The sequence below is a fragment of the Chenopodium quinoa genome, unplaced genomic scaffold, assembly GCF_001683475.1.
Source record: "Chenopodium quinoa cultivar QQ74 unplaced genomic scaffold, ASM168347v1, whole genome shotgun sequence".
NCBI lineage: Eukaryota > Viridiplantae > Streptophyta > Magnoliopsida > Caryophyllales > Amaranthaceae > Chenopodium > Chenopodium quinoa.
Genome location: NW_018743284.1, coordinates 67,193 through 138,999, shown reverse-complemented (window position 1 = coordinate 138,999; position 71,807 = coordinate 67,193). Strand labels below are relative to the sequence as shown.

The following is a 71,807-nucleotide window of genomic DNA, read 5'->3' as shown; positions in this document are numbered from 1 at the left end:
ATGAAGAAAACCCTAAAATCCCACAATATAACAAATCCAACATTGTAATTCAGACTTTCGCATCAACCAATCACATCTATTACAAAATTAACATACACAAAAAACCCAATCAAAGTATAACCATCAAAATCATAACCAAAAAAAATGAACCCAACATTAAAATTCCAAGCAAAACTGAAAATTATGTCAAAAAAAAACCGAAGATAAAGAATGAAGGAAAGAAGATTACTTTACTTCTGTACTCCTTGATAAAATCCTCAGGTTTCTTAAAAGCAAATTTCTTGTCTTGTTTGATTTTCCATTGTCTTTCCAACAATTGTTGCCTCCTTCTAATCGCCCAATCCTCGCTATGCTTCCTCTTCTTCAACACCGTCTCTTCTATGTAATTCAATGCCTGCTCCTCTTTTTCCGCCATTTTTTTTCTGCAAATTTCTCAAAAAAACATATTCATTCAATCAATTGTACCATTAATTCGCATGAAAACCGTTTAAACAGGAAGGTGTAAAGGTAAGAAAATGAAAATTGACCTAGAACTGGAACAATGTTAGAAGAGCAATTCGAAGCTCTGAATTTGGTTGAAGAGCTGAGTGAGGGAGGCTGAGAGCTGAGGTTTCTAAAGGGTTTACAGTTTAGGGCTTTAGGTCATTTATGTCGACAAGGTTCTCTCCGCGTTTTTCACATAGTGAACCGAAATTAATTTTATTAATATTAAATTATTTACTACTTAAATTAGCTTAAGTTTTGCTCATTAGAATTTATTTTAAATTGTTTGATTTTAAAGAGGTTCTTGAGAGGAATTTTTTGGTTTCTTTAGGGTTTTTCTCGGATTTTTCTAGCCTCAATTACTAGGTTTTTTCAATTTTTTTGAAGGATTTTTTTCTGTCTTCTCCCTTTTCTCTCCATCTCTACCATCTCTTTTCCTCTTAGTCTCAGTTGTGAATCTTTATAGGGGCTTTCACTGGTTTTTTATCGATGATAAGCCCCAAAAACCTTTCAATTGCTATCAGTAAACAGATCTCATCCTTGTGATGATGATTTTTCTCTTGAGTTTATTTTCTTTTTGTGTTCGTTTGGTGAAAATTGAAGATCTAGGGTTTCATAATCTCTACAAGAATCTGAAGGACCACATGAGTATTTTCACTCATACGACTACACATCAGTGGATGTCAAGCCGAATCATTGCAAACTAACAGATTGTATTGCTTCAGATGAAATTTTTTATTAAGGCAATTGTTAATCAAATTTACGATGTATTTAGTTTTAAGGTGTGTACTTATGTTGGAATTCTTGATTTTTAGGAATTATATGTAAGCGCCGTTTGGCTATATTAATGGAATCCGTTTTCTTCTTGTCAAAAAAAAAATTAATAATTCTTTAATTTTCTCTTTTAATTTAATTCAATAAAAAAATATAAGTTCTGCGAAAATAATTTTAGCTCAATAAAAACAAATATAATAGAGAATCCTTAAAAAATAAGGTGGAGAGAATATAGCCTTATTTTGACTTTTATACTCACATTTGATCATCTTTTATGATTTATACATAACAAAAATATAAACGCGTTGAATCTTATTTGAATTATCTAAAGAAAATGCTATCATAATACTTCCTCCGTTCTATTAATATTGCAACAATGGACTTTTTGCACTATTCATCACTCTTGTTTGACAATATAATATGATTTATACGTTAAGCAAAATATAGTCAAGTAGGATCTTGTTATATTCGTCTCAGAAAATATTTTCACAATATCAATTTTTTATAACTTAAAATCTTACACAATTATAAATATTTAACATATAAAACGTGCTTTGGGATGCGTAATTTCATCCTTGTTACAATATTATTAGAACGGAGGAAGTATTTATTTTTAACTTTTTTTCTTATTAAGATAAATGCTATAAATGAAACAACTATAAAAAAACAAAACTATTAAATTTATATATGATATTTTTTATTTTTACTGATTAAAACTATAAGGTGAATAGAACATGATCTTACTCTACTATGTTCCTTTGTTCCATTATAATTGACACATAACACACATGTAAGTGGAGTAATTTGACCTAATATTCTTGGATTGACCTTGCAACCCCGAGTGCATATAAAAAATCTCTTAGACACTACACTGACAAAATCGAATTTGTACACAACCTTATCCATTGTTTCATAACCCATTATAAGCACGAGGCCCATGTATCCAACATCTCGACTTGGTATTTGGGGGCGTTCACAAGCAATTAATGTCGAGCCTGCTCAAGACTCGTCTTGGTCAAAGTTTGATACAGGCTCGACTCTAGTGGGCTTGACTTAAATTTGGATTCGGCTCAAGACCTTCACGAGCCAAGCCTAAAAGCTCATGAACAAGCTCATGATTTTTATCTACTATAGATTTTTTTTTGTAATAGATCAATTAGTCACATAAACTTTGTTTCATATTTAAGACTTAGGAACTAAAATTAATTTTCAAAACTTAAGTTTGTGTTTTGGTTGAGTCGCTAAGCATTGGAGCTTTCGTTCATAGTTTATTGTTGTTTATATAGAAGAAGAAACAATAAAAGAAGAGAAGGTAAATAGTCTCATATCGAAAGGTAGCAGCAAACCAGCGAATTGTAATTACAAATTTTGATGGTTTTTGAAACAATGACTATTGGTACCATTTAGAACTTTTTGATTTTGAGCTTCACGAACCTTGATCGAGCCTTAAGCCTTTAGCCAAGCCGAGCTGAGCTCATCTTTATGAGCCTTGTCAATGTTGTCATCTCAAGGTCGAGTCGAGCTCAATATTTATAGGCTTGATGAAATTTGAGCTCGACCCGAGCCTACCTAAGCTCTTTTAACACCCCTTGACAAGATGACGCTAGAAAGACTATCATCAAACAATGACATGTTAATTAAAGTTTACTGGAGTGCGAGAAAATGGAGGGAACGTTAAACTCCAAAGCAACCTATTTTTCAGAAATCAGTGCTTCCATTCGCGGGTGATTAATACCAACAGAAAATACCACACGAAGCCACAAATTCTGCTTAAAAATGGTTCGATTTCAATTTTTCTGTAACAAATTTCAATTTAGGTTTCAACAATTTTCAATTTTTCAATCTTATTCTTATGCTAATTACTACTTAAATTTCAGACATTCACATTATATACATAATTTGTTAGGTTAAAGATTATGCTTTCATTCAAGTAATTTTGACATTATCAAGGTTTTTTAAAATGCTGATAGATTTTGTTTAATTTGAACTTCAATTTAGTACAGCAGTATTGAATTATTATTATTCTGTGATTCAATACTTTAAATTATGGATATTGATGTTATACATATGAAATTTGGAGTGGAATTGCATATAAGCTGATGTTATTTTTTTTTTTATTTGGTTAAATATAATGCAGTTTAGTTGAATTAATTTTATGTTGATCATATCAAATTAATAGCAGAATTATTAGAGTTGAGGTGAGATATGGCCGGCCAGTGGATATTGTGCAAGTGTAACGCGTCCCTATCGTTTAACTCGTCCATACCCGACTCGGTCTGCCTTCTGAAAGGATTCAGTCATGTTTTTTGTCATCCTATTTTCGTCCTCCATAGAATTTACAAGCTTCATATTTCTTGTTGTACATTGTCTTCTCCTTGGTAAGATCCTTTTTTCTTTTGGTATTTTTCTGTTCTTTTGAATCCAGTTTATCACAATGATTTCTAGTTATATATTGTTTTTGGTATCAAAGTTCATGATTAATGTTAATTACCAAGTGCATGCTTGATATGGATTTGTGGAGTATTATTTGCTATATTTACCCTTTTTTCGATTTAGTTTTCAGCCTTGTCACACACTTATTCAAATTACATTGTCAACGTGACCAGAGGGGGTATATCTGAATTAAAGTTCAATTGTTTCATTTATACAACATAGTTTTATTGACTGTGTTTCTTTTTGTATTATCTGACCAAGAATCTCAAATATTTGGAAAAAAGAAATTAAAGTGGAAAAGAGGAATTTGTATGATATAATGATGAACTAGATTTATTTCTTCATGTTCCTATGGCGTTGTTTTGAGCTTTCACTCTGTTGATGATGCTTTTCTACAAGATTTTATCAGGGAACAAAGTAAATTGCCTCCGTAAATGTTATTAATAAATTATAATGAAAAAATGGTAAAAGTGTATCACAAAGCTAATACCATGTTATTTAAGGAATTAGGGACATATATGAAACTGAATTGAACTTCCAATATTGTGCTGGATAGTTAGGAATTCTGCTAGCTGAAAGCCTGTAAGGTTGTCCAAATGGAGAATCAAAACAACTTAAAGAAACCCCTGCTATCAGAATCAGTTGATCCTTCCTCATGCCATCAGAAGGATGTAGCAAAGAAGAAGAAACTTAATCAGTCTAGAAGCGCTCCTCTCATCGTGTCCCTCCCTGGAGATTTTCCAACTGTTGATCACGAGCCTAATCTCAATCTGAATCCCTCTTTAAGAGACTCCATCCTAGCTTTAGAAAAATAACAATGTACTTGTCTTTTTACCTTCTTACTGGTGGTGTTTGTTTTTATATAGTAAGAGATCAGGTAAGTGGTAAAAAGACTAGTAATAGCATCATTGATTCTCTTTACTTTTGTATGGTTACCATGATTACAGTCGGTTATGGTGATTTAGTCCCTCAAAGTGCCCTCTCTAAGGTCCTTGCTTGTGCTTTTGTCTTCTTGGGGATGGCTTTGGTAGGGTTAGTTCTTAGCCATGGGGCAGATTATCTCGTTGAGAAGCAACAGGCATTGCTCATTAGAGCATTGCAAATGCGCAAAAGATTTCAACCAAGTGACGTTATGAAGGAGATTGAATCAGGGAAAGTTCGATACAAGTGTGTTGTGGTTGCTCTAATCCTTTTTGTACTTATCATCAGTGGGATTGTTTTCCTGATTTTTGTAGAGAAGTTAGATGCTCTGGATGCTCTTTACTGTGTTTGTGTTACAATGACATCCTTGGGTTATGGAGATTTTAGCTTTTCAACAGAAGGAGGTCGCGCTTTTGCAGTTTTGTGGATATTAATGAGCACTATTTGCTTGGGGCAATTCTTCCTCTATCTTGCCGAGCTTAACACAGAAAGTAGCCAAAATGCCCTTATCAAGTGGGTTCTTACTCGACGCGTGACTATTGTAGATCTAGAGGCTGCTGATATGGACAACGATGGAGTTGTAGAGTAAGTGTTAAATATAGCATTCTACATTTTTATGTTTCAGAGGTATAATAGCTGCACATACTGTATTTATTGCCTTGATTTTTCCTGAACTAAAATTTTCCCTTTCCATTCCAAATAACGTAAATATTTTTTTTTGGATGTTTGAATAGATATCACTTTTTAAAATGGAAAAAAGAATAATTAAGTTTAACTGGATATCCTAAAAGAACCTCATTACACAAATTAAACCAGGTTAGTTCAGCTCTTACAATTTACTTATTCTGAATGGATGTAACAAAATCTATGATACTACGTAATACATAATACTACTAGATGAATTTAAGTGATGAATTAATAGTGTTAAAGCCCAACTAATCATGTAAAAGATGTATTTTGGTATAATAATGGGATCAATTAAGGCTTTTATATGATTATATGATTGATTTTGATGTCATGAAATTAAACCTTGAATCATAAAATGGTGCACAATTACCTTACTACTTCTTATTACTGAGTATAAACTCTTCGTTTATCTTCTTTTTTCTTTCTATCTTTCCTTTTTTTTTTTTTTTTTTTAAATAAATCATAGCTCCTTGTAGCTTATTACTACTGCTGAATTTGTATTGTATAAGCTGAAGGAGATGGGGAAGATTACACAGAATGATATATCACTTGTAATGAAAGGATTTGAAGAACTAGATGTTGATCAGTCGGGAACTTTGTCGGTGTATGATTTGCAACAATTAGCTTCATAACCTACATCCATAGTGATCACCTAAGCAGTGCGATAAAGAGAATTGTGGATGAGTAGAGCTATGAGAAAGGATTGTGATTTTTGGTATTTCTTGTGTGCCATGATTTTGTAAGTGTGCATGTATATGCCTGTTTTCCATCTTTTGACTTGTTGGTTGTTTGGGTATGTCACTACTCACTACTTTCATAAGTAACAATCCTCTCTTAACAACGATGGGAATGTAGTGAACATCATTGAAAACTTTTTGCCATCTTGTAAACGAGATTGAAAATATATTGATATACAATCACTTGTACATTTGTTAGTGTGGGTATTACTTGGTAGATTCAGGTAGGAATACAATATGATGTCACCAAATAAAATATAGAGTTCATGTATCTTTCTGTTTTAAAATAAGAATAGTAGTCTATTTAGCATAGCTGTAGTCTGTAGACATGAAAATTTAATAATAAGGTGACCATTTAAGTATTGATTATTCAAGCAATTAATAAATTATCATAGCTGTACACATGAAAATCAAATAATGGGGAGCATGATTATTTATTCAAGCAAGCAGTAAGTGCTTATTTCAGCAGGGAAATGTTTTTTTCTTTTCTCTCTTCCCTGTAATTTTTTCTTTCCATCATGTAGCAGGAAATCCAACAAGTTCAGATATATGATCTTACCAATATTGCTGGGTAAGAATTAATTATTTTTACCCTATTTCAATTTCTGTTTATTGACTGGTGTTTGTAGTATTTCTGTTTCTTGCTTCTCTTTTGCCTTTAAGTTTCTTAGTACGTAGAATATGCTTCATATTTTGTGCATGATACTTGTGGATTCTGTTATGTTTGTTGATTGAACCCTTTTAAATACCAATATATGGTGTTAGATTTGAATTTAGCAAGCCAGTGATTGGTTGGACTTTTTTCTTGTTCTTTACACTATAGATCATAATTTTTTTGGGAAGAGAAGGGAGAATATGAGAGGAAGTTCAAGGAGGATCATTATATGAATCTCCCAAGAGTTGTTAATGATTTCAATATCAGGTAGCGAAAAAAATCTTGTGGTATCTAGGGTTATGTTGCTATATGATGCTTTGGATGGTGTGGTGATATATACTTCATGATGATATTTCAAAGAATTGTGATGGTATGCTGAGTACAAATATGTTTTATGGTGTTTTAAAAAATTTCGTGGTTGTAAACTGGATGTTTGTGGTGGTTTGGGGTGTGTAAATAACTAAGTATATAAACTATATTGGTTCCTATCAATAATGGATTAGTTTTTTGCATGAGATGGTACAAACTAAGAATAGGGAGTGGAATTTTATCAATCTTACTATTCCTTAAGCTACGGACTTGAAGTGAAATAACTAGAATGATAAAGCCATGCCTCAACTTCTTTTTGTCAAAACATGAACCTACATATGCCAAGAACAACAAACAAATATACCCATGAGATTTTGCCCATTTGAGATTGAGATGGTCATCCCTCAATAATTAACCCATATTGTGTAAAACTTATTATACTAGCTTTTAGAGGAAAATTTTGAAACTAAACTCTGAGCTTTCAATACCCTGTAGGTTATTTGCTGATTATACTAGGGAGATAATCTAACTGCTCATCAGGAGCCTGTTCCTACTCCCAAATCTCTCTGGAAGAAACTCCATCGAAGATGTAAACAAATCACTATCTTCATGACTGTTTACCTTTTTGTCAGTGTATTTTCCTTTTATGTATTACTCCATAAGAGATCAACTTAGTGGTACAAAGACTACAAACAGCATAGTAGACGTTCTTTACTTTTGTACGGTGACCATGACTACAGTTGGATATGGTGACTTAGTCCCGCAAAGTTCCCTTGCTAAGCTCCTCATTTGTGCTTTCATCTTCTGGGGGATGGCTTTGGTAGGGCTAGTTCTCACTCGAGGTGCAAATTATCTCGCTGAGAAGCAAGAATTATTGCTCGTTAGGGCATTACAAATGCGCAAAAAACTTATTCGCCCAGGTGATATTATGAAGGATATCATGGAAACAAGCAAAGTTCAACAAAATTGCATTGTGGCTGTTGTAGCCCTTCTTTTACTTATGATATGCGGGACTGTTTTCTTGATGCTGGTTGAGAAGTTGGAAGCTGTTAATGCCTTTTATTGTGTTTGTGTTACAATCATGTCCTTGGGATATGGAGATTATGGCTTTTCTACTGAGGCAGGCCGTATTTTTGCAATTTTGTGGATTTTGACAACCACTATATGCTTGGGGCTATTCTTCCTTCATCTTGCTGAGCTTAGCACTAAAAGGAGGCAAAATGCCGTAGTCAGGTGGGTTATTACTTGGCGTGCAACTATTGTAGATCTTGAGGCTGCTGCTACAAACATCGATGGAGGTGTAGAGTAAGTACAATGAGACAAGAATGATGATATCTGATGCTTTCTCATAAGAAAATAATGTATCCTCATTTCTTACCTTTGGTTTCAATCTAATTATTTTTGATATAATACCACATTCTTTGACTTACAGAGTTGCTGAATTTGTATTATACAAGCTTTAGGACATGGGGAAGATTACTCAAAATGATATATCAGTTGTAATGAAAGAATTCAAAGATCTAGATTTCGATCAGTCTTGAAGTTGGTTATCAGTGTATGATTTGGAACTGCCATATAGTGAGATAACCTACACCAAAGGGAACACCAGATAACATTGCTCCCTCCATTTGATGCTCAGCTCCTGTGAGAAATTGTTCATGTATATAACTAATCATGGAATTTTTGTTGATAGAAACGATTGATAGAATCGGAGTATAATGCATTGGTGCTGAAGGAAGTTATCATATGCTGAGCACAAAATTTAGTTGTTCTTGGCAAGTATGTTTGAAATTTTGGTTTCACCAAGCAGATTTGTAATGTATCGAATAAAATGTAGTGATTGTGCTTATCTTAAATAAAGAGCTAAAGGTCTTGTAAATAAATAAATAAATAAAGAGCTAAAGGTGCTGGTTGTTTGAGTTACCGAGTGAAATTGAATTTAAGCTTGTGCATGACAGCATGTGGACAAATGTAGTGCTAAATGAAACTTAATTTCTTAACCACCAATTCGCTATCAAAATCAATTTAAATAAGTTCGGATAAGTAAAGTAAACATAATTCTTACAAAAATAAAAAAGTGAGTGATTATAATAAATATTATAAGGCGGGTGTAAAGTTATTTTCCAAATATCTAAAGTTAGTAAGTCACCACTAGATATTCACCTACTAAAAAAATTGTTCACTTTACAATTCCTTAAAAACCACTTATAAGTAGTGGTGGCAAAAAAACCGTAACTGTTAACCGGTATAACCGGCCCGTTTAAACGGTTAATTTACCGAACCGTTTAAATTAGACAGTTATGGTTAACCGAAATAGCGGTTAATGGTTACGGTTACGGTTAACTTTAAGCAAACGGTTACAATTTTATTTTAACGGTTAACCGTTAAAATAATTATGTATGTTTTTATTTAATTTTTTAGGGGAAATATAAAATAAATTAATGATGCAATTGATCTTCTAGGTTGCTAGTCTGCCAATATTCCATGGTCTCAATTTGAAGATGCTAATTTAATATGTATAATATCATTAGATTGTATGTCTGTTATGCTTTAAAATAACTTACTCGTAGTAATTTAAAATTTGTAATATATTTGGTTTATCGAAGTGTACTCTTAATTGGAACATAAATTTTATTGTTTAATTAATGTTTGAAATAAAATACAATGTTGAGTTTAAATTTATTAAACGGGTACCGATTAACCGTTCCTTAACGGTACGGTTACGGTTCGCATTGTTTAGTAACTGACATAACGGTTAACCATACCGTTAAGGCTAAACGGTACGGTTAACCTATTGTGCCCAACCCCACTTATAAGGTATAAAGGTGATCATATTAGTTATCACTTTCTAATGAACAAAGATGATCAAAACTAAAGTAATCGTCAATTAGATTTAAATTATCGCAATACAAGGATATAGTAACAATATTGTAAACCCACTACACACAAATTAACACTTAAAATAACTGGTGTTAGTTCAAGTGTTTGAATCGGGTTTAATAGCATCGAGCAGTATTGTGCACATACATGTCAAAATCATAATCTATTTGCTTTCAAATCAGGTCGAATCGGATCAGGCCGGATGAGTTTTTTACACCTCTACCTTGGAAACATGCTGAATCAGTTTCCACTTTTACGGTAGCATTTGGTGTTCAATTTGTTAAAGCGGCCCACGAGCACTTCCTAGTTTTCAGCTTAACTGGCCTTTATTTGGCTAACTTTACAGTTTACACTTGGCCTGGATTTTTATTTGGATCTTCAAATTCAGTAGTTATCTCCTTGTAATTTTCTCTCTTGCCAAACTGCAGGAAAATCAAAGTTTTGATCTTCAGTTTGGAAATTAGCCCAGTTTTACTTTGTAAGTTTTTTCCCCATTTTAATTACTTTCTTTGTTTGTCTTCCCTGATTAACCCATCTTCCTCAGTAGTATAATTGCTTGTTACTCTTTTAATTTTACTCAGTTATGTTGATTTTCTTTGATGAATTCTTATTGCCCATTAAATTGTGTTAAATTATTAGTTACTGAGCCATTTTTGGGACTTCTGTATTATTGTTGTTTCTACTGTATTTTGCTTACTTCGTTTTTACTCCATCTTTAGATGTTCTAATTGCCCATTAAATTGTGTTGAAATGCGAAGAACTCTTATGGTGTGTTTGGATTGAAGGAAATGGAGGGAAAGGAAGGGAAGGGAAATGGAGAGATTGAGTTTCTTTCATTTGGATAACAGATGAGGAAGGAAGGGAATTGGAGGGGAGAGAAATGGAGGGATTAAATTATAGGAAATTGATCCCTCCAACAATGGAGAGATTTGGAAGGAAAACTCACCATTCTTCCCTTCCCTCCCTTTCCCTCCCCTCCTCTTCTCCTCCCTCCCCTTCTTTTCCTTCCCTTTTCTATAACCAAACACACTGTTAGAGACGAAACAAGAACAACCCATTGATTGGCATGAATTGGGAAAGTTAAGCTGTAATTAGTTTTATTAGGAATTCTATTTTCATAAACAATGTATGCAATCACAGGTTTTGTAGACTATGTAGATTGGCTATGGTGGGACTGTGATGATATATATCTGTGTGGTGGTAATGTGGTATACACGATGATTTTTCGGAGTTATATACTATAAAGCGAGGTGGTAATGGTATTAAGTGGCTCTTGGTGGAAGGTGGTGGTGGTGGGTTAATGGCAGTAGGATTGCAGAGCTGTTAAGAGTGGTTTATATATAACTTTATACCCTGGGAGAAATCCTCTTTGTACTCCCAACCTCTGGGGGTGGGTTTCATTGGCTCGTAGATTGGCAGTAATGCAAAAGATATAAAAAAAAAAAGAATGGGTAGAATGCGGATTTGGTGGTACTTGAATTGATACTGGCACTATGTTTGCAGTGGGATAGTAGTAGCAGACTAGCAGTAGGCGTCTTCATTTGGCACACCGTATTCATGTTAGTCCATTATGCAATTCATGCCATGCTTCACTGTGTTGGAAAGGGGATAAGACGCTTGTATACTTTTGGTCAACGATGATTAGTGATTTATACTAAGCAGATTTCCATTAAAAAGATTGAAATAGCTAGGCCTCATTATCTAGAATAGAGTAGTAGAAGCCATTTTTTTCAATAAGAACTTCAACTGGCTGCATTCTTTTTACTTGAAGAGTTGAAGATCATTATGGTACAATTAATTTCTTATCACTAGACAAACTTCATGATGGTAGATGTGTTCGGCTCCAATTGTTATTGAAATTTTTTGCTACTGAGGTGTCCTGATTCACTTGTATCCTAAGTTACGAATTTTATCTTGATGTAACTTGATTGTCGTTGAGTGTGACTTCTCAAGTTTTGACTGACCCACATTAAAAAGCCAAGGGTTATTTTTAACTAGAAAGTCTTTTATGATATTATGAAGGTTGGAATTTGAAAGTCAAGGGTACTGTGTAGCTGTAGAATGTCAGATACCCTCCTACTGGCTTACATTTTTTCCCAAAGTCAAGCAAATAATATGCAAGCAATGTGTTTAGTTCTTTAGCAATTTGTTGAATTAAATGACAAAGGCATTGCTGGGGAGGAGTTAGATTCAGACAAAATAATAGATGGTCAAATATGTGCTGAATCAAATTCTAAACTGCAGCTTGCTGACTTGTGGAGATTATTGAATTTTCTAATGTGTAGAGCTTGCCACAGGTACTAGCTCATTGTGGTAACCGATTTGTCAAATTTGTGTGTTTGTTGCGAATCTTGCATATACCTAGGAAAAATTCCTTCATTGTGATTAAAAAAATTCCTTTCATGATATGAGCTAAAACAGTTGCTCTGGTAAATCAGGGGAATAAATGCTGTCACTAATTCCGAAAAATATGTTGTACATAATACTCTCTATGTAAATCCTTGTTTGTGTTTACATGATGAGACTATTTTTCTCTCTGGATGAGAATATGAATTCCTAAACTTCTGGAGTTTTGTAGGTGATAACTGAAAAATAACAGTTATTGGCGTGACATGGTCTGATGGCCAATAATAATGACTTAAAGGAGTCCCTAATATCAAAACCCTCAAATGGAAAGGATGCAGTCAAGAAGAGAAGGTTTCGCCGGGTAAAGAGTGCACCTCTCGCTGAGCTTATTCCTGGAGATGTAGATGGCAGCGCGGCTTCTGCTAGAATATCTGAATCCGTATTTGGGAGTCTGCATCCTAGTTTAATAGGAGTTGCTGCATATTTGTTCATTTACCTGGTTGTTGGCGTCATTTGCTTTTACTTAGTCAGAGATCACATCATTGGTCAAAAAACAAATGACGTAGTTGATGCTCTTTATCTCACCATTGTCACCATGACAACAGTCGGATATGGGGACCTGGTCCCACAGAGTGTCTCTGGAAAGCTCCTTGCTTGTGCCTTTGTCTTCATAGGCATGGCTTTGGTTGGATTGGTTCTTAGTAGAGGAGCAGATTATCTAGTTGAGAAGCAGGAGGCATTGATGGTGAAAGCTTTGCATATGAGACAAAAACTCGGTCCAAGCGATATTATGAAGGAAATTGAAACAAACAAATCTAGATACAAATTCATCTTGTCATTAATATTTCTCTTGATACTCATCATGATTGGAACACTCTTCTTGACATTCGTTGAGAAGTTGGATATTGTAGACGCGTTTTATTGTGTTTGCTGTACCATCACTACCCTGGGTTATGGTGATCGCAGTTTCTCTACTAAGGGAGGTCGTTTATTTGCAGTTGTGTGGATTTTGACAAGCACAATATGCTTAGCTCAGTTTTTCCTCTATCTTACTGAGATAAACACTGAAAAGAGACAAAAGTACCTTGTGCACTGTGTTCTTACTCGACATATGACCAATGTGGATCTTGAGGCTGCTGATATCGATGATGATGGAGTTGTTAAGTAAGTGAAAGTTATGCATCTTAGCTTCTTTATTAGCCCTTATCTGAACAAATGTTAACTTCTCTTAATATATGTGAACTTTTTGGCCTAATCTTGACTTATTTGATTTTAAGAAAGTAAAGTCTTTCCAGCATTAAGTAAATTATGTGCTTCCATTAACTTTGTTCTGTATTCTGAATTCTTTCAGTGCTGCTGAATTTGTTCTATATAAGCTCAAAGAGTTGGGAAAAATCACTCAGGACGATATATCTCTTATGATGGAAGAATTTGAAGAATTGGATGTTGATCAGTCAGGAACTTTATCCGTGTCTGATTTAGCACTAGCTCAATCATCTCCACAAGCAAAAGGATCGACTTCTAGTCAGGGGAGACCTTGTTGATAAGGCATTTTTGAAAATATTTGAGACTTTGATTTGTCTATATATAATATATACCGGGTATATGAATATTCAAGATCACATCAACTGTGTTGTAAGTGGCTCGATCTCTGAGTTCTCTGGTTTCACTTATTCCTCAATCTCCTGGCCATGCTTTAACCACGGTTCTGAATCTCATTTTAATCCAACTCTCTTCAGTTCATATACTAAAATTATGATTAACTTTTCTTAGCTTTTGCTCAGCTGCTATGTATCTGTAACTGTACTAGGAATTTAGCTCCAAACTAGGACGTGATATATCTTTATTATAACCTATGATGCTGTTATACAGAGAACTTGCATACAATAAAAATGCCGGTTAATTCTTCACAGCTTGTCTCATGTAATTTCCTGAGTTTTAAGTCTGACATGTGCTGTGGCATCTTTGCATACTATCTTCATCATTTTGGAAGGCTTTTTGCCTATATGCCTAGTACATCGTTTTTTGTTTATCTTTCTTTTAGTTCCAACTAATCTAGTATTCTGGGCAACAACAGTATAACCCCAATGATGCGTGATTTCGAAGTTTATGTAACTGGATTGTATCTATCACGCTGTCAGGCTTTTGCAATAATGACCTCTTTGCTAGAGGTGAAAGGAAGGAGAGTATGGGATAAAAGTGAAAACTCCCACAGTTGGGATTGTCTTTTGTTCGAGTCAGATGCCATGACTTTTACCGTGTATTGGAGTAGAATATACAGGAATCGTCTTAGTCACCAGAGCTGATTGCTATCTGCGAGGTCAGATCCTTTATTCCTAGCTATGCTTTTCCTGGAGAGCCATTCTCCCTTATCATCATACAAGTTCGGGATTTGTCAGAACAACACTTCAGTAGAAAACCATTCAATCTTTGGATCTTCCAGGCTTATTGACTGCAAAATCTCTATTGACGGAGATCTACTATGGATGCAAATACGTAAATACATGGCATAGCAGTAAAGTGCTACCTGTGATTGCCCCTGTGATACTCTTCAAAGTTCTCTAAATAGATTTCCAATAATGTGGCCTAGAATCTTACTTTCCGAAGTAATATGCTTCAATACAGGTTGGCGGGTTGCCTAACTTTTGCTTTAAATACAAGGTTTCAATATTCTTTAATGTGTCTTTTCTATAAATTACTCTTGCCTAACCTTTTTGAAATGAATGTTACCAGCAAGAAGTGCAAAAACTGATCTTTGTTTAGCTATCAGTTTATCTATTGTTAGTTTTGAAAGTAAAAATTGATGTAAAACCAACTACTATATGTATTTCAGTATATTTTTCTTTGGTGTATAGGAAATCACTAAGGGTAGTGATGTAGACAAACTCAATCGTGGGTGTTGAATATTTAAAAATCATACAATTAAAGTCATACTAAATGTAGTATGGAGATATAGCATGGGTAGTAACACCTCTTGATTATTTTATACATCTTTCTTTTCTTTTCTTTTTTTTTTTGTAATTTGTAAATTTAGGGAAGCACAAGCATGTGAACATGGAACTTAAATGGAGGAGAAGGTAGACTTACTTTTACTCCGTATCTATTTATTATGTAATTTGAGCCTGCTGTCAAAACAATATTCAATCCCCATCAGGTCAGTCCAGGAGTGTTTTACTGACTTAAAAGTACTACTGGGTATCTTACTTAATACTTGACTGTATTAATTTTTTTTTAAAAGAAAATTATTATTCATGTATTTCGGTTACCATATTTTCAGATATTCTTGTCTTGTGATATCATGAGTTCAACAAGTTGAGATTTTCTCTGTTATAAGCTCCATTTTTAATTTGGTAAGTCCTACTTTCTCGTCTCTCTTTGCTAGTTTATGTTTTCCTGTTATATTATCAGATTAGTGTTTTCTACAAGCACTTGTTTGTGGGGGATATTTGGAAAGAGTTCGTTAATATTGGCAAGGGGTTAGATCATACAAAGAATTGATCCACCTATTTTGTGGGAACGGGATCCTTATATTGGGGGATTCCTTATGACGATTCATGTTAGCCAACCCCAAATCATTTTGGGACTAAGGCTTTGTTATTGTTGTTCTTGGGAGATGCATAATGAATTAATGATGATGAATCTATCTTAGATATGGGCCATTGTCAAGGGTTTAATTATTTCATACACATACATAAAGATATTGTAGAAGATAACCCACAATAAGATTGGATTTTGGCACTTTTTCCAAATCTGAGATAGGGTTATCATGATTGTTATCTGACATCTGATCTTGTAAGTTTGTACTAAAACTTGGTTGCTATGATTTTAACCTGTGGTATATTTACAACTAAGAAATGAACTCGTTTAGAATTGCAATTCTTCCCTGGAAGGGACTACTTAAGCTTATGGTGTTTTGCAGGTGATACATTGGTATATGATGGCCAGTAACAACTTAAAGGAAGTTGCATTATCAGAATCTTTTGGTTTTAGAAAAGAATTCCGTCTTCAGAAGGATGGTGCCAAGAAAAGGAGATTTCGCCGTGCAAGGAGTGCTCCTGTCAGGGAGTTTTCTGAAAAAGTAAGTAGTGATACAGCTGATAATGCTTCTACAAAAAGTCTAGATAACCTATTGAAGAGTATTCACCCAAGCCTCAGAAAAGTAGCCACGGCCTTGATTATATACCTGAGTGTTGGTGTTCTTTGCTTCTACCTGATCAGAAACCAGATCAGTGGTAAAAAGACAAATGCTGTACTTGATGCTCTTTACTTTTGTGTGATCACAATGACTGCGGCTGGGTATGGGGACCTAGCTCCAAATACCGACCTTGCAAAGCTCTTTGCTGCTGCTTATGTCTTCGTAGGGCTGGCTTTGATTGGATTGATCCTTAGCAAGGCGGCAGATTACCTTGTTGAGAAGCAGGAGGCACTGCTTGTTAGAGCATTGCATATGAGTCATGAATTTGGTCCTAGTGACATTATGAAGAAAATTAAAAGAAACAAAGCAAAGCATAAAGTTGTCTTGATTTTTGTATTTCTCTTGTTTCTCATGCTAAGTGGAACACTCTTTCTGAAGTTTGTTGAGAAGATGAGATTTTTTGAGGCATTTTATTGTGTGTGTGCTACTGTTTCTACCCTGGGATATGGATACCCAAGTTTCAGTTCATTGGGAGGTCGTGTTTTTGCAATCTTGTGGATTTTGATCGGAACCATATGTGTAGCGCAGTTCTTCCTTTATCTTGCAGAGTTACATGCTGAAAGGAGACAGAATCATCTGGTTGAGCGTGTTCTTACCCGGTGCATGACTGATTTTGATATAGAGGCAGCTGATCTCGACGATGATGGAGTTATTGAGTATGTGAAATTTAAGATACTATCCAATAATCCAAGTATCATTTTTATATGTTTCTTTTCTTTCCTCCTCTACATCTGTAAATGGTTCATCCATAAGTTTGTTCTGATTTTCGGAATGTTTTCATCTGCAGTGCTGCCGAGTTTGCTTTATATAAGTTGAAAGAGATGGGAAAATTTACACAGGAAGATATATCACTTGTAATGGTAGAATTTGAAGAACTTGATGTTGATCAGTCAGGGGCGATATCTACAGCTGATATAACATTAGCTCCATTATCTCCGCAAGCAGCAAAATTGCCATCTGAGAGGAAGACTCCTTAACATACTACTAAAGTTTGAGATATTTTGCAAGTTTGATGTTTAAATATTCAATATCATACCAAATATGTAGATTGGTGTCTGATCACTATTCTTGTAGTACTTTGTATGGGTTGTAAATTCTTGAATTCTGCAACACTAATGCACTTCTAACACACTCAAATATACACTAATGCACTTCTAACACACTCAAATATACAGTATAGGTATGTGTACTAAAGTGCACTTTTTGTCCAATTGTTTGGAATTAATTAAAGTGGTATATATCACAATTTGGCTTAGTCCACTTTTTGTCCAAGTGGACTGAGGCAAATTGTGATATATTGCTCAGAGATTACAAGACTGATGGTTGCCTTGACTGGATTGTGTCATGGGGTAAGTATGATATGAAAATCAGGCAGACAGGCGCGGTTCTTGTGTGGTTTATTTGGCATCGTCGCCATGAGAACATCTTCAACTACAAAGAGATTCCACACCTGCTGCTGCTTGAGAGAGTCCACAGGTTAGTGACTGACTACAACAATTATGCTTCAAAGGTTTATGGGGGGAGGATTGTTATGCGTGATAAAAGCCCAAAAGTATGGAAAGCACCCCTAGCCAATGCTATTAAGGTGAACTGCGATGCTGCAATCCTTGATGGTGGATGGGTGGGGCTCGGTTCAGTGGCTAGAAACGCAAAGGGTCAGGTCCTGTTTGCTGGAACGAGGCGTGTCAGAGGTTTTTGGTCTCCGGCAGTTGCTGAATGTATGGCGATCTACTTTGGTGCCAAGCTTAGTAAGAGATTCAACCTTCAAGAGGTGGTGATTGAGTCGGACTCGCAGATAGTGGTGGACAGATTGGATAGAGCCTCAACTTTTTTATCGGATCTCGACAATATCCTTGATGATGTCTTAGACATTTGTTCGTGTTTTAATTTTATTTCTTGGTCTTACGTTAAAAGGGAGGGAATTTTGTAGCTCATTACTTAGCTAGAATCGTTCCTTTGGGAGTTGAGCAGGTTTGGGCTTGGGCTAATCACTGTCTCCATGAGGTCGCCTCGTATTTACTCTCAGATTCTCTCTTACTTAATGAATGATTGATGGTGTGTTGGTGTTCTAAAAATAAATAAATAAATAAAGTAGTTCGAACTAGTAGTATATGATGTGTTATTTTAACTTTCGTTGAGCTGCTTTTTAACTTGAAACTAGTTTAGATCATGTGCCATGCACGGTCACTTTAAAGTTATTTATAATTAGCTTAAATAACATTAAACAACACATACTTTCTGTCAATGCACAACTTTGAGTTACAACATTTTTTAAGTTTATTAATAAAAACATAAAAAAAATATTTTTATGATAATTTACGCGGACTAATTCAATAACATTTACATAATAAAGTCACATTTATATGTTATTAATTTTGGGAAGCTTTAACCACTTTATCTATCCCTCACTTTAATGTTACTTAGTTAAACCAATATAATAGTGGAATGCTATTTGTCGCTCCCTTTTTACAGAGTGTCGCTCCTATTTTTGTGTGAAATGACCATTTTGCCCTTTACTTATTTTGTGCTATTTAAGGGTCCACCGCCTTGTCATAACGAATCACGATCATTTTGAAAACATTATCGAGCATTTTCACTCATACTTTTCTTTAAAAAATCCCGAGCCCCAAAATTCCCGAGTGAGGCCAAGACAAATCCTTTTTTTTCACAAAATTTTTCAGAAGATGAAGCCACGGGCTTAATATGTGGAACGACGACAACGACCGCACACCGGAGGCATCGTCGGAAGATTCTGTAAGTTCGTGAATTTTTTTTTTCTGTTTTTAAGGACATCCGCCCAAAACATCCAGATCATCCGTGGAGGATCCGGATATTTTGGGCGTATGTCCGTGTTTTAATTTTATTTTTATTTTTTTTGTTAATGTTATTGATTATTAGTATTAATATTATTTTATTATTAGTGTTGCTATTATTACAATTATTATTATGGTTATTATTATTATTATTATTATGGTTGTTATTATTATTATTATGATTATGGTTATTATTAATTTTTTTAATTTTTGTGTGTTATTGGTTATTAGTATTATTATTATTATTATTGTTGTTATTATTGTGATTATTATTATTATTTTTATTATCGTTAAGATTAATTTTATTATTGTTATGATTATTTTTATTATTGTTTCGATAATTTTTTTTATTATTGTTATGATTATTTATATTATTTTTAGTATTGTTATGATTATTGTTAATGTTGTTTTAAAAACATTGGTACTAATATTAGAATTAGAACTAAAATATTTGCGTATTTTGTGTGTTAATTTTTTTTTATAGGGTTCGGAGTACGAAGACGATGTGAATTATAGTACGCATTTTGTCACAGACACGTTGTTTCCAACGTTTGATGAGGCAGTTAAGTGGGCGGATGCTGTTGCCATAAATCTGGGTTTTATTTTGGTTAAATCGTCTTACAACAAAACCAGAGATGGTCGGCCGTACCGGTATTTGACGTGTGATAGGGGCCGAAAGAGCCAGCCGAGAGATCTTGAGAATGCAATTAGGAGGGACACCAAAACCAAAGCAATTGGTTGTCCTTTCTACATCAAGATTTATTATGTCTTCGTCACCGACAGTTGGAAGATCCGGGCCAAAAATGATGCAACTGGGACCCATAACCATCCAATGATTGTCTATCCGGAGGGTCATCGTAAGATTAGTGGCTTGAGCCCGGATGCGAAGAAGGTTGTGCAGGACATGACAAAGTCCAAGGTTGCACCGCGTAACATCATGGCAACTATTGCAGAGCAATTTTCCGATGATCATCCAAACATCCGACATATCTACAACTGCCGGAATGACTTGAGAGCGGAGATGTCTGATGGGAGAGGAGTTGTTCAGCAATTTCTGCATTTGGCGAGACAGAGCCAGTATATTTACTGGGTCATGTCTGATGATGTCGGCGTTCTACAACATGTGTTTATGGTGCACCCGATCACGGTGAACATACTACGGACGTACCCGTATGTGATCGGTATGGATTCGACATACAAGACCAACCGATACGGGATGCCGTTCTTTGAGATAGTTGGTGTGACACCGACAAATCAGAATTTCCTCGTCGGTTATGTGTTCATGCGCAACGAGTGCACGGGAAGCTACCGGTGGATTCTACAGAGATTAAGAGAGTTAATTGGGTATGATAAGGAGTCGTCGGTATTTCTGACAGACCGTTAGCTTGGCCTTTGTGCGGCATTGAGAGAAGTGTTTCCCGGGACGTCGCATTTGCTTTGTTGATGGCACATTAACAAAGATTTGGAGGCTCGGGTCACCTATATGTTCAAAAACAAGAAGATAGGGGGGCAATTCAAAAACGGTGTTTGGAAACGTATCATGGATGCTGCGACCGAGGTGCATTATAACTTTGCTGTAGATAGACTGAAAACTCGGTGGGCAAGTTTCCCGGCAGTGATTAGTTATGTTGAGAGAACTTGGCTTTGTCATAAGACCAAATTTGTGACTTTTTAGACGAACCAGGTTATGCACTTAGGTAACACGAGTACTTGCAGAATTGAGAGTCAACATTCGGCCGTGAAGATGTGGTTTGAATCTTCGACAGGTATGTTGTTGGAATTTTGTTAGTTGGTGTATATACTTTGTTTTAGTTCCATTTTTTTGTAAATACCAACGGGTTTTTTTATAATTAACTTCAATGGCAGGTTCTTTGGATACCGTATGGGCCCGAGTACATTGTCATATTGGCAACCAGATCATTGTCATTCGTAATTCATTGGAGGCGTCAAGGTCGAAGATCGGTGAGAAGTACAGACAGTTGCCACTGTCCTTTATTAACGGCAAGGTGTCTCAGCGTTGTCTGAAAGTACTAGATGACGAGACGAGAAGGATGAGGGAGCTGAGTTACCAGGTGCATGAGCGTTGTGGATGTGCAATGCGTGTGACCCATGGTTTGCCTTGCGCTTGCCAGATACATGACTCGCTGGTTGCGCAAACAAGCTTGTATACAAGGCAAATTCATCCGTTCTGGAAGACCTTGGTTATCGGCGATGGTGTTAATGTACCGGAGTTCGTTAACGACTCTAACAAGGAAGTTGCACATTTCCGTTCCCTGGTTGATGAGGTCGTTGGTAGTGATCCTACTGTACTTCAAAATGTATCTCGGATCATTGAGGAGGAGCTGCATCCGGATCATTCAAACCTTGAAGAACCACAAGTAAATCACAACGTTCGGTTGCCGAAGGAACAACGATACTAGATGAAATCTCAGTTACTTCGAATATGTGGACCGTCGAAACACTGAACGTGGTGTGCAACAAACAGGTACGGATTGCTATTAATTTTGTGATTTACACGTATTTCAACTCCTAGCGTACTCATAACGAAAACATAAATTGTGCAGGGGCAGAAGATCAAGGTGACATCCGCCAATGCCGGCATTTGCACTTGCTCCCAGGACCGATGTTGCCTTACATCACGGCATGGAAGGATGTCATTGGCGATGGTAACTGTGGATTTCGTTGTGTGGTCGACTTCTTCCTCGAAGATCAAGCGAACTGGTTTGACTTCTTCCCGTATCGGTTGGTTTGTACGAAAGGATATACGGGATAGGAAGGGTGTAGCTGAATGTGGAACACATTCGATGGGATGGTGGGGTTGTTAATTCACGGTACTGGATGGTTGCTATTCAATATTTATTTCCTATTGCTACTTGGTTCAATGCAATGGTTATTATGCTTGGTGTAGGTAACGTACCGACCTGCTATTACCCTTGCCTCAGGATTTTACCGTTGCGGGCACGAAACGGGGTCAGAGCACCAGCACGGGAATTTGTAATCGCTACAGTCGAGGGGTCACATTTCATCTGCATTGATCTAGTCGAAAATTCACCTCTTCCCCCGATCTCAGGATGGTGGACAGAGAACCACGAGCCAAGTGTCGATGGATGGGATCAGCAATATATCGCTAGAAGGAACATGTGGGGTGCATTAGTTGGGCAGTGAACAGATTTATGTAATTAGGTTGAACAAATTTATGTAATTAGGTTGAACAGTTTTAGGGATGTAATATAAAGCAATCAATCAAAGTAATGATACAAAGTTGAAACAAAACCCGCAATTATATTATTTTTATTTACAACACAAAGTTTCAAATGAACCGGCTAACAGTAAACAAAAAGACAAGTGGTTCACAGCCCCATCATCGTCTGCCAGTCAAATATTAGCTACTCAGTCATTCCCCTCGTGTCAGGCGACATGCTGGGATACTCCGCCAGTGATCTGCGGTGAATCTCCATGGACCGACCCATCCACTGCAAATAAGAGAACAACACATTAGTTATATAATTCACAATTAGTGTAAATGGAATTTAAAGTATAATAAAACACAAGTGCTTACATAGTCCGTGTTAGTCCTCTCTGGAAGTCTGTCCCCCCCAGCTGATGACCCACCCGGAGAAATACGAGGATGAGAAAATCGGTAGAGCCACTGCATATAACCAGGACCGACCGTAGGAGCTCCACCGGCGAGTCGGGTGAGGGCACCTAGAACAACACTGAAATACGAACCAGGGACAAACCGAGTCCACATCACTGATGTCATCTCAGTCGGAAACTCTACCCGGTACATCTTCAAGTTCGTCGGTCTCTTAGCCTTCTTAGGCCTGATAATGGTCCTCGAAATGTCCTGCACGAATCCCAGCTGTCGAACGACTCGATCAGGCATGTATGGCTCAATGATACTCCGATACTGGATGCAGCGAATAAATAAAGTGGGTGGCACGCGTCGTACCGGATCAACTCTGTACGGGAGCCAGTTAACCTCATTGTCGGTCAGCCGATCCAATCTAGCACGATATGCGAGGAGGCGCTCCATGCTCTTGTTGGGGCATCTCGGTCCCACATCCCAAGCCGAGGCACGCGGAATACTGAGCTCCCTAGTCAAGGTACCCTGCTGAGGTCGAAAGCACGGAAAGTACTCGTAGATCCACACCTGTAGAAGCGTGAGACAACCAGCGATAGAATCGGCATCTTTTCTTGATGCCGTACCCAACTGCCGATACAAATACGCTAGAACAGCTGAACCCCAAGAGTACTCATTGATCGGCAGATATCGACAACAAGCTCGCTGAGGAAGGACAGATGAGTACGGTTACCACTCTTGTCCAAAAACAGACATCCGCCAAGCACTAACCACATGTAGGCACTGTAATGGACACTGAAAGGCCTCTGCGACTCCAAGGTCGAGTCCACAATCCTCTCCGTCAACACCCCACTACCCTGCCAGATGGTCTTCGTACCGCACTTCTCGTTCAGCTCTTCTGCAGTCAAGTCCATGGTAACCGAGCATGCGTCCCGTAGGGTGTCCGTGCTGAGAGTAGTGGACACCATGCGACCATCTACACGAAGCCCTAGAATATGGTACACATCGTGCAGCATGATCGTGATCTCCCCAAATGGCATATGGAACGTGTTCGTATCTGGCTGCCATCTCTCAACAAAAGCTGAAATCAACAGCCAGTCAAAACGCCTGAACATGATCCCAGGTAAGTGAGCCAGACCACTACCGTCAATCAACTCCAGATGCTCCTGTGCAAGACGACCTCTCCAGGTGACCAATTCAGAACACAACTGTGTCCTGCTCAAACAGCGCAAAACATTACGCTCCCGCCCGCCCCATATATACACAGCCACATGCCCACCAAAACTAGGGATAACGGTCCCATCCTCAGGACCTCCTGGCATCGGCTCCTGCACTACCCATGCCTCTGCTGAGCTGGTGGAAGGTTGACTGATTTGACTACTGCTGACAAATCTCCCAGTCTGACCCCTATACACCGTATGATAACCCGAAGGGTCATACTCTTCATCGCGGGAAGCCTGACTTGCCCGCTCGTCGTCCTCATCGTCAGATGAAGGCACTCCACCCGACGAGTACATGGGGAGGCTGTGTTGTGGCTGATGCTCCCCCGACCAGTTACCAGCAGACCCATATTGCTGCTGGTGATCAAACGGTTCGACCGTATTTCCTAAACGGCCTGGCTCCCGCCTAACTGAGGCGTTTAAACGTCTAGATACTGCGTGACGAGCTCCCAAACCCTCAGTCTATATTAAATACGTACAAAGTCAAAAAAATCACAAACAAAAAAAAAATTCCCAAGCAAAATCATAAAAATAGACAAAAAAACAAAAAATCATAAACAAAAAAAAAAAACAAAAACAACAAAAAAAAACACAAACAACCAAAAAAAATTAACAAACAAAAAAAAATTACACAAACAAAAATAAAACCTCACAAAAAAAAAAGATAACAAAAAAAAATCAAAAAAAAAAATTCACAAACAAATAAAACAACAACACTACTAATAAATTACAATAAATTACAATAACAACACTAATAATAATACTAATTACAAAGCCTAATTATTATAATAACGTTACTACTAACAACAATAATATTATAATTACAACAACAACAACTACAACAACAACGAATTAAATAAACAACAACAACAACAAATTAAAGAATAACTGAGAAACACAACAAATTCTGGAAAAGAAAAATAAAAATTAAATAAGAACCGAGAAAAAAAAAACGAAAAAAAAAATTCTGGAAAATGGGACATCCGCCTGAAAATTCCGGATGTTCCATGGGACATCCGGAATTTTCAAGCGGATGTCCCGTTTTCCAGATTTTTTTTTTGTTTCTTCGTTACCTGCTCGCCGCCGACACCACCCCCGCCACGACCACCCTACGTTACTCTAATCCGCCGCCGGTCAGACATTGCAAGGCCTTGGGAGAGTTGTTTTTTTTTTTTTTTTTTTTTGAGATTTTCACAATTTTTTTTTTTTAGATTTTGAATTTTTTTTTTCTAAATCTGATTTTTAACAAAAATCTTTGGAGTGTTGTTGTTTTTGGTTTTTTTTTTTTTTTTTTTTTTTGAGTTTTTCAGAATTTTTTTTTTCAAGATTTTGAAGAAAATTTCTAAATCTGATTTTAGAGGGAGATTACAAATTTTAGAGAGACAAATACGAGCGTGAAATGTGTAGTCCGTGAGTCTCGTGACTATTTATAAGCAAGGGGCAAATTAGGAAATTCATGTCCAAAATGCGAGCGACGGCCGGTAAAATGGGAACGACGAATAGCAACTCCCATATAATATTGCAAAGTCAAAGTAATGCACTTACAAAATATATATATATATATATATATATATATATATATATATATATATATATATATATATATATATATATATACAAAGTAGTATATGGAATGTTATATTATATTTCTCCCTCAGTCCCTTCATTATTTTAAGTGCTCTAAAACGTTTGGATTCTGCACTATACATACGACACTTGGATCAATGCTTGTATGTGATGTATAAATAAAATAAAGCACATTCATGAAGTATATGTTTTTTTTTCTTAAAAAAGGACAAAAAAAATATATTAAAAAAATGGAATTTTTTGATGGATTAAAATTTTACCAGAAAATGGCAGATATCATTTGTAGTATATATGAAGTATATGCTAATATGGTTTAGATAGCTATTGGTCAATAGATCATTAATATTAATATAAATTTTAATTATTAGAAAATAAGGGTAAGAAATATAAAAAAAAAAATTGACAAGTCGAAATCACAAATGAAGTAATACTTGTTTAATCAAAAAATAATACTGCTAATCAATATGATGTAACATTATTTTAATAAGATACTTAAGCTTGCGTCATAAACTCTAACAAAGGAGAATTTTTGTAAAAATTATTCTAACCAAATTTATTTTTATGTAAGTAGAAATTGTACATAGTATATTTAAACTAACAAAATTATTAGTTAAAATATAAGGATTTTATAATAAGTAAGATATTACATGAAAAATATAATATTTTCCTTACGAATTAAAATGGTACTGTAACATTTAAGTCAAGTTATCATTGCCTAAAAAGTAACAATTTTATTTATAGATATTTACAAAAAAAAAAAAAAAAAAAAAAAAAAGGAAATACCAGAAGATTACATGTGTCATTGTTGATGTGTCTTTTAGTATATAGTTATTATTATTATTATTATTGATAGTTGAAAATCAACTTTAAGTCAACTTTACATGAAATTAAAGTTGAGGTACATCTAAGTTTTAACTACTCCCTCCATCCTATAATATAGTTCCTGTTTTTCTATTTTGGAGATCAAAATGTTGTTTTTGTTTCTATTTTTAGATAGTATGTAAAGATCATTATAGTCTCATTTTTTTAACTTTATTTATTGTATTTTCTAGTTTACCCATGAATTTTGCACATACCTTGTACTCCGTATTTTTTTTCCATTTCCTCTCTCTAACTTTTGTTTATGATTGTACATTTCATTTTTTATTAATGTACTTCATTCATTTTCTCCTTCTATTTCTTAAATACCATAAAAAAACACAAACAAGAACTATATTATGAGACGGAGTACTAATTATTGGCTTGAAAAATTCTTGCTTAAGTTGATTCAGAGTAAATTTTACGAGATGAGCAACCTCAAGCTGGGCTGGGATGTGCAACGCCCCAGTGATCATGTCTACAAAGTCACATTTCAAGGGAAAAAGTTAGAAATTCCTCAAGTCTTTTTTTTTTTTGACACACAAGAATTCTTCAAGTCTTACATAGACAAATGGCGAGCATATAATATAATAATATATATGTTGCTTGCAATTGGGTCACATGTTATATCAAATATTTTACATTCCCTTTTTTTTTTTTATCGATTACGGATTGAATTTAAATGAGTCAAAATCATGTCGAGTCGTTTAGCTTATTAGTCCTTCACGTCATCTTAGTGGAGAAATTTTTAAAAGTTGTACTGTCAGTTCATATCCACCTAAAGAAAAATGATCTATCACTCAATCTTCTAAGAATCCTATGGTTCAAATAAAATTTTACATAGATTTTTGTAAATAGTATACCATTTTCTTGTATAACAAACAATAACTTAGGTTGCTTCCGTTGAATTCTTTGTGTTTACAACAATAAAAAATATATAAAAAAAATAAAATAAAAATAAAATAAAATAACTAAAAAGAAAATTTTACTTTTACTACCACCAAAATACATGCATTTCACTTTTGTTATCCCTTTAAAATTTTATTTTATATTGCTACCTCCTAAAATCACATAATTTAAATTTCACTACTACTTAAGGAAATCCGTTAGGGTTCCGTTAAGTTTATTAAAAAAAATAAAAATAAAATAAAAAATAAAAAAAACCCAGCCACCCTCAACTGCCCAAACTCCCCCTCCCCCCTGCCGGTGGCCGGCGCCCAAAGCTTGGGCCAACGCCGGCGACCCCACCCCAATCCCTTTCCCCCACCTACGCAGCCACCCCCTTCCTTTTCCCCTTCTTGCTGCCCCCGATCCCCACCCCGAACCGGAAACCACCCCCTCCCCGTTCTCCCCACCGGAATCGGCCCCCCTCCCCATTCCCCCACCGAAATCGACCCCCCTCCCCTTCCCCCACCCAAAAACCGGCACCTCTAACCTTAAACCACCAGCTCGAAATCACCCTAAATGGGTTTTAGGGTTTCGCTTATGGTGGTTTAGAGGTGGTGGGTTAGGGTTAGGGGTGGCCGAAAAGGGTAGGGGAAGGGGAGGGGGGCCGATTCCGGTGGGACGAATGGGGTGGTTTCCGGTTCGGAGTGGGGGGGTCGGGGCAGCAAGAAGGGGAAAAAGGAGGGGGTGGGCTGCGTTGGGGGGGGGGGAGAGTGGGGTAGGGTCGTCGGCGCCGGCCAAAGCTTTGGGCGTCAGTCGCCGGCAGGGGGGAGGGGGGAGGCTGGTTGACGGGAGGGGGTTGGCTGGGCAATTGAAGGTGGTGGACTGCGTAGGTGGAGGAAAGGGAGGGGGGAGGGTGATTGGCTGGGTTTTTTTTTTTTTTTTTAAACATTTTCATTTTTTTTTTTAATAAACTTAACAGAACCCTAATCAATTTCGTTAAAAGGTAGCAAATTTTAACAAAGTTGTTTTTGTGCGGTAGCAAAATAAAATAAAATTTTAAAGGGGTAGCAAAAGTGAAATGCATGTGTTTTGGTGGTAGCAAAAGTGAATTTTTTCTAACTAAAATAAGTCACTAGCAATCTAGTGCTATAGCATTTTCACCTCTGATCAACACAACTTGTAATCTAGCAAGTAATTTACACTTGATAAAGGTGGCAATTGAATTGTCCTAATTAGGTTTGAGTCAATTCAAGTCATCTCATATTTGAAAAATGATCCAATTTGGGTCAAATTATAGTCTAATAAGGTCAAGTATATGTATCATGATTAATAAATAAATAAATATTAGCCTTATAAATATTCAAGCTAGATTATATAAAGTCAATTTTGATTTAGCTCAAAATTATTTAGTGTAATCTTTAGTACACGTCATGTTATGCTACTTTGACTGATTAATTCAATACAAGTTTGATTATGCGGGATCAATGGTATACAACTATACATACACCCAATGCAAGCACTTACACGAACATGATTGATCTAAGGTTCAACAATTCCACTTTATACCTCCACCTGACATTAAAGGTCAATATACTACAAGATAATATGCCATCTAAACTATGCAATCTAAAGGGCCTGTTTATTTCAGCTTAATTTTAGTTCAGTTCAATTCCAATCAGTTCAGTTTAATTCAGTTCTTAATTTCCTTTTCTCATAAAATATCCAGTTAAGTTCAGTTCAGCTTCAATCAGTTCAATTCAGTAAATGTGAATAGGCCCTAAGATACGTTAGATTTTCAACTAAGTTTTACTCTGTCCATTTTCACGAATATGAATATTCCAATTTGATAGTCGTTGCTTTTATTACCTACCAATTGTTTGAGGTCCACAATCTAGTTACCTTCTTTTCACTTTATGCTCTTAGCACCAAATGCCATCACAAATTCTCCAAAAAGGCGGGTGTATATTAATTTATTGTAAAACGAGTTAAACTTATGTTAAAAGTATTTAAAGTTACCTTTTATACTGCAAAAGTTATTATTTTTCTATTAATAAATTTTATCTTACAAGAAAACTTATAATATATTAGATTAATCATATTAGTCTTTATAGTATGTAACCACACTATAAGAAGTTACACATTAAAATAATTTTCAAACCAACGATAAATTAAAAGTTACCATTTAAATGATTAAAGTTACCATAAAAATAGTTAAATATACGCTCAAATTAATCGTTTTACAATAAAATTAATGTATACCTATTTTACACAAAACTTATTCAAATGCCATTGAAAAGAACAAAGAAAACCCTCCCAAAATAGAATGTTCATGTAACATTTCCACTTTTGTACTACCCACCAAGGGGTAATTTTAGTCATTTCACTTCTCACCCCGTATCAGATTCGCCACATTTCTTGTCCATTTCTTTCCCACTCTCTCTCCTCTCAACTCTTTTCAGAGCTTTCTAGGGTTTTCTCTCTAAATAAATTGAGGAAATCAGGGATTTTCGCGCCAATTAATCCCTCATTTGTCGTCAAATTCGCTAATCAAACGTAGAAATTTATATCAATTGATAAAGAAGTGCGTTGTGAATTGGGCTTAATCGCCCTTTAATTGCGCCAATCGATGATCGTCATTGTTCCATGGACCAATCTTCACTGCACCCCACTTCCCCTGTCGAAGAAGATGACGAGTGGGGTATGCCCCTTTTCTTTATTTATTTTTTCCTGCTAAATTGAATTGATTTATTGTGTTTTTTACTTGTTTTTTTAGTAAATTGTCGAACTTGCTATGTATGGTTTTGCTTGTTACTGGTTTGATGATTATGTTATTTTTGAAGTTATGAATTTCAATGATTCATGTTAGGGTAATGATTTTTCCAATTTGGTTATTAATTACACCCAGTGAAATGAATTTTTAGGCAGTTTTTAAATTTATAATTATTGACATGTACTTGTCACTAGAACTAGAGCAATGCTAAGTTGCCAACTTTTTGATTGATTATACTTCGAAAAAGAGAGCGATTGAGCTAATGAGAAATAATGGGTGATTTAGATTTGTTTAGGTTAACTTCGAAAAAGAGAGCGATTTCGAGGTTTGCAAATATTGGCTTATTGAGGCAGGCCTTCACTTTTGCTTAGGTTAAGTAATGGATGTGTTTTCTTTTGAAGATTTTGAGTTCTTTTTTGAGTTTTTAGTAATACGAAAATTGGGTATATTTTTGACAATTGAAGAACTTGATATGAATCTTGTCAAGGTTGGGTCTAGGGAAACTAGGGAAGTCAATAGATACGTGGCCGTAGTCCATAAAAAGTCAAGGATTATTGATGTTTCTTTCATTGATTTCAGTTCGTGCTGTTTCTTATATTCTTATGTTTGATTGTCATAATCGAATTAATGATGACGTCAAACTAATTAGGTTGTAATATTGTATGTCCTATAGACTATTGTCTCTTAGTCTTGATCTTTGACATTTTGACTGCATGTATTACTTTTTGATTAATATAAGTTTTGTTTGATAAAAAGGACTAATAGGTAATCAAGTCTATGCATCCCTCTACGTTAAACCGTAAATCACTTTAACCAACAAGTTAGACGTGTCTTTGACCAAATGAGCCGTTGTAGACTCCACTTCCCAAAGTAGTAGTTCGTAATGAGGGTTTTAGCTAGAATAACATAATGTGTAGGATGGTTTCTCATCATGTGTTGATTGCTTTCATTCTATAAGGATAACAACACCTATACATTTTTTTGTTTTATTTTTAATTCATTTTCATGTTGCCTCCAGACACTGATGGATTTGTAATTCCAAGCTTGGGAATAGAGAACCCTGACCAAATTGAATCAGATCCTTCGAAGGTAGATGTCTCCAAGTCTGCTCCTTTGAAGGTAAATTTTTGTCATTCTTTTTTTTTTGTCCGTATACCCCGTACCTTGGTAGGCTTTGGTAGCTTGACAGATGAAACATACCATTTCTGATTGATTGTAAAAACCTTTTCTGGATGGTCAGGATAATAAGCTAGAAAAAATTTACTTGGGACCCCACGGAGCTCCACCACAACAGAAGCAACAAGAGCAAAACCCCACCAATCGTAAGCAGCGTTTCAAACAGAAGCTCAAGGAAGCAGACAAGAGGATTGGCAGCACAGGGCGAGAGAATAGAGTCGAGAGCTTAAGAGAACTTGTTGGTGGCAGTGGTAAGGTAAGTGGAAAGATGGCCAAGGGTTCGTCCAAGGATTGGCTTGACCCACACTGTGATGAGTCGATGTTTGATGGACGGAATCGTCAGTGAATGCTTTACAAGCTTGAGATTACTTTCATACTTTTACTGGTTTTATTTGTAGAACCTCTTTTTACATATCTGAGAGTTACAAGGAGCATAGGCATGGTGCACCTTGATTATGAACCTGTTTATAACATTTGTGTTGCTTCTTTTGGTTATCTGCATCAGTTTCTATTTATGCAATGGGTTTGGTTACTTCTGATTTTTTTTTTCTTTTAGTCCCTAGTCCCCGTAACCTATGTTGTGCAAGTCCAAAGCCCGCCTTCAGATTATCTGCAGCAATATATTTGGATTTGCTATTTAATGTAGAGGAATGAATTGCACCAGATTCCAGTATCAATCACCATCCCCCCATCTCATTCCCAGGCAAGCCTCCCTACCAGGGAACGAAAGCTAAGATGCAAATTAAAAAGCGGCAATCTGAACCTTTCTTTGAGATGAATTACAGTTTTGTATTACAGTAACTGAACTGGTTTTGTAGATCATACTTGACATTTGAAATTCACAAAAACAAAATGGTAATGTAAATTGAACAAATTGTTAAGGTGGTTAATATTTTTAAGAAAGTAAATAAAAAAGATGGCTTGTAAAGTGGTGAATAAACTGTAGTTCCTCGAAATAGTTCTTGACATGCACATCCCAATGTCAATGGTTCAACAATTTTCAGAGTTTTCCAATTAGTAGAGTTACATTTAAATTATATGTTGACACAATCGAACAATTCATAAACATATATGAGTACTTCATATATGCTCGGTGATTAATTTGACTACCCCGTACTAAACAAAACTGGTTGATCTAAATTCCAGCATCGACACCTCAGGGCTCAGACAATCAGTCTAAAACTTTCAGCATACTGGATCTAGTATGTCATTTTCAATTTTCTCTGGTGAGCTGAATTGGTTTCTACCTATCTTTCCTCTCACAGAAGGCCAAGAAATTCCAATCCACTGGCAGATGGAGTCAAACCCAGCTCAGAGAGGTACTCGGCTTTGTAGAATCTACTCAGATGCCTCATCCCATTGTCGCACAGGATTGTAACAATGGTATGGCCAGGACCCAGTGCCTGAGCAACCCTAACAGCTCCAACACAATTCATGGCTGAAGAGCTACCTAAGAAAATCCCATCATTCTTCAAGAGGAACCTGATGCAGTTTAAAAATTGACTATAAGCTTTGAACTGAAAGGAAACCGGGAGACAAAGGGAGACAAAACAGTCAAATATGGAGAAAAAACTTCGGAATAAAATCAAGAAAACAGTAGCTTGGTGCATGCATGGAGTTAAGTACAATATTCACTACTGGAGAACAGATTCATAAAACGGCAAAATTTATAACAGGGATCTAGGAGATGTTTTGCCTAAAGTTTTTAATAAAGGTTAAAAAAAAAAGGAAACATTTAGAAAAGAGAGGAATGTGGCATGTTTCATCAAGCTTTCATGCGCTGTTAACTCGCCAAGAGCCAACAGTTAAAAAAGCAAGGATTGATCACAAACATATGGTGTCAACAGCCTAGACATTACAGGGATATGAAAGCATGGGGGCTTACCTAGACATCTCAACAGCCTCCTTGTCTGTGCCTCGGAAAGCGCCATCTAGCCTTGCCTTCATGAAATTATGAGTCAACCTATTTATTCCAATGCCCTCAATTATAGTGTCAAAGGGGTTCTTTAGCCTCTTCCCTTCAGCCTCCTCCTTTGAATACATGACTCCCCTTGTTACTCTATTGAACAAGCCTGAACCAGGAGGGTCAATCAGGAAGCACTTGATCTTATCGTTTTTCTCCTGTCAAGTAAGGAGGAATCATTTAGTACTTTCCGGCTTTCTGCAAATAAATGCATTGCTAGGTGACAACATCAAAAGGGAGAACTCACCTTAAGGAAATGAGAAACACCTGCTAATGTGCCCCCAGTTCCAGCAGCTGCTACAAATGCATGCAGCTTTCCTTCAGTTTGCTCCCAGATTTCAGGCCCTGTGCCTTCGCAATGGGCTCGAAAATTGGCCAAATTTTCGAACTGGTCTGCAAAGAAACCTCCAGTACAGTCCCTTGAAAATGTGTAATTTTTCTTCTGCTCTTTAAATATTTCACCATTTGTTTGCTCTTGGGTTCTGTTTGGTGTTTCACTATTTTTACCATATTTTGCTGCCTGCTCATTAGCTTCTGATGCCCGTCTTCTAGCTACATTTACAAAGTGGTCTCTGTGAGTGATTGACACGGGTCTGACCCGCTCAACTGTAGCACCAAGAGCTTCAATAATCTGAGACTGTTTGTTTTGGAGGGGACGAGGGATAGTGAGAGACCAAAATAAAACTGCATAGAAATTTTCGAAGAAAAGAAGGTTCAAGCTTTGGTGGAGTAGGCCAAAACATACCTTTTCTATAGCAACATCATCTGGAATCACAACATGACATTTACATCCGTAAGCAGGAGCAACTGTTGCGAGACTAATGGCAGTACTTCCAGCACTACCTTCAGTAACCACTCCACCAGGAGCTAGTTGACCAGATGCCAATGCCTGAGCATATGCCACATATTAGAGGAAACAGAAACATATGCAATCAATATGAACAAAAAATAAAATCCTTCCCTTGTATAGAGTACATCACATTAAAACCAAAGGGAGAACAGTTAGAACACTACATCTGAAGCAGGGTCAAAGACCAACAAAAATGCAAGGCAGAAGCCTTGCATGTATACACAGACACACAGGTATGGGTCCAGCCGTCCAGGTGCTAAACTCAACATTTAATGAGAATTTTGGATGACCTAGCCAACATGTGTTGTCTGTGTCCATACCCGGTTGAAATTATCATGTATCCAGCAGGGTATTAATGTGAAATGAAGCATCTAAATTACTACACACCTAAATTCCTATATATATACCTTTGTTGACTATGTCTAAGCACAAGAGGGTACCTTCAACTACTGCCTTGCTAAGTTGCATGATACCCAAGAATAATTGTGGTAACATAAGACTGTGTTCAGTATTTAAGTTGTATAGGGTACAGCATAACGTTCTAGAAGAATCCAAGCAAACTCTCTTTAGACACATCTGCGGATATCACTCTTCTTGGCTCATAAGGTGCCACAATATTAAACATTTAAACCTACAAACAAAGAAATTGACCGTGAAAAAAACAGGTAACCCTAGAATGAATAAAATGCGGCTAAGAGAGTCACTAGATTTTCAAAGTCATTAATAAGGTGAAAACATGTGGATGGCTTATAAAGAATATTCGTACAATGGCTAATCAAAGAAAGTGCCTCTAAAATTTTCAATATAGTAACATCACTTGGTCCTGAATTGCTGCTACCTTAATAGTATGCATTTCAATTAAGCAGCCTTCAACATCTCCAATCCTGAACTAAGCCTCCCATACGGAACTAGAAATGCTTACAAATTTCTCATTCCTGAACTAAATTTCTTTTTAACCCAATGAGGCACATTTCACATCACCAATTCAACTGACAACATGAAGTGGGACATCCAGCCTTTTCTTTAATTATAAATGCATATGAACACATAACTCTACCATCTTCTAACAGTTCAGAGCTCTATTTTCATCCCCCAAATCCTTGTTTGCTAAGTTCATTTCAATAAAATGTAATCACTCAGCAGTAATTCAAAATACCAGTATGAGTCCAGACGTTAACGACACCATTACCTCAATGCTTTTAAGCAATGCTCCTGCTTCGAGCATGATAGAGGGGGGCCAAATATACTCAAATACTTACCCCAGCAATAGCAGAGTACAGTACGCATAGGTTATGAGATACTCAATTCCGCATGAAGCACAATCAATGAAACATAACAGCAAACTCAGCTTAAAAGTACCTCTTCTATGATTTTAACAGCAATCCTGTCTTTGACACTTCCTCCTGGATTCAAGAACTCAGCTTTCCCAAGAATCTGCTCAAACAAAATTAATTAGGGCTTTGCTTTGCTAATTGCTAGTACAAAACATTCAGCTAGTATTGGAATGTGTTTAACAATCAGGTAAAAACCCCTAATAAAGAATCCTCAATTCTTGACAATTAGTACCAAATCATCAAATTAGCAAATTAAGGACATGTTACCACAATTAACATTGAACAATCAATCATTCAAAACCCCAACAAATAGAATCCTCATTTCTGGACAATTAGTGGCAATTCAATAAAAAAAATAAAAAAATAATAAATAGTAAATTTACACACAATAGCAAAATTAACATCAAACAATCAATCAATCAACAACCCAACAGAAAGAATCCTCATTTCTGGACAATTAGTAGCAATTCAATCAAAAGAATTAGCAGTTTAAACACCCATTAGCAAAATTTAACATTAAACAATACATCAATCAGAACCCCAGCAACAAGAATACTAATTTCTGGACAATTAGTAACAATTCTATCAAAATAAATAAGCAAATTTAGCACATATTAACAACATTAACATTAACAATAAATCAATCAAGACCCCAACAAAAAGAATCCTCATTTCCGGACAATAAGTTGCAATTCAATCGAAAAGCAGCACCTTTAACACATATAAGCAAATTTAACATTCAACAATCAATCAATCAATCAAAACCCCAATAAAAAACAAAAGCAAAATTTTTGAACACCCACATCACAAAAACTCCATAAAATCAAAATTCAAGCTAAGAACCTCGCAACCAGTGGCATCAGAAAGACTATTAATTCTAATCAAAGGGGTATTTCCAATTGCACCAACAATTCCACTTCCATACTTTTTAGTGCAATTGAGATTTTGAGTTTTTGATTTGGGATGCTTGAAAATCCGTTGTTGGTTGAAAAGGAAGTAAGAAAGGGTGGCTAAAGAGAGAGAAAGAACGGCTACACAACCAACCATTGCGCCATTGGTGCAGTTTACCGGCGCCATTAGTGACTTGATGGGTTGGACTGTATCTTCTCTTTCTAACCATTTTGGGTGCGGTTGATTTTGTGAGTTTTAGACCGCCTAAGATTTGGAAATTTTGAGAATTAAACCGCCAACCAAAGCTACAAATTTTGGGTGTGGTTTTAGACCCAACTATAGATGGATCATGATATTGTTTGTTTTAGTTTTGGACTTTGATCAATATTTTTTTCTTTTTGATGTACAATTACAAGTGCTTTCGTGATGTTTAGTTAAATCATGATATATTAGATTAGAAGAGATCAGATAAATTTTTAATCAAATTAGATCGTAACACCTTATTTCAAGTGAAATAATATAATCTAAGAGTTAATAATAGACAGTAGTCAACATTATCCGATTTCATGAGAGAGTAAGATAAGAGCTAAAGAGCTCCTTCTAAATATGGGGGATCAAATTCTCATTTCCTCCTCTCTTAGCTAGGCTATGAATAATAGCATGAAAAGACAAATAGATTGAACAATGAACAAATGAAGTAAATTTTTTAAAGGTGTTTAGTATTTTTGGTATATTCTAACTACGGAGTAATATTTGGGCAAAATTTTATAATTAACTAGGGCAGCCAAAGCACGTGTTGCGCACGGGGTGGCTAGCCCTTTCGGCTTAATTTTCTTGGCTTGTGTTTGCACTTGACATGGAATTAATGGATTAATAAAGGAATATCTCTTTATTGCTTAGCTTTAATTTTTCTTGGCTTGTGTTTTCACTTCACATGGAGTTAATCGTCCGCTGCCGATGGCTCTTGTCTTTGGTGTTGAAGGATATTTTGGGAAATCTGATACAACAGGTTGCACCCTTATTTAAGTAGTGAAAAAAATAACGTGCTAACACTTTATATAGGAATTTATGATGCTAATATATATATATATATCTTTTGCGCTCATTGACCTAATTGGAAACAATAAGGTACAACATATAATAATACAGGGTAGATCACAATACATAGTAGTGGCATAAATATATAATAGTATTCAGATACACATGATTTCACAATGCTCAAAAGTTAACAGATAAACAAAAATTGAACTTAGGACAAAATGCTTCTAACAATTTGGTTTTGTAATAAAATAAGCTCTACGCAGCCCCATAATTCCCTTGATAATTCCCCTGAATCCTTTCTTACTTTCTTCGTAGTCAGTTTGGTTTCCGTTCTTCCTAGTACCTCTACTTCGGTACAATCATAGATTAATTTCATTAGTTTAATGTCCTTTAAACACAATTATGTGTAAGTCGTTAATTTTGACCTTCACAAAATAAAGAAAAAACAAAACTCCCACATGAAGCAACAACCTTTCGTTGTCTAGTGACTAATGTTGTCATGTAATTAAACCATAACCCCCATTAAATTAAATATAGAAATTTTAAACTTTATTATTCCATTTTCCATTTAATTTCTAATTAATTGATGGGTCTTAAGAAAAATTACAAAATTACACATGGGGCAAAGAAGGTAAACAAACATTTTGAGGGGTATAATGGTCCGTGCACTATTCATAAGAACAATCTCCTACTTTTTATAAGGTAGGGATAATGGTCAATTTTATTTTTTATTTTTTTTTTTACAACATTGTTTGTTTTTTGATATTACAACATTGTTTGTTATACTTTTACATCAAGAAAATTGACAAGCTAATTATTAAAGAACTACAAACAAGTAGTTTATTATAATCACTCATCTTAATTAACATCCAAAAAACGTTAATATAGACAAGATTTGATTTAAATTCCGCACTAAATACAATTATAATAACCTCCCATCTCATGCCATCATAGTTCATAGACAAAAGGCAAAAGAAAATTTTAGAATATAGTTTAGCAAAGGATGGTAAAAAGGTCAATCAATTATTTAATGGCCATTGACTCCTAAAGACTCCAAATAAGATGACTTGAATTGGTCAAGGCACGATTAAACATTAACTTAGATTTCACCAACCATAAGATCCAACTTTCCAATTACGCTCAAATTAAACTTCAAGCAATTAGAGAATCTAATTCCTCCTATGCGCAGCATATGAGGGATAGAGAAAAAGTTATTCTTAAATTATTGAGATTTCTTTTAACTCACAATCCAAGTTATTCCTTAGATTCTTAAATGTCACTAGAAAAATGTTACAAAAAGAGATAATTGAATCTCAAAACATACAAAAATTAATACACTTTTTAAGTTTTTTTTTTTTTTTTTTTTTTTTTTTTTCCACTTCATGCAAGAAAAAGCTATGACGTGCATGCATTATTGCATATGCAAATTATGTGTACCAAAATTAATATGCTAACTAATGTAACTTTTGAGAGGAACTAATATGTAACTTATACAAGTATATATATTATCTAAACAATTGTCTAAATTCTACTTAAGGGTAATAAAATAAATGATAACATTTTCCACTAGAAAAATCAACTCCTTTATAAACGATGTCCTAGGGGTATGGATGTATGGTATGATTTCATAATCAATTTTTAGAAGGTATTGCATGCGGATGGACGCACGAATTGTTTGGTGTGGGAGGCTTGGCTGATATATTTTACTTTACTTATTGGCTGATATGTTTCATTTGTTGGTTGATATGATTTTTGTGTTGGCTAATATATTCTTTTTTTTGGCTGATATGTTTTTTTTTTTCCTTTTGTTGGCTGATATCAGACATCATTTGGATTATATATTTATTTAGTTGGCTAATATATTTATTTTGTTGGGTTAATATGTATATTTTAATTGTTGACTTATATGTTTCAGTTTGTTGGCTTATATGTTTATTTTGTTGGCTTATATGTTTATTTTGTTGGCTTACTTGTTGCTTTTGTTTGCTGATTTCATCCTTTTGTTGGCTGATATGCTTCATTTGTTAGCTGATATGTTTCTTCAGTTGGCTGATAAGTACCTTTTGTTGGCTGATATATTCCTCTTGTTGGCTGATTTCATCCTTTTGTTGGCTGATATGTTTCTTCGGTTGACTGATAAGTACCTTTTGTTGGCTGATACATTTCTCTTGTTGTGATGTATTCCTCTTGTTGGCTTATATATTCCTTTAATTTTGTTGGCTGATACGTTTTTATTGATGTCTAATATGTCCCTAATGTTGACTCATATTAAACACCAATTGGCTGATATTTTACTTTTATTGGCTTATATGCATCATTTGTTATCTAATATGATTAACATCCAACAACTTTTTTTACTTTATTCTCTCTCCTCTTTCCCCTTCGTCCTCTCTTTCCTTCAAATAAGCCACAAATAATCCACGCCACCACACCGATTTCACCGCACCCACCAACCACCGAACCACCCACCCACCGAACCATTAACCACCAACCCGAGCAAGGCACCACCGCTGCACCGTCAAGCCACCACCTCCCCCTTAAACGCGACGGCCAGATCTGCTACGAGACCCTACATAGCCACGCCGTCGTCACGGTCAGCCACAGTCCCACCAAACGACCCTAACCTCACTCACCGCACCAACCAACAACCCCTCCAAAATCACAGCACCACCGCCAGCGAACTCCACCAGCGAATCGCACCTCCGCACCCACCGATTTCGAGATTCAAGGTTTGTTTCATCAAGTTTATTGCTCCTCTGATCGATGGTGCAAGGGATACTCGGCGAAGACGTTGGGAAAAATGTTGAAGCAGGGGAAGGGGGATTTTTGTGGAAGAAAGAGGCAGTCGCACGAACTGTAGGGTGCAGACGTCCGCATCCAATTGTCTGTGATTAATTTTTGACTTGTGTGTTTTGACAAAATAAAATTAAATAAGATAAAATTAAATAAAATATTATATTTTGGTAAGTTTAAAGATATATATTAAAACTCACTAATTTAGACAAAAAAATATTTAAATCAGATAAAATAAATTGAAAAGAAAACAATGAAAATATATATAATCAACGAGCATTATATTTGCTTTTCCTGATAATAATTCGTACTTCAAATATAAGAACGTTATTTATTAACACCGACCTTATGTTTTCTGGCCATGGTGGGGATCATTTGCAGAAGCTTTCGGTTGATAAACTGTTTGATTTGATGCACATTACCAAAATAATTACATCCAACATTATTGCTCATTTAATTAATTTGCTTGCCCATAATTTATAACAATACCATCTTTTTGCTCCACTACAATTTACATATGAATATAAATTTAAGTAGAAATCCAAAGGGCCAATGAAAATTAGATTAAGTGGATCGACAACAATCTAATTCTTTGGTTTCTTAAATGTTTTTAACTCTTCTAATAAATCTTATATAAGATGGGCTTATGTTAATTTATTACAAGTTAATTAATTTAAGAATAACAATTTTAATAGTTTTTATGTAACTTCAATTCCTTTAAGGATAACTTTTAATTTGTAATGAATTCGATAGTATTTTAATGTATAATTTCTAATAAATACATGTTGTAATATGATTAATCTTTTCTGCCCATTTAGTCTTCCCCTCGGTTTCTATACATTAGAAGTGTTTTTTTCGGGTAAAATTTTAGAGATATGACAACTTTTATAATATACGAAGTACATTATACAAGAGTAATTTTATATACTTTGAGCAACTTTAACTCATCTTACAATAATATAATGAAAGTCCGTCTTAGCTTAATCAAGAATTTGTGTTTCTATTTTCATCGTATTCAATAGTAACTTAAATGTATATCTTTATTTTTGTACTTTTTAAGGGATGGAGGCAATAAAGCAAAGTCGTGCCAATTGATAAATGCCACTATGGCAATTTGTAAAGTATTGAATATATATTGATAATAATGAAGTGTACTTAGACAAAGATTTATGCTAATAATAATGCAAATCACTCTTTAATTGAGAATTTAGCTAGACATCAAGGTCAATTACCACGTCATATTAGATCAAATTTTCTCAAAAAGTAACAAAAACATGAACATTGGTAAAGTACTTGGAACAAACAACCGACACTGCAGTCATGTAGACAAAATACATGTGTATGCAAAAGTTTCCTGCTTTTAATCTTGTAATAAAATATACTTATCTACCACCAAATGGTAAAAGTTTTTTTTTTTTTTTTTGAGGTCAGAAATGGGTATATTTTTCGTTGAATTAATTGTGTTTTTGGTTGAATTTGGTTCATATTGTTGACTAGAGTCACTAGATTGAAATGAAATCAATCATAGTACTTTTGACATGAATCTAGGTGTACCTATCTATGATCCACTAGCTAAATAGGAAACTATGGTTAGCTTAGTTCCATTAATAGGTGGTAAATTGAATCAAAGTAGGATTGGAAATTTGGCATAACCTAGTTTCTCCATTACGTGCGAAATGGGTCATTTTAACCCATTTTTGAGTAATGATAGATAAGATGTATACCTATATGTGTCGACCTGCTTTCTTGTTTAAACTCAAAAATTTAAAAGAAAATTAGGGCATACTAGTATAGTACGTGAGGTCGTGACTTATGTCTTTTGTATCAAGTAGCGTTCTTGATTATGTTAGTTTGATCCGACACAAAATTATTGCAAATCATGGCTAATTTGCTATCTTGACTTAAAATTGTCATACTTAATTGATTGACAAACTCATCTTGTATTCAACTATCATCCTTTTAATGCTATATAGTATAAACTACTTAATTTAAACATGCTATCATACCCTTATATTTTTTGTTGCGAAACCAATACCTTTATTACATAAATATAAGTGATCAAATGTTCAAAATAATCCAATTTAAATTTGAATTTGGAATTTGGAAAAAATTTGTTAGATAAATTTGGATTATTGATGAACCAATAAGGTTGTCAATTTGGTATAGGCCATTTCCTATATATTAGAGACTAACTCATCTATAATTATTATTAAAATTCAAAGGGATAATATGATCAAATTGACAAAATATAATTAAATTTTAAAATAACTATAATTAAAATACAAGAAATGACTCATGACATCGTTCGGGCCAAAAACTAGTTCAAAATCAATTACTAATTATCGTATTCTATTTACTTTGTATTAATTTATTGCCCTGTTTTAATTTCCTATGTTTTGGCACAAATGATTATTTAGATTTGCTTTCCTTTTATTTTTCCAGTTAACTTTACTTTGTATCTGAAACACATAATCCAAACCCAAACTATTAAAGCAACTTAACAAAAGTTAGACTCAAACCAAAATGAGCTCAATTGATAGGCTTTTTTTTTTTTTTTTTGAGTCAATTCAATTGGTAGGCTAATATTTATTGTTTTTTTTTTTTGGTTTTTTCTACATAGTAACCTCGTTTTTTCACCTTTCTACGCTGTGCCCTAACATATATGACTTTTTACGCTATAACCCTAAAACACAAAAAGTGACTATATTGTGCCCTCGCCGTTAACTTGCCGTTAGTGCTTCTGTTAAAACCCAAAAATTAAACTTTTTTTTTTTCATTTCCCCTTCCTCTTTCCCTTCTTCCCTCCATAACCACCAGAGCGGCCCAGACTCGGTCGAGTCGTCGCCGCCGTCGCCGACTACTCTTTTTCTCTCTCCTCCAAACTCCACCAAACCATGGCAGCAGCCCCTGCTCCCTCTTCTCACAACCTACAAATCGCAACCCCCGCAGCCACCACAATCAATCACCTTCTCCCCTCAACCCAAGCACACACCAGCTCGCATCACACCACTACAACAGCAGCTCACCCACCGTCGCCGACACTCCCTGTTACCCCGACCTCCCCTTACCCGTCGCGCCACTCATCCAAACGAAACCCTAACCCGCGAAAACCGACCACCGCAGCCCCGAAACCACCCCTTCCCCTGTTTTTCGGCCACGATAAAACCTATTCCTTCACTAAAACCACCAAAAATCCATTTAACCCAAAAAACCCGAAATCTTAGGAAACGGATTTTCTGGGTTAAACCCGAAACCTAAAAAGGGGCTGCAGTGGTGGCGTTAATTACTGCTTGGTGGTGCGTGTAGGAGCAGCGAAAGGAGCAGGATGTGTGGTGCTGGCTGCTGACCTGCTGCGGTGGTGCGTCTAGGGGCAACGAAGGGAGATGCGGGGGTGGTCGGTGCTGCTCTTGTTGCTTAGGCGGTGATGCCAGGGGAGTGAAGAACACAGGGGAGGGGGAGAGGTGGTGGTGGCAGGGTGGTGGGTGGATTTTTAAAGCTCAAAAAAAATGTGGGGATGGGGTCGCTTGAAAAGGAAGGGGAGGGGCGGCTGACAGAGGGGGTGGCAGTGGGGTGGTGGAAGGTGGCTGGATGGTGGTTGGGCCCCACTAACGGAAATAGTAACAGTTAACGGAAGCACTAACGGCAAGGGCACAATATAGTCACTTTTCGTGTTTTAAAGTACAACGTAGAAAGTCATATTATGTTAGGGCACAACGTAAAAAAGTGAAAAAAACGAGGTTACTACCTAGAAAAACCTTTTTTTTTTTTTAATTATAATGAAACTTTATATCAAAAACGAAATGATGAGTCACTCAATCATGATCTAAACCAAATGATTTCGAACCAAACATGATTCAAGCCACCCACTTACCATCTTTCAGTGGATAAACTTAAGAACCCGACCCGAAACAAATTATCAGCCTAATTTACTAGAGACAGCTAAAAGGAGCAAAGATGGAAAACAAACAAAGCATCAACACTATAGCACCATAAAAGCCACTCAGAAAAAAACAGGATCAAATTACACAGAGCATAAGTCTAATCTCAAGAAACCCCAAATAAACAAAAACTAAAAAATTTACAGCCCCCAATATTTTTCTCAGAGAATCTCTGCATCTCAGTTCATCTCTTTCCTCTCATTCATTCATTCATATTCTCTCTCTAAATACCCAGAAAACCTCTTCATCTGGGTTTTTTCTCTTTCCTTCAAAAACCCCAAAAAAGTTAAAAAAAAAAACCCAAATAAACTAGAAAAAATGGAGATCCAGAACTGTTGATGAAGTTCAAATTCCATTTAATTGCTGGGATTTTATTATCTGGTTCAATTGTTACTATAATAAGTGTTGCTCCTAGATTTGTTGATCTTTTGGCTTATTTTTGGCCACTTTTAGCTTCAACGGCTCTATTTTTGGCGGTGGTTGTTGTGTTCAGCCGTGTATCGCCGCCGTCTGCCGACGGTCCCGGCGAGAAAGCCGCCGAGGGTCTCTTGGATTACGTCGCCGGACAACCGGAAGCATTTGTTGATACTTCAACCTTGAATGAGTGAGCAACAATGACAAAATATAATGTAAAACTTTTTTATTTTTTTTATTTTTACTTCGTAATTTTAATTTGTAGAGTAATAATTAATTCCTACTCCCCATATTTTCTCTCTCTCTCTTTTTTTTCCTTTTAATTTCATTTCCTCTTATCTTTTAGTTTTCTTTGTGATTTGTTAGAGTTTTTATAAAGATGAAATGTAAATTTTTAGGGGAGAATAAAAATTGAAATAAAATTAATAATAATGTTAATGTTTCCCTTTTTTTTTGGGATTTTAATGGGGGTATTGGAAATAACTCTAAAGAAAAATGGAGATCCCATCTCTTTGTTAGATTTTACATGTGTGAAATGTTTTGATTGGAAAATTGACAAGTAATACTCGCTTTGCCTCGAAATCAATAGTCAATTAAGTCGCGTTGATAGTGTAATTTGAAGTATTGAACGAGCTAAGTAGCATGACAACTAAATCTCGAAAGAAATAAGATCTTTTATGCACATTGACATTTTATGATGTATGTACTTTAGCATTATAAAGTTCAAGATATTAATGGGAAATAAATGGTTAATCAGAGTAGTATGAATTTGTTGGTTTGTTTGGCAAGCTTTCACTTTCACCGCGGTGCCCAGTGCGCATCGCAGAAAATAGAAATAGAAGCAAAAATGGTAAAAATGGCATATAAATGGTCTTAATTTAGGTAACATAATTACTTTGCTAGATTAATAAGCATTGTAATATTTGTATATGCACTAGCAGTCGTTCAAAGTTGATAATGCACAAATTTGTAGTTTTGGACAAGCAAGGTTAGCAGTAGGATCGTGATTAGTTGGCTAATATAGTCCTCAGACATATTGTTGATCATATTTTAAGCATTTATCTACCTCCATAACCTATGCTTAACTCGATGAAATACGATGGGAATTCTTAGTACAATGCTTGATGAGTAATGATGGATTATTCATAATAGAGGGATTTGATAAATAGGTGACATGGTTGGTTTGTTAGCTATAAAAGAATCTACCACCAATTTGGCTATAGTTATAGCTAGATTTAATCGCAGTATCGCACTATAAACCATTAGTTAAGAAATTGTACATATGTAATCGATTGATAGTCGTAGAATTCAATTATAGATTTCCTAACTTGAGCAAGATGGAATCAAAGTACTCAGTATTCACCACTTCAAACCACCAAATTAAAAGTTTGTAAAATGCATGCAAACTTGCATATGTCATCAAAGTATATCCTACCTCTTTGCATGATCGCAAACTTGCATAAATAGATCTCTCCCGACAAAGATATTTAACTTGTATTTTCTCTTTTTGAAGCCACCCCTTGTTTAGTTGTGATATAAATTTGAAAAAAAAAGTTTGTCCTAACTTTTATGAGACTCTAATTAATTATGAGATACCCCTTGTTTAATTGCGATATTTTTAAATTAAAGCCACCCCTTGTTGTAATGATTTGGCCCATCCCTAGTAGAGGTGTTAATTCGGGTACTTGGGTTGAGTTCGATGCGTTCAGGTCGGGTCACATTTATTTTAAGATTGAGTCATGCTAAATTATTGAGTCCATTTAAATCGAAATCCATCTGAATCGGGATTTTTCAAGTCAGAACAAATTGGGTCGATCGAGTTAGTTTTTAACATCTCGACTCTACTCATGTCGGGTTGGTAGTTTCAACATTAATGTAGTTTAAACTTCTATGCGTAGTACTCCGTATTTGTCTTTTGACCTACTCCACCTTTTCTTATGTATGTAACGGTGTAGTGTGTAGTTTGAAACAAATGGTTTAGTATAATGTAGTATAGTTTGAAAAATATCTAGAAAAGTTTAAAATCACAGGGCCTTATTTAGGGCCTAATTTATTTCGCTGAATCAAATAGTCCATAGTGAGTGATTATTTCCTTCTTAAATAAAATAAATAAAAGGTTGTATGTGCTGGTGTAGTAATCAGTGCCTTAGGGGCTGTTCCGATTTACAGAAAACAACTGAAATGAACTAAACTGAACTGAACTGATTGAGGCTGAACTGAACTGATTGGAGCTGAACTGAACTGAGATATTTGACTATGGAATAATGATTTTAACTGTGGATTAGTAATGATATTAATTCACTAATAATAATAATAACTCTTCGACCTACAAATGTGTTGCTTTATTCTTGGGATAGAGGGCTTGGTATCTGGGTTGTCTGACTGTTCTTGGTCGTGTTGTGTCGGCTGCGGCTCAGCGGAAGCGGGACAAGTATGGGGCGTGTTGCAGGACTATTGGCTATGATATCCTTCCATTCTTCTTTTTATCACTGGGAGAATTAGATAAGGATGTTGTTGCGTTGCTAAAGCGGGTTAAGGTGTTTGCTAGGACTCAGGATATTGGTGCCCGTGCAGCTGCTCACATCTTCAGCAGGATCAGGTTCACTATAGCTAGAGGGGTGGGGGTCCAGATTGTATCTCGGCTCTCCACTAATATCTTGTAAATTGATTGATTTTGTAGGTTTCTGTTATTTTTCTATAATAATAATAATAATAATAATTACAATAATAATAGTAAAAATTACAATAATAATAATAATAATAATAATAATAATAATAATAATAATTACAATAATAATAAAAATAATAAAAATAATAATAATAATAATCATAATAATCATAATATTACATACTCGGGGATTTCTCCTTCAAATGCATTGTTTGATAGATCAAAAAAAGAGAGCGTTTCAATGATCTTCTCATATGGTAATTGCACACCTTTGAATGTCAACATAATAGAATAGTAAGGCCACAACATTGGTACATTTGATTCCATGTATTGTGGAAAACCATGGTGATCGATAATCCTCGTCATTGCTTGAAATTTATTTATGTATGTTGTGGGTATCTTACCGCTGAAGTTGTTACTAGAGAGATCAAGAATCTGTAACGCGGGATATGGATGAAATCCACTGACATTATTGATGTGACCGTGGAAGCTGTTACAACTCAAGTCAAGGAGTCGAATAAATGGAAGAGTATGCAACCAATAAGGAAATTCATCCTTAAGCTCGTTACTTCTAAGATTGATAGCTTGTAAATTTGTGCATCGTGCCAAAGATCGAGGTAACTGCCCTTGCAACCTATTACTGCTTATGTCTAGGTATCGCAAGTTATCACACTTGGAAAAGTTTGTAGGAAGAGTTCCATGAATGTTATTCGATCCTAAATTCAACAAATTAAGGCCACTGTTTAAGCTTCCTAGACAATGTGGGAAATCTCCACTCAAACTATTGTTAGATAAGTCAAGAACCCAAAGTGATGTTAAGTTGCAAATGGATGAATCAATTGGACCTGTAAAATTGTTGTTTGCGGCTAAAAAGAATTGGGTGTAAGGTGATGAGATTATTGGGAGACGTCCTGTAAGCTTATTATTAGAGATTTCAATATAATTCAAAGTACCCCAAGGCAGGTTTTCAAGAACTCCGGTTAAAGAGTTGGATGAAAGATCCAATAAGTTTATCGACGATTCTCTGATTAGTTGTTGTAACCACTTGGGGAATTCACCATGAATACTAGTGTTGGATAATCCTAAATATTGCAATGAATTAGCTAAAGTGGAGATAACGGATGAGTTTACTGGACCGTCAGTTATGGTCACGGAAAGGCCGCTATTAGACAGGAAAAGAGACCGGAGCTTTGGAAGGCTAGAAAAAACGTGATAAAGGCTAACACTACCCCTAAAGTTATTGAATGAGAGGTTAATCGTGTCCAATGACTTTAAGCTAAACAACCAAGCCGGAACTTCTCCAACAAGCATATTTTTTCCTAAGTATAGAGTAGTTAAACTTGAGAGCTTGCTTATGTTCATTGTGGACGGAAGACTTCCGGTTAGTTCATTATGACTAAGGTCTATTCTTTCAGAAATATTCCACACCCAACTTGGAAAAGTCCCCCGTAGATTGGTACTCTGCAAATATAATGATTTCAAATGTGTTAATCGACTATAAAAAGAGGGTATGTTAGAAGAAATATTGGAATAGCTAAGGATTAAGGATTCCAAGGGGCTACTCCAATTATACATTGATGGGAAATGAAAGTTTATCGCATCATTGTACCCGAGATTGAGTTCCTTTAGGTGTGGTAGGTTAAGAATGCTAGTAGAGAACTCCCCTTGTAAATAGCATCCTTCAAGATTAAGATATGAAAGTGAAGACAAGTTAGTAGTGGTTTGAAAGATTTGTGATGTCTCTAGTTTTATTCCACTTAGACCTAGTCGTTTCAGCTTTGTAAGGTTTCCAATGACCAACTTGACATTTGAAAATTGAAGATCATTTCCTGATAAATCAAGAGATGTCAGTCTAGTGAGTTGAGATATTTCAAGAGGGACCCTACCAGAAAAATAAGAATAAGAAAGGTCTAAATGTTTAAGAAAATGAAACTGACCAAATTTGTGGGAAATATTGGATGAAGAAAAATCATTCCATGACAAATTAAGCCTCTGAAGTTGGCCTAGTTGGAAGAGATTGCTATTTGAATTGATGGTTCCGACGATACCGTTGTTGTAAAGGTCAAGTGCAATGACATGATGAGTGAGAGGATGGCAAGTAATTCCATCCCATTCACAACAATCAGAACCTCGTTTCCATGATCTTGTATTATTTGTATTTATAGCGTAGTAGGTATTAGCTCGTGTAAAAAAGCTGAAGGATTCTTTTAAGTGAAGCAATGCATAATACTCATCTTCATGACATAGGTTCGAAGAAGATGTATTACGGAGAGAAGGTGGTGAGCAAGTGATAAATACAAGATTGTAAGCGAGGCATAGACAAAGTAACGAAAAACATAATATGATGGAAGGGCTAAACATGGCTTTAATTTGGTCAAGTTTACAAGTGTTTGAGTAATAACTAAAGTTGAGCACTTGTAGTTTGTTGTACTTGTACACACCAAATTTATACAGAAATTCAAGATGATAGAGCAGAGAAATGCTTGTTTAGCTGACTTTATTTCATCCGTTGGGCCGAGCCATTTGTTGATGATTGAAAAGTACGTCTAGGAAAAATTTTCCTACTTTTCCTTCATAGTTCCTAATTAGCCAGCAAAATATCTAGGTACCCGTCAAAATGTTCTTTCTTTTCTTTTCTTTTTTTTTTTTATTTTTTTATTTTAATATTCGTTACATTTTCAACTTTTCACACTTGATGTTGTAAAATCTTGACTATAGTATCTCTAATTATGTGTTGTATTTTTGCCTCAAAAAAATTACTCCGTATGTGTTAGTATTTTGTTAAATTAATAAAAATATATGTGATAGTAAAAATTATAAAAAGTATGTTAATATTCCGAAGATACATATTAAGATAAAGTTGCTATATATAAAAATATGTCTTTCCTTAATTATAAATTACGAAAACAATAGTTAAAGTAGAATATATATACTTACCTCCGTTTATTTTTAGTTGACACGTATTCTTTTTTAGAAAGTTTATTTTTAGTTGACACGTTTACTTTTTGGATAGTAAGTTTTATACCTTGCACTTACTAGTGTACCCCACTTGCTTTATCATTCTATCTCATTTTCTCTCATCTTCTTAATATATATGCCTAAATTGAATGTATCAAGTACATAAAAACGGAGGAACTTGTAAACTGTTCACGGATCATAAAAGACAACCACGATTAAGGGACCACGAAAGGCAACAACGATTGACCCGTGAAGGTTACACCTCATTCATAATCCATGAGGTTACTAATAACTCCATATGGTTCAAAACCACGAAAGGAGGATCGGGGATGATGGTACGACATGAGTCATGTAGTCACATTCGCCCGTAATTGGCCTCTACTCAATTCTTATAGTGAAAAATATTTCTTGCGATCTCGAAGGCATGCAAATAAAGATTCAATTTACTTCAAACTATAATAATGCCAAATTGGTTGAATGTTAATGCAACATATAATTCTAAAATATTTGTGATCACTTGATTATACAACAAGATTTAAAAAGATCCTAAATCGGTCGTCCAAATTATCTTATTAGTCGTGATTTTCAATTACATATTCCCCTTAAACATGCAATATAGTGATCAACAACAAACAATAGAATAAACATCAACAATGGAAGCAATTTAACAACAATATCGTTAGTCAAATCAAATTATAATAATAACTCTAATCATGATACTAGCAACAAAGAATAACAATAAGAGTATTTAAGTGATTGATTACTCACTTTCCGTGTTTCCTTGAATTGCTACATCATGAATAAACTGTTAGTAACTTCATAAATAATAAATCAAATTGAAATTAAACAAAATAAAACGAGAGTTGATTTGGTCCAAACCCTTAGTTAATTCTATCTTTCACGCCTTGGTTTAGTTATAGAATTTCGGGTCAAGTATGGACTCCTTGGTGTGTTTAAGGAAGGAGTGATGTAATTAGGTATATAGGTTTAAGGCTTAGAATAAGAGAGAGAAGAGAGAATGATTTTTTTGGTGTACAAAAGAGGAAGAGAGAAAATTTTTTGGTGCTCCGAAACTGAGGAAATCAGCCTCGTATTTGTAGAGAAAATGTGAGGGGTGAAGCACGGAACCCTAGAAAAATGTCGTGTCACGGCGCGAAATACCGTGACGCAGTGTGTATGCCGTGACACGGTGCACATGTTTTCCTGAAAACAGTCCAGATTCATTTTATTCTTTGCTTGATGACTAAGAAAGTGATATTTTATGCGCCATTTCAGCTATTTATGATGCGTATTTACGCAGCTATTTTGAGTTTCTTGAATAAGAGAAACAATCTTTAAACCTTTCTTGGATTTAATTAAGTTTATTATAACAATTATGGTTGAATGTATTCGTTTTTCTTGTGGAAAAACGAGCTAGAGAATTTTTGTAACACAATGATAGAACTCCCAAGGCTCGGTTGAGAGGCGCTACTTGAAGGCTCGGTTCAAGAATCGAAGTTTAGCACAACGACAAGGTTTAACAAACCATAAACACAAGCTAAACTCACGTTTTTCATATGATAATCAAAACTCAAATATGATTTTTATTAATTCTTAACCACGTGTTTATAACCTAAATAATTAGCCTAAAATTGTGTAGAACAAAATCTAATCTAACTAGGAAATTTATCCTAACTTGCAAATATAACCTTTAAACTTAAGCTATCTTCTACTTACCGAATTAAACTAACAAAAATATCCTAATAAATTCGATCACCTAATAATAAAATTAAAAATAACATAAAAATAATTAGAATAACAATATTAATACCTTGGAACCACATTATACTCGCCCTCTTGAAATAACAATAGGTGTATCAATGTATGAATATCTTGTAATAGCTTGCAGTGCTTTTGTCTGGTGATTATCAATCTAGTTGTTGTAGTTTCTTAAAGGCACAGACAAAACTTAGAAAATTAATAAAGTATGGTATAAGTTAGATATACTAGTATGCAAGTTCAACATATGGTTTTTCATAAGCACAAAGCTATTATGATGCATGTACCTAATTTATGATATACATACGCGCGGAGTAATAATCAGCACCATGAAACCATGTTCAGTGAATGAATGATGGCTTTTATTTGCCAATTAAGCCTTTTATTAGAATTCATATATGTTAGGATTTTATATATATTGTTTATTATTTAAATTAAATATAAATAAAGATGATTTGGATATTTTAAAGGGCATCAATGCATCATTACCTCCCCTTCACTTATTTAATAAAGATAAAGAGTAGAAATTTGAGAGAAAATAAAGAATAGAGAAAAAGTAATTAGCAGTAAATCGCAATTAGTTAAAGAACATCATCATGCATAATTTAATTAATTCCTATGTAAGTCATTGTCTTCTTTAGTTGACCTAAAGTCATCATCTGGACTTTGGGTCAACTCTCAACAAAGTAAATGACCTACAAAGTAATTTTTCCAACACGTTTATTTGGTAATCTGATTATTTGGAATATATAGCTAGTTCATTGTATTATTTTTTCAACACGTTCATTTACCAAGACTTTTAAAAATTTGATTTGATAAATATATATTTGGTATATTTATTAAAAAGCTTATGGTCTATATTCAATAATAAGTACATAAAGCAATCACTAAGCTTATGCTAGAAAGTCTATCGTATCTAGACCCCGTTCAATACGTTAGTTGACGATGACTTTTATAAAAAAACGTGACTTTAATTATGTCCTCCCTCCGTTTATTTTCTGTTGTTACGTTTTCTTTTTGTGGGTTTTTTATTAATAAATTTTTTTTATCTAAACTATGTTGTTAAATAGGTATTAATTTAAAATTTTAAAATATTATTTTTTTTATGTGTTAACTATAAATTATATATATTTTAAGAATAAATTATAGCTAGCATTGGCATCATGTAGTGATGTAGACATTTCGGAATCTCTCCTTAAATGTTGTTTGATGAGTCTTATTAGCGAACCACATCAAATATTCAAGGGCACCCAAAGATGGGAATTCATTCATTAACTTATAATAATAACTATATACTAAAAGACACATAAGCAACGATACGTGTCATCTTTTGGTGTGTCTTTAGTTTGTTTTTTTCCCCTTTGCTGAATAAAATAATTTAAGAAAAGATCTTCTACAAAATTTTGTACTCAGTATTTTTATCTTTGACAGTAATATGTTTAGCTATTTTTTTATTTATTAAAAATAATTGTAATTATAATTTAATAGTAATAGTTAATGAAAAAAATCGTGCGTGACACGAAAAACTAACCTAGCTAAACATAATATTTCAAGCTAAGTTTCGGCAAGATTAATGAGGAGTTAAGTGTATAGTTGCTAGTAGATATCACTGATAGGATTTTATATCGTTGATTATTTAAAATTAAATACTACGCATAAATAAAGAGGATTTGGATATTTTAGGGTGCACTACCATTATTATCTCTCATTCACTTATATGATAAAGATAAAGAGTAGAAATTTGAGAGAGAAAAGAGGCCACTTAAGTGATGATAGAGACTAGAAAAAAAAAATCAGTAGTAGATTGAAATCAACTAAAGAACATCACTCATCCATGCATATTTAATTAATTCCTATTTAAGTCATCGTCTTATTTAGTTGATCTTAAAGTCATCATCTGAACTCTGGGTCAATCCTCAATAATGTAGAAGGCCTAATATTTTTCTACACGTTCATCTGGTCATTTGGAACAGCGTAGCTCATTGTACATTTTCTTCTAACATGTCATTTATCAAGACTTTTAAAAACTTTATTTCATAAATATATATTTGCTTTTTTTATTTTAATCCACTTCACTTGATTTTATTTTTGACTTACCCCTTCTCCACGTACACATTTCTAAACGTAAAATACATAAACACATAAATAATCTTGGTTATATCCTGAAATATATACATACAACCTCTTGTAAGGTGAAGATCCTCCTAAGGACAAATAATTAGCTACAAGATCAATGTTACAATGAAAGTTAAGCTCTAGCCTTACGCTGTTATTCTTGTTAACTTGGAAATTATACAAGTTTTAGGGATAATATTAACTAACCTCACAATTTTGTATTATTTACGATTTTATCAAATATCGATCTTTACAGCTAAAAATATTAGAAGGATCTTGCTACGTACGAATGTCTTGAGAGTTGTCACTCACGTTAAATAGTGATTTACTATGTAACATATTTGCTGGATTAGTATTTCCTATTAATTTTGAATGCATGTTGAAATGCATGTCCTGTAAGGCTGTAATTGAGCTCTCCCAAGGAAGATGTCCTAAACCTCCGGAAAGCGAGTTAACAAATTATAGTTATGGAATTAGAGGAATATGTACTATTTAAAGAGAGGAACAAGGTTAACAAATTAAGTGTACAAGAGACAATGGACATCACTCATATTTTAATTGATTATTCAAACTTTTAAAGTCATTCACTACTTTTGTAGACTCTCAAGTCATCGTTAAAGCTATTTGTGTGGCTGATAATAGAACATTTGAGCAACATTAGTACGAGTAGGAATCTTGATAATAAAGCTTATGGTCGATATTCAATAAGTACAGTAATCACTTAGCTAGTTAGCTTATGCTAGACTGTTTAGACCCCGGCCTGTTCAATACGTTAGTTGACGAAGACTTATGTGGAAACTTTGACTTGTGTACTTATTTGTTTATTTTCTATTGATACATTTTCATTGGCTTAAAATTAATTATATCTTATGTGACGATTTAAAATTTTTAATCTAATTATTCCAATTTATCAAAATCTACTTCAAAATATTTTTTATTTCAAATACCAAAATACTTCATCCGATTTTAAATACTTGATCCACTTTCCTTTTCTGACCGTTTTTAAATACGTGCTCTATTTAGTTATTTGAAAAATTTATGCAGTTTTTAATTCTTTTCTCTCATCTAGTGGACCAACATAAATCATATTTTAATAATTTCATATTCTTTCTTCTCCAATTCTTTCAACTACTTTAATTTGCTATTTATAATTTTTTATTCTTCCCCTTCCCCACTACCTCTATATTTTATTACTTTCTCCAATTGTTCCTATTTTTTTCCCATATTTTTTTTCTTTCTTTAATTTGAAAGCCACATGAGCAAAGGATGTAGATGGAATTTAATATCATGTTTTGAGTATCACCCTGACTTTAACCCACCAAACTAATTGGTCATCCACATATCTCATCCCAAATTAATACAAAATGATGTAATATTACGAAGTATTTACCAATGAGGTATTGATCTAATAATTAAAATTGGACAACTGTATACGATACATCACATGTTCAAATCTCACACCACCCCTATTAGTAAAGTGTAATTTGTATTATTGCTTGTGTCTTGTACACTTAATTTGTTAACCTTGTTCCTCTCTTTAAATAGTACATATTCCTCTAATTCCATAACTATAACCCACACTTACTTCAGTCTAAAAACCACCAAGTTTCTACAAATAGCCATGCAATACCTGTTAGGAATTGTTGTCACTCTACTCTGCCTGGTAGTCACTTCTTGTCATCCCACTTGTCGTAGCGATGAGAGTTCTGCCTTGCTTCGCTTCTCAAATTCCTTGTCAATTGATCCATCCGCCTCTGGTTGCACATCCAGAAGAGCAAAAACAATGTCATGGAATAATAGCATCGACTGTTGTCAATGGGACGGGATCACTTGCGATCCATTAACCAGTCATGTTATTGGTCTTGACCTTGGCTGCTCCCAACTTAGTGGAAGTCTCGACTCAAATAGCACCCTCTTCCAACTTCATCATCTCGAAAGCCTTTCATTAAACGACAATGATTTTAACGGCTCTTCCATTCCTCCTAAATTTGGAGATTTCTCACACTTATCCTTGCTTAACCTCTATGAATCAAATTTCCAGGGCAGGGTGCCTCACGAGATATCCAAACTCCGAAAACTCGAATTACTTGACCTTTCTGGAAATTATCTTGAAATGCCAGGTGTCAATAGTATCATTGAAAACTTAACATCCTTGTCATATCTTGATCTTGGTCGTGTCCCAATCAATTCAAATTTTCCTGCATCTCTGGTAAACTTATCTTCCTTAACGTATTTAGACCTATCATTCTGTGGTTTGCAGGGGAAATTTTCTTCTGACATTCTTGATTTACCATACTTGCAAACACTTTCTTTAGCGTATAATAGCGACCTCGTCACAAAGTTAGGTAGTTGGAGCAGCCCTTTGATACACCTAGGACTTCGTTCTACAAAATTCTCCGGGCAACTACCATACTCCATAAACCAAACTAGCCCGAGCTACTTAGATCTATCGTATAGCGGTGTTCATGGTCCTATACCACCATGGGTTTGGAATGTCACTAACGAAATCATTCTTTCAAATAATTTTCTTACTGCTGGTCTGCCTTCATCGCTAAACATTCATACGCTCTCTAATCTTTCCAGCCTCTACCTTAACAACAACATGCTTACCGGAACCATACCATCTTGGCCGTTCCAACTCCCTTCATTAATTACCTTGAACCTCCATTCCAACCAGTTTAGTGGTTCATTGAGACATGTTTCTGGTAATAATGGTAGCAATTCCTTGCAGATACTTGATTTGTCGGACAACAGCTTTACCGGTGATGTTGAGCTTAGTATGTTTTCTATGTTTACAGATCTTGATGCTCTTGATTTATCTTTAAATAGTTTATCAGTGTCTACTAAACTCAACTCCTCCTCGATGCTGTCCAAATTATCATATTTGGGACTCTCTTCTTGCAATATTAGTAAGTTTCCTTACTTGGGAGACCAAGAAAGACTCGAAGACTTGCATCTTGAAGATAACAACATCCGAGGTGAGATTCCCAAATGGATGGTTAACATTAGCCAGGCTCAACCTGATGCATCTTTATACTTAGACCTTTCTAATAATTCTCTAACACATGGTCTAGAGTATCTCCCTTGGGAGAAATTGAGTTATGTCTACCTTTCATCCAACAAGTTACAAGAGCCTCTTCCGATTTTGCAAACAAATCTAGAGCTTGCGGCATTATTTGTGTCAAATAACAGACTAAATGGCACCATTAATCCATCCTTTTGTCATTTGACTAAAATCCGCTGCCTTGATTTATCGAACAACACTCTTAGCGGAGAAATCCCTCATTGTTTGGTAAATAATAGCACTCAGCTCGCTGCATTAAATCTTCAAGCGAACAGACTAAATGGCACCATACCTGCAAATTTCTCTAACTGTGATTCATTACAGTATCTAGATTTAAGTGACAATCAATTGGAAGGGGTGGTGCCAAATTCTCTGTCACAGTGTAAAAGCCTAAACGTACTGTATCTCGGGAATAACAAGTTAGAGGGTACGTTGCCATCATGGCTAGACAGCCTCCCGCAGCTGCAAGTTCTCAGTCTACGTTACAATAACTTCCACGGACCTCTAATTACTTCGACAAAGCATGATCATCTATTTCCAGAGCTGCAAATTCTCGACCTCTCAAATAACAACTTTTCTGGAAAATTACCAGCAAAATACATACAAAATTTCAGAGCCATGATGAAGATGAACGAGTCAAGTCCTGTTAGTCCACAGTACATGGGATACGGGTACTTGTACTCATATTCCATCACGTTAACATTTAATGGGAATATGCAGAAATATGAAAAGATCATCACCACAATGGCGACTTTTGATATGTCGAAAAAACAGATTTGAGGGAGAGATTCCAGATTCCTTAGGGCACTTGGTGTCATTGCGAGGGCTTAATCTTTCAAATAACCGCCTTACTGGGCACATCCCTCCGTCCATCGGGATGTTGTCCTTGCTGGACTGCTTGGACCTTTCGTCCAACATGCTCACTGGTCGTATCCCACAAGAACTTGTTAGTTTGACATTTCTTGGGGTCTTCGATGTTTCGCAAAACCTACTGGAGGGGCCTATACCTCAAGGGAAGAACATTGGTACGTTCTCAGCTGATTCATACAAGAAGAATCCAGGATTGTGTGGACAACCATTGCCCAAGTGTGGAGGAAGTGATCCGCCGTTCGTGAACAACACCGGAGATGACCAGAATGACTCTAGTGATTATTGGAGCATACTGCCAGAGTGGGAAATCGTACTGATGGGCTTTAGCAGTGGCGTAGTAGTTGGCTTGGCTTGGGGATATTATATGTTGTCAGTGGGAAAACCCTTTTGGTTTATCAAATTAACTCACAAAATGGAATTGGCTTTGCTTGAATTTCGGGACAAGCAATTTGGTAGAGCAGGAAGAAGAGCGAGAGCAAGAGCAAGAACTGGAAGGAACTAAAATTCCAAGTGAAATGTATGACTTTCCTCCCTCCAGTTGCTGAAATTTCTTCAAGCAGCAAACATCTAAGAAAATCAAGTATGTATACATTATATTTACGCAAGTTCAGATGGAATGTATTATCATGTATAATAATTTAATTTTTACAACATTCTAGTTTATTCAGTGTATTATGACATTCCAGACTACTGTATGATCAGTATCTGAAAGTTTGCATCAAAGAATTTTTTACAAGCCTTTATCATTTCAATTATCAGTTCAGGCTTGAATTAAATTTTGTGCACAATGTTTCAGAAATACAAGAGTTCAATAAACTAAAAAAAGGAGTAGCCTTTGAATTAAATTACTGAATCAACTAGAATCCTGTTGCATGGTGTCTCGAGCACCTTCAGTTCGGATGCTGTTGTTAAGCTAATCTTCTGGTTGTATAAGACTTGTCTTCCAGGGGCTGCTCGTCCTGTTCATGATTGATTACATCATAAATAAATCACTAGTTGTCTAGTTGCAAGGATGCAGAGACTTAATTACAGTAAAGCATATAACTTTGTTTTATACATCAGTAGAGTAAACTTAATTAGCACTACCTGGAATTTACAGTCACATATATATTTTAGAAATAAATTTTGTAATGGTATGAATAAGTGGTGCGTAGTAAGAACCGTGAATAGTTGTCAGCAAGCAATTGGCTATTTCCGCGTAAATATTGAACAAATAAGAATAGCTGGATAATATAGAAATTTAATTGAAGACAAAATTCTATGACGTGTTGAATAACATATCCTCAGAAATTTTTAAAAAACAGCTTACTACTATTTGAATTTAGTATAGAAATCGAAATATTATGATGTGTAGAAATACATGTCCTAAGAAAATTAAGATAATAATAGCTAACTACTCTTTGACTTTATAAATAAAAAATTGCAATTTAAGCTGAGACTCCATTGCATTTGCTATTATTCCCTAACAAAATTTACCAAACCCGAAGCCGTGTTTCCTATACTTAAATGGTGTCTCTGCATAATATTATGTTTTTATTTGAATGCTAGAGTTGCGTATTCATCATCTTACCATAGATCTTTATCATCCGAGCAGTGTCATGATGAAGAAAGAGTTGCACTGCTTGGCTTTAAAACATCCTTCACCCTCGAGTCTGAATTCAATAACTGTCCAAATGCCAAATCAAAGACATCATCATGGAATAAAGATGGCAACTGTTGTGAATGGGAAGGTGTCGTATGCCATCCACAAACACACCATGTAGTCGGGCTTGATCTTAGTTGCAGCAAACTTAGTGGAAGCATTGGCTCTAATTGTAGCCTCTTCCTCCTCAATCATCTCAAAAGCCTTGATCTAGCCTTTAATGATTTCAACGAGTCCAGTATAACACCTTAATTTGGCAGGTTTTCACTGTTGGAACACCTTAACCTTTCCAGCTCTTGTTTTGCTGGGAAAATTCCTGCTCAGATCGCCCATACAGCTCAACTAAATTCTCTTGATCTAACCGATAATTTTGTTGATCTAGAACATTATTGATCTAGAACTGCCTATATTCAAGAAAATTATTGACAACCTGATGGAGTTAAGGGAGCTCCATCTCAGCAATGTGAACATCAATTCAGCATTGCCGCAGTCAATTGTGAACCTCACATCCTTAAGATCACTTAAGCTACATGAAACCAATCTGCAAGGAGAATTGCCAATTAAAATTTTCAACTTACCTCATCTTAGAGTACTTGATGTTGGTAATAATTGGCCTCTTCAGTCAAGTATCTAGAGACGTACAATTGGAGCAGCCCTTTCGAAGTCATGGATCTTCATGAAGTCACTTTCAGGGGAAAATTACCCTCCTCCCTTAGCCAATCTCATCATCTGAGGGAATTATCTTTCTCAGGCTGTTTCTTTGATGGGGAAATTCCGAAATGGGTGTGGAACACCACAGAAAAGATCGACTTACGGGATAATCATTTCAGAGGTAACCTCCCTTCTTCAATCAATACAAGCAAAATATCAAGTCCTTACTATCTTAGTCTAGATTTCAATTTCCTCGAGGGAAGAATACCAGCATGGATGTTCACTCTACCCTCCCTGAAAAGTTTAAGCCTCGTCACTAATCAATTCACTAGTCTGCCTAGTGAAGTTGTTTTTAATGACAGTAATGAGTCACAGTTACAAGAATTGGAATTGGAGGGTAACAAATTAGAAGGATCATTCCCACAATGGATTCTGCAATTTGTAAACCTCGAGCATTTCGATATCTCATCCAATAACTTGAGTGGCGTGGTGCAGCTAGATATGTTGACTGGTCTCCACAAACTCCAGTTACTCAGCTTAACAGACAACAAACTCTCAGTGAATACAAGTATCACTGTCACAAACAATAGTTCAACCACTGCCTGGCCTAATCTAACTTTCCTAGGTCTCTCCTCTAGCAACACAGGTGAGTTTCCTGGTTTCCTAAAAGACCAGCTAAAACTTGAATCCTTATACTTGTCCAGAAACAACATTCATGGCAACGTACCCAAGTGGCTTCAAAACTTAGCAGAGATATCAGATATGGATCTTTCACATAACTCGCTTTCTGGAGGTTTAGAACATCTTCCTTGGGAGAGCTTACAGGACATTGACCTCTCCTTTAACACTCTAAAAGGACCACTTCCACTTCCAAAAGCATCTTCCACCATTATTTCATTTTCTGCTTCAGATAATAGCTTCATAGGCCCCATTGATGAATCAATTTGTATCCTGATATACCTTTATCTCCTGGATGTATCAAACAACAGATTGGAAGGAGAAATTCCTCGTTATTTGGGAAACTTTAGCAATTCACTTGTTGTATTGAATTTGGGGTCGAACAGCTTCCATGGCACTCTACCTGCATACTGGGGAACATGTGATGGTGAGTATACATTGAAATATTTAGACTTCAGGGACAATCAATTGCAAGGGTTGTTACCACGAGATATGGCACGTTTTACAAGCCTAGAATTTATTAGTGTTGCAAACAACAAATTTAATGATACATTTCCCTCATGGTTGGATACTCTCCCAAACCTGCAAGTACTTGACTTACATTCTAATAGTTTCCACGGCCATGTCAAAAGCTCAAAGGTAGCACATCCATTTCCCCTGGTCCAGATTCTCGACCTTTCCAGCAATGAATTCAGCGAAAGATTGCCAAAAACATACATAAAAAATTACAACGCAATGATGAATACCAGTGAGCCCTCTGGGGTTTTATGGTAAATGGGAGGTATCGGTTACAAGTACTCAATTGTGCTATCATTCAAAGGTTTGCAGACTAAGTATGAGAAGATCATCACTACCCTTGTGGATTTTGATCTTTCATCCAATGCATTTGAAGGAGAGATTCCCGATTATATTGGTCAGTTGGTCTTGATTCGGGGCCTTAACCTCTCACACAACAGGCTCACAGGGCCAATCCCTCCAACAATCAGCAATCTGAAGTTGCTTGAATCCTTGGACCTTTCTTTCAACATGCTCATCGGGAAAATTCCTCAGGAATCGGTGAGTTTGACATTTATGGGAGTCTTCAATGTATCAATGAACAACCTAGTGGGTCCCATACCTCATGGAAACAATTTTGGCACTTTTCCAGCAGAATCATACATGGGTAATCCTGGATTATGTGGATTACCATTGCCAGAGTGTGGAAAAGATAACAGGCCGAGGTTAGATCCTTCAGTTAGCGAAACAAATGATGATGATATTGAAGATGGAGGCATGTTGTCAGAATGGAAAATCATCCTGATCGGATATGGTTTTGGTACGGTGGTGGGGATGGCTTGTTGGGGATACTATATGTTGTCAGTTGGAAAACCCTTATGGCTAGCTAAATTAGCTCACAGGATGGAGCTGGCAACTATTCAATTTTCTGGGAAGCTATTTGGAAGACGAGCAAGAAGAGCAAGGAATTGAAGAGAACGATGAACAATATATAAAGAGGTGTGACTATTCATAATCATGAGTTTCCAAGCAATTAAATTTACTTTCTAATGCAAGCAGAAGTATCATCATAATTTCAAACTATTTGTTCATTTAAGATTTTTAAAAGTAATTGAAATTTTGATCATTTGCCATTACTGCAGGCTACAATACCTTGCCAAACCGGATAATGAGAGAAGCTATCCCAGGATGCATATACTCTTTTTTTTAATCACTGCAAAAGATCATGTAATAGATTAGCTCAAATGATTATATTTTTATATTGTATACGAAGTACTCTGTATAAAGTAAGGAAAAATAAAAGTCAGAGGGACCTTCTAGCCAGGGATTAACCAAACTTAAAGCTGAGCATGACTTCGTGTAACATTTAAAGCTTGTATAGATGTATGATATAGGGTATACTATCGCTTACGAAGGAAGAAATACCATAAAAACGAGATATTGAAGGAAGAAATACCATGAAGGAAATCTAATCCAAAGTACTAATTTATCTAAAGCTTTTCCTGATTAGAGATGGCAATAGCCATAGAGGGTATACTATTACTTACCGAGTTAGCAAAGATACTTTTAGAAGATATTAAAACGATACACTGGTCTTTAGTATATGCATTTCGGCTGTCAAAATTTGTTCAGAAAAACTATATGCATGAAAAAATTTAGTAATCATGCAAATGCAGAAGGGGATTCTTCTTTTTCAGAAAAAAGGTCTAACTACCAAGAGCATTATCCACATGAATATTGTTTTAACTTTTTAGCTCCAAATCAATTTTGAGAGAAGAAAAAAACAGAGCACATTGAAGTTTATGAAACCATATTAATGGTAATCTGGGCTTTAAGCCTTCAACACAGTGAGCTCATGTGCAATTTACCTTTGGAAAGCCTAACTATGGTTAATCTTTGTAGTGCTGCACAGGTAGCATTGAGTGTGGCAGTAGTCACTTCTTCCTCTAAACCCTTACCATCACAAATGCTTTAACTTTGCTTCTGAAGACTATCTTTCTCACATAATTCTTCTAAGTTCAGTCAACTCTTAAATATCTTGATCTAATACGAAACAATCTTGTTACAACTCTTACAAACAACTTTGAAACTAGTTTAATAAGAACAAACTTTCTACCTAACATAAATTCCCTAATTCTTGGCTTGCCTTTGGGTCAAGGCAAGGCAAAACAACACAAGCCAAGGCAACAAAACCAAGTAATGCATCTTCAAACATGAAAACAAAGGGTGGGTCATGGCATCAATGATATGGTTTTGGGTACCAAATAGGTCTTCCGAGACCCTTAGAGAACCACGTGAAGCGCCTCGATGCATAATCTTATTGGGTCCAAAAATATTTTCTAGAGGCCAAAATTCCAGGTATATAATACACGAAATTAGACCATTTTCAAAGATTTCGACACTTGCTACAGCTGCTCCAACAACCAACTTGGCATCCCGCGGCCTAATAAGAGCTAGGTATCGGGAATCCTTCATTAGATTGTCAATTATATCCAAATTCATTACTTACCATTCCTTCATTAGGTTATCAATCTTGTTCAAAGCAAATTTATTAAAAAAAAAAAAAAAAGTTTAATAAGAACAATTTTTTTATTAGGATAGCCTAACTCTCTGAGCTAAATTCCCTCAGCTTTCGGTTGTGAAAGAAGTAAGCCAGCTAAATCCCGACACTTTGCAATATTTTATTGGTTGGAAACTTTGTCATTTCACTTTATAGTTTATACAATGCACCATCATTTGAACATATCTAACAGACAAACCAGTTACAAGTCTTTTGAATTCTAGTGTGCTCTGCGTAAGAAACAATCTCTTGAACAGATTGATGATCTTAAGAGTAGCAAGTCTACCTACATGGTTATTGATTTCCCCTTGATAAATCAGTCTATAGTTTTAAACCAGTTTCTATGGTTTTCTGACAGTAAAAAAAATGACATAACTAGATTAACAACCATATAAGCAGTAAACTTTAGTATCATAGATAACGAGATCATTAGACTCTGATCAATATCAACCTAAAGCACAATGTCACTCAATCTAACATCAACTTGAGTGAGAACCAATAGCAAGGAATGGTACCACAACAGCACAACCTATGGTACAATCACAAGTTCTCAATCTAAATGATATTGTACATTTTAACATCAATTAGATGTGCTCTTCCAAACCTAAAAATGTTAGTTCAGACTCAAACTACTTCTTTACCCATGGAAAAGGTCCAAATTTGAGTTCCTGAATTCTCGAACATCAATATCAGCAGCAAATTTCCAACAACAAGTACATTAAAACCCAGTGTCCCAAAGTAATGTCCAATGTCTTACACCCTGTTAATCTACAAGGTCTAACCAATAAGTAACCAAACAAAATCATGACTAGTTTCAGAGCTTGTCACTTATTCATATAACACATGACAGAAGTGTTCTGTATTCAAGAACAAAACTGATCTATTCAAGCTCTCATTCATCCCCTTAATATAGTCACTTTTAAACCCTTACAAAATCGTCGAAATCTATCTATTCAAGCTCTAACCATTCCACAAAAACTAGCCACATTACAATCCTTACAAAATCAACGAAATCTATCTATTCAAGTTCCCACACTAAAATCCTTACAAAATCGTCCAAATTAATTTCGCAAGCTGGCTGATGAGAACTATACCTCCAAGCAATTATCTCAACACATTGATTAATTTTTTTATTTTTTTTGGTACTTCAATAATTAATTAAGAAAATCTCTATAACCTAAATTTCCCATATCATTTCGGCAATCTTCAAGCATATCAATTCGTATGTTATTAGCAAACTTATACCTTTTGCAAATTGCAACAATGTCAATGGATTAATATATTGATTAAACCAATTGCAATTAAATAAAAAAAGCATAATGTTAAAAAGTACGGACTATATTTATTTTTTTATTTTTTTAAAGACAAAAGTACGGACTATATAATATGCTAGTACCTTTTACTTCTTAAGTAAATTGAACAAAAATATGAGAAAGATACGAAAATTGAATTTATTATGAGAGATATATTCATATTTACAATATAATTCAATAACAAAAAGCAATTAAAAAGTAAAGGTAAGAGATAATATACCTTTTTCATTTTCATGAAGGGGAGAAAACTGGCAAATTCTGAACAAAGGTCTGCAGTCTGCTGCGCTGATGGAGAAGAATTAAAAGAAGAAGGATATATTAACTTGTTCATCGTTTTTTTTTTTTCTTTGTTTTAACAAAATCGTCTTTTGTTTTTTTTGAAGAAAAGTAAGCCGGAAATAAATTAAATCAAGTTCCGTCAAAGCTAATAAATTTTGGGGAAAGGAGTTCTTAAGAATACATTTCAGGTTACTGTTAGTACCCCATCTCGCAATTAAGTGGGCAACGGTATTACCGCCTCTTTTCACATGAGAAAAAACAAACGGAGGACAGAATTTAGAAAACTTTTTAATGTCATCATACACAATGTAAGTTGGAGAGAAGCCCCTAGATACTTGGTTGATTGTCTTCACCGCTGTCAACAGGTCACTTTGTCTTTTGTTTAGTTTACCATAATTTTGCTTATGTCATCTAAACTTATAAAAGGGAGTAGGAGAGTTGATTTTTATATGAATTTATTAATTCGTTATTTGCACTAATTATCTAAGGAATTGTGTAAACTAGAGCACGATATATTGTATGTAAAAGAAAACAACACAGAGTATATGGTTGGTAGCTATTGGAGTCCCTTGAAAATAATTTAAGAAAAATATTACTAGGATCGGTAGTTATTGTTTTTTTTTTTTTTTTAAATGTATGGAATTTGAGTATTGGAGATTTAGAGGATTGTGGTGAAGTAATGCAAAATTGACTCTACAATAAATTACTTTGATTAATTTATGTAACTTATATTAATAAAACATACTAATAGTCATGTGAGAATTTTTATTAAATTGTCTGAATGTATATTTTCATAGTATTACAGAGTGATTTTTTATACGAATAGTTTTTTAAGTATTTTTTTGTATAGGTATGTTTATACTAAAAAGAATTGTCTAAATGTAACTCCTCCTAAAACTCCCTCAAGAAGGGTTTCTCTCCTTCCGGCAAATGGCCAATGATATAGTCTTAGAGTGCTCGTCACTTCGACTGGAAGAGAACGAGGGTAGTCTAGTAGACCTGGCAACATGGAGGAATTTGTATCATAGAGCCCAAAATTGAACTACTCTTGGTTGGTAAATTATTAATCAATGGGTCTTACGATATTGTGGCCTTAAAACATATAATGGAGATAGTGTGAGCACCTTCACACAATATGAATATCAGAACAATTAATTTGTATGCTTTTCAACTTTTTTTTTTTTTTTTTTTTTTTTTAATAACAGCTGAAAAAACAAAAGCAACTAAATAGAAATAAAGAGAGAAAACAAAGAAGAATGGCAAATACTAGCAGTATAGTGTGCCAAGTTCAATCTTATCCTTAACCACCCTTAAAATGTTGCATCATTTAAACAAAAGACCTAGCCGTCAGTATTTTTCGAATAGTCCAATGCACATCTATTAAAGCACATCCTTCTTGTCATAAAAAAAGAGACAAGAGTTGCAGAGTTTGTATAAGTCATTAGAGATCACAATGTAGTCACCATTTAAGAGTTGAGACATGGGCCATGGCTTACGCATGGAAAGCAGAATCACCTAGTCCAAAATTACCACCCACTTCCACCTTGTCTGTTGTTGGAAACTCGATTATCTAACCAGTCTTATATCTTCGTGTATGCTTGTGCGATAAGGTGAGGATTTTAAAGGGGAGTTTGTGGTGTTGGGGAAACCATTTTTGGTGTTGAAGGAGGTCGTATAAGATGAGCTACTGAAGCAAATAACAAAGGGATAAAACATTCGCCCTTTTGGTTTAGGGTTTGTGAGCTCTTGTTTAACTGCAAATCGATAAAAGTATATTTTTTGGGTGTTTGAGTAGTCCATATTTTGCACACCAACTTTTCACTTTTCCCTTTCATCTTCACTTATATAATACTGTTTGTTTTTTTAACCGAAACTTTTCACTTGCGCGCGTATAGGGGTGAAAGTAATATGGATTAAATCCGCAAACCGAACCAAACCAAACCGAATTAGCAATTGAAGTTTGGGATTTGGATTAAATCCGCAAACCGAATCAAACCGAACCGATTAAATCCGCAAATCGATTTGGATCGGTTTGGGATTTTAAAAAAAAAATTGGATTGCGGATCGGTTTCGGTTTAAGCTTCAAAAAACCGAAAACCGAAATTTGAAATCGAAATTTTAAAAAGCCCAATTTTTCATCCCATTTTCCCCTTCATATATAAACCTCCATGTAGAAACCCTAATTAATTTCCCCTTCCTCATTCTTTCACTCTCAGCCTCTCACTACAGCAACCCTAGATCTAATCCCGATCGTTTCAATTCCCAATTTCTCCAACCACTTTCTCCGGGCACTCTCTAGCCACTTTCTCAGTCACCGACCACCGGCTCCACCATTCCACCTTGATTCTCATTCTCAGTCTCCTACGATCCACCGCTCCTCTACTCCTTTTCTCATTAAGTTTCTCTTGAAGGAAGACTTCAATTTTTTTTTTCATTTAAAATATAGAGAATTGGAACGGTGGTGTTAGCTCAGAGCCTCAGACTCTTGCTAAGTGAAAGATTTATGGAAATGATTTATGAAATTTCAAAAAAGAAACGATTGTATGGAAAAATGTTTGGGAATTGACTTCAATTATCACACTCTTATCAATAAATCTACCAAATTCAATTGTTGCTTAAAATATGGGTTAATGTGATTCATAATTTGGTATTTGTTCTTTATTTTGCTTGAATTAATTTGGTTATATTTTGGTCTTGCTTGAATTTTGATTAATTATTAGGGCTTCACTTTCCCCAAAACGACATACCTAACAAAATTCGATTTGGATTGGATTGGATTGAATTCAAATTCGGTTTGGATTCGGTTTCAAAAATCTAAAACCGATTAATTCGGTTTGGATTTGGTTTGGTGTAAAATCCAAATTAAACGCAAATGGAACTTTCACCCCTAAGTACGTATTAAAAATTGCAAAGCTTTGACTAATATTATCATTTATCAATTATAAGTATAACAATTTAATATTAATAAACTATTCATGGAGATGATTATAAACTACACAAATACCCACGAGAGTACGAGACTATATATTTTTTTAATTACGTACAAATCACAAACATTTGTCAAATAAAGTAGATTCAGGTAAATTGTTGTTCAAAAAAAAAGTAGATTAGGCAAATTAGCAAAGAGTCAAACCATTTTACTTAAAAAAAACGGAGGAAGTAGAGATAAATCAATGGAAATTATGTTCAAAATTTATAGAGTTTGACGCCTCTTAAAAATATTAAAATAATTTGCTAGTGTCTTGTGAAATAATACTCTTAAAAATAAATGTGTTAATTACTACACTTTAAAATATAAATTTTTGTTAATTACAACCCTTAAAATTGTTTAATTTATACGATTATTACCTCAAATCATTTTTCGGCGAATTAGCCTAATGATGGCATCAATTACACGACTAAATATAATTTATGCCATTTTAATCCCATTTTTTGTGACATATTAATCAATTAGTCATACAGAACATGTAATTTATGACATCACATATCAATTGAAAATGAAATTTATGTCATTTAAATTTGAGGTTTTCACATATCAATTGAAAATGAAATCACTTATTAAAGGTTTTCTTATACTAGTCGTCTAGTCTTAATGTACATTAGATATAATTAAGATGATAAATGATGTCATTATTGGTCTAATTCACTGGAAAATGGCGGGAGGTATTAATCTTACAAATTAGTTACTTTTATAGGTAATAATTAACAACTTTTATATTTCGAGGTGATAATTGACAAGACACACTTTTTTAGGGTAGTAATTGACAAGTTTTTAAAATATTATTATGATATAATCTTTTAGGAACGAAAGAAGTACAGTGTGACCGACACACACTTTAAAATGGCGTTTAATTGACTTTCTTTATAATAAAATATAAATGAAGTGGCCAGGGTTTAAAAAATAAAAGAAAAAATAGTGAAAAAAAAGTCTTCTCAATTATGCAAGTGAAAAAGGAAAGCTCTATTGGTGTCCACTTACTTAAGAATACAACAACACCCTTTAAATCTTAATGTTACTGTTGGAAATAAATTAATGGCATTGGATGGAAAGATAAATAATGGTTTATTATAGTTGTAATAAAACTAATAATTGGCAAATCAATCAAAATTGGAAAGTTAAAATTTGGAATTGATTGTTCAAATAATTTTCAGTAACTATGTAATGTATTATAAATCATACATGGCATTATGACAGTAATAAAAATGCAATTAGGGAATTACTATCAAAAAAAATTAAATGACTGATTACAAGCAATAACAAGTGAAATGGAAACTTATCATTGATAAATCATCACAATTGGAAATATACAATTTGGCATTAATTATTCAAATAATTGGCATCAATAGAGAATTTATTGATTAAGGAATATGACAATAATGAGAATGCAATTAGGGAATTACATAATCAAATAACTATATAATTATATTAACTACAATTGAAATAGAAAATAATCATAGGCAAATCTATCACAGTTGGAAAGATAAAATTTGGCATTAAATTTTCAAATAATTGGAATTATAAATCATGGAATTATGACAGAAATGAAAATGCATTGGGAATTACAATAAAATAATTAAATGATTGAATATAATAACAAGTGAAATGGAAACTTACTTGATAAAATAATCACAGTTGGAAATATACAATTTGGCATTAATTATTCAAATAATTGGCATCAATTAAGAATTTATAAAAGTAAGGAATATGACAATAATATAATGAGAATGCAATTAGGGACCTACATTCCAAGAACTATATAATTATTAATTACAATTGAAAAAGAAAATAATCATAGGCAAATCTATCATAGTTGGAAACAGAAAATTTGGCATTAAATTTTTAAATAATTGTCATCAAATAAGAAATTGTAATTTATGGAATATGAAATAATGAAAATGTAATCATGATTTACAATTAAAGAATTAAATGATTGATTGCATTACAATTCAAATAGAAAAAATCATTAACAAATCAATCATAAATGGAAAGATAAAATTTGACACTAATTCTTCAAAATAATGTCATCAATTAAGGAATTATAAATTATGGAATATTGGCAATAAGGAAAATACAATCAGGGAATTACAATTAAGGAATTAATTCAACTGTGTATATTAACTAAATTATAATATCACAATTGTACCCTTATTTATCCTTGCAAGTGCACAAGTATCAATCAAGACATATATTGCGTATGTTGATGTTAGAATTAGGCATATGTTATTGAATTGAAGAAGTATCTTCCAATTAAAACATTAATTTTTAGTAATAATTTTAATTTAGTAAAAATGAATTTATTTCAGTAAAATTATTTTCAGTTCAGTAAAAATAATTTCAGTAAAAATCAGTAACTGTAAATAAGAAATACAATAGAGAATAAGTAAAAATAATTTCAGTTCAGCAAAAATAATTTCATTTCAGTAAAAATAATTTAAGTAGTAAACATAATTTAAGTAGTAAAAATAATTTCAGTTTAGCAAAAATAAGGAGAAGTGAACGAGGCCTTAATGAAATAAACTATTAATTTTTTTACTTGCCAATTGATATTATTGTATTTTTTTTATGTTGGTAATCTCCGGAAAATTGTATTGACTACTATGCAATAATTATATTATTATATATTTTTTTTCAATATTTTTGTTTCTCCGTGTATCCAAATGATGTGCTTGACATTATGGAAAAAATACAATAAATCATGCACACATCACGTGCATAGATTATTAATTTATTAAAAAGTAAATGATGTGAAATTAGAGAATTTTTTTATTTTTTTTTCAGAAAAAGAGAAGTATTTTTTTTAAACAAGATACGGGACCATGAAAAGAGAGAAAAAAAAGGTATTAAATGCAACAGTGTGCCATATATAAGAGTGTAACACTTACAATACGGGGTTGATTTAAGTAAATGTAACATACTAACAATTAAAAAAATTAGTCGAGTCGAGTATTCTTTACATAATAAAAGTAATGTTTTAGCCTCAATTAATAGCTTATAAGATGACATAACATATCTTTGATTGATTAAGAAAACATTCATATTATGAATCAACCTAGTCCTCATTCTTTTGAACTAAACATAGTCTAGATGCACAAACTAAACTCAATAGAACAAACAAAAACCTACAAAGTCAAACGATTTACAAGAAATTAGTGGGGAGCCGAGATACAATCCGGACCCCTATCCCTCTAGCTATAGCGAACCCGATCTTGTTGAACA

General features: G+C 34.7%; 8 protein-coding genes and 1 pseudogene across 8 annotated transcripts in view; 6 read left to right on the top strand and 3 right to left on the bottom strand.

Annotated features, from left to right (window-relative positions):
* LOC110735473 (60S ribosomal protein L7-1-like) overlaps window positions 1-673 on the bottom strand; it is a 4,562-nt gene extending 3,889 nt beyond the window's left edge. The window contains exons 1-2 of the mRNA XM_021915663.1: window positions 528-673; window positions 230-422 (exon numbers count right to left, since the gene is read on the bottom strand). Coding sequence (XP_021771355.1) covers window positions 230-415 — 186 coding nt within the window. The 5' untranslated portion in view covers window positions 416-422; window positions 528-673. The remainder of the gene's footprint in view (window positions 1-229; window positions 423-527) is intronic.
* Window positions 674-3,412: 2,739 nt separating this feature from the next.
* On the top strand, window positions 3,413-7,583 carry LOC110735472 (annotated as a pseudogene).
* A 43-nt stretch (window positions 7,584-7,626) lies between these two features.
* LOC110735471 (two-pore potassium channel 1-like) lies at window positions 7,627-8,424 on the top strand. The gene has a single exon (XM_021915662.1). The coding sequence runs from the start codon at window positions 7,646-7,648 to the stop codon at window positions 8,306-8,308; it is 663 nt and encodes a 220-aa protein (XP_021771354.1). The 5' UTR covers window positions 7,627-7,645; the 3' UTR covers window positions 8,309-8,424.
* Window positions 8,425-10,194: 1,770 nt separating this feature from the next.
* On the top strand, window positions 10,195-14,137 carry LOC110735470 (two-pore potassium channel 1-like). Its single transcript, XM_021915661.1, has 3 exons — window positions 10,195-10,357; window positions 12,458-13,389; window positions 13,577-14,137. Exons 2-3 carry the CDS (start codon window positions 12,500-12,502, stop codon window positions 13,767-13,769), a joined length of 1,083 nt encoding a protein of 360 aa, XP_021771353.1. The 5' UTR covers window positions 10,195-10,357; window positions 12,458-12,499; the 3' UTR covers window positions 13,770-14,137.
* A 210-nt stretch (window positions 14,138-14,347) lies between these two features.
* Window positions 14,348-18,352, top strand: LOC110735469 (two-pore potassium channel 1-like). Its single transcript, XM_021915660.1, has 3 exons — window positions 14,348-15,575; window positions 16,145-17,076; window positions 17,208-18,352. Exons 2-3 carry the CDS (start codon window positions 16,160-16,162, stop codon window positions 17,395-17,397), a joined length of 1,107 nt encoding a protein of 368 aa, XP_021771352.1. The 5' UTR covers window positions 14,348-15,575; window positions 16,145-16,159; the 3' UTR covers window positions 17,398-18,352.
* An 11,392-nt stretch (window positions 18,353-29,744) lies between these two features.
* Window positions 29,745-31,852, top strand: LOC110735468. Its single transcript, XM_021915659.1, has 3 exons — window positions 29,745-30,067; window positions 31,158-31,258; window positions 31,380-31,852. Exons 1-3 carry the CDS (start codon window positions 30,013-30,015, stop codon window positions 31,659-31,661), a joined length of 438 nt encoding a protein of 145 aa, XP_021771351.1. The 5' UTR covers window positions 29,745-30,012; the 3' UTR covers window positions 31,662-31,852.
* A 385-nt stretch (window positions 31,853-32,237) lies between these two features.
* Window positions 32,238-36,823, bottom strand: LOC110735467 (cysteine synthase 2-like). Its single transcript, XM_021915658.1, has 6 exons — window positions 36,306-36,823; window positions 35,488-35,562; window positions 34,024-34,167; window positions 33,526-33,915; window positions 33,201-33,436; window positions 32,238-32,797 (listed from the first exon to the last, which is right to left on the bottom strand). The coding sequence occupies exons 1-6, from the start codon at window positions 36,537-36,539 to the stop codon at window positions 32,575-32,577; spliced, it is 1,302 nt and encodes a 433-aa protein (XP_021771350.1). The 5' UTR covers window positions 36,540-36,823; the 3' UTR covers window positions 32,238-32,574.
* A 10,552-nt stretch (window positions 36,824-47,375) lies between these two features.
* On the bottom strand, window positions 47,376-49,568 carry LOC110735532 (receptor-like protein 12). The gene has a single exon (XM_021915726.1). It carries the CDS (start codon window positions 49,566-49,568, stop codon window positions 47,376-47,378), a length of 2,193 nt encoding a protein of 730 aa, XP_021771418.1.
* A 6,046-nt stretch (window positions 49,569-55,614) lies between these two features.
* LOC110735531 (receptor-like protein 12) lies at window positions 55,615-62,649 on the top strand. The gene is made up of 6 exons (XM_021915725.1): window positions 55,615-57,880; window positions 57,927-58,341; window positions 59,521-59,707; window positions 59,997-60,240; window positions 60,366-61,370; window positions 61,716-62,649. The coding sequence occupies exons 1-6, from the start codon at window positions 55,660-55,662 to the stop codon at window positions 62,408-62,410; spliced, it is 4,767 nt and encodes a 1,588-aa protein (XP_021771417.1). The 5' UTR covers window positions 55,615-55,659; the 3' UTR covers window positions 62,411-62,649.
* The last annotated feature ends 9,158 nt before the right edge of the window (window positions 62,650-71,807 follow it).

Bases quoted from the DNA above. Each gene is read 5' to 3' on its own strand.
- LOC110735471 (XM_021915662.1), top strand. From the start codon at position 7,646: ATGTATTACTCCATAAGAGATCAACTTAGTGGTACAAAGACTACAAAC.
- LOC110735470 (XM_021915661.1), top strand. From the start codon at position 12,500: ATGGCCAATAATAATGACTTAAAGGAGTCCCTAATATCAAAACCCTCA. The intron at 13,390-13,576 runs GTAAGTGAAAGT...GAATTCTTTCAG, and splicing joins GATGATGATGGAGTTGTTAA to TGCTGCTGAATTTGTTCTAT.
- LOC110735469 (XM_021915660.1), top strand. From the start codon at position 16,160: ATGATGGCCAGTAACAACTTAAAGGAAGTTGCATTATCAGAATCTTTT. The intron at 17,077-17,207 runs GTATGTGAAATT...TTTCATCTGCAG, and splicing joins GACGATGATGGAGTTATTGA to TGCTGCCGAGTTTGCTTTAT.
- LOC110735468 (XM_021915659.1), top strand. From the start codon at position 30,013: ATGGACCAATCTTCACTGCACCCCACTTCCCCTGTCGAAGAAGATGAC. The intron at 30,068-31,157 runs GTATGCCCCTTT...TGTTGCCTCCAG, and splicing joins CGAAGAAGATGACGAGTGGG to ACACTGATGGATTTGTAATT. The intron at 31,259-31,379 runs GTAAATTTTTGT...CTGGATGGTCAG, and splicing joins CCAAGTCTGCTCCTTTGAAG to GATAATAAGCTAGAAAAAAT.
- LOC110735467 (XM_021915658.1), bottom strand. From the start codon at position 36,539: ATGGCGCCGGTAAACTGCACCAATGGCGCAATGGTTGGTTGTGTAGCC. The intron at 34,168-35,487 runs GTACTTTTAAGC...GCATATGCTCAG, and splicing joins CTGTTAAAATCATAGAAGAG to GCATTGGCATCTGGTCAACT. The intron at 33,437-33,525 runs GTGAGTTCTCCC...CTTACTTGACAG, and splicing joins GTGTTTCTCATTTCCTTAAG to GAGAAAAACGATAAGATCAA.
- LOC110735532 (XM_021915726.1), bottom strand. From the start codon at position 49,568: ATGTTTAGCCCTTCCATCATATTATGTTTTTCGTTACTTTGTCTATGC.
- LOC110735531 (XM_021915725.1), top strand. From the start codon at position 55,660: ATGCAATACCTGTTAGGAATTGTTGTCACTCTACTCTGCCTGGTAGTC. The intron at 58,342-59,520 runs GTCAGTGGGAAA...TTTGAATGCTAG, and splicing joins GCTTGGGGATATTATATGTT to AGTTGCGTATTCATCATCTT. The intron at 61,371-61,715 runs GTGAGTATACAT...GGGTTTTATGGT, and splicing joins ATACTGGGGAACATGTGATG to AAATGGGAGGTATCGGTTAC.